The sequence below is a fragment of the Anomalospiza imberbis genome, chromosome 1 (assembly GCF_031753505.1).
Source record: "Anomalospiza imberbis isolate Cuckoo-Finch-1a 21T00152 chromosome 1, ASM3175350v1, whole genome shotgun sequence".
Classification (NCBI taxonomy): Eukaryota; Metazoa; Chordata; class Aves; order Passeriformes; family Viduidae; genus Anomalospiza; species Anomalospiza imberbis.
In genome coordinates this window covers 14,728,067-14,800,155 of record NC_089681.1, presented here as the reverse complement: position 1 = coordinate 14,800,155, position 72,089 = coordinate 14,728,067, and the positions used below count along the sequence as shown (strand labels likewise).

Here is a 72,089-nt window from a genome sequence, read left to right as displayed (position 1 = left end):
TATACAAATAAAAAGGCATTTTTTCTTGGGTTTATTATTGGGACTGCATGTATAAATGATATACAATATATATAAAAGAGTTTATAGCAGAATTCTTTATAGTTATGTAAGTTACAGGAGTTTAAAAATTATTTATTACAGAAAAAATTATGTTACTTCTTGTGTTGTGGTGGTCTGCATACAAGTGAATTGGGACTTTTTCCTCAAAAAATGTATGTGTGCATATACATGCAGGTAAAAGGAAAATGTTGGTAAATTTTGCATCAGAAGTACAGGTACTCAGGAGAGAAATTGAAATTTAGTTGTTCTGAAAGGCACTGCCATGTATATCTGCTAAATTAAGTTTCTTATCTTTTTCATAATGTAATTTATCTTCATAGTTTTGTATTAAAAGTAGGTGCATTTGAATTGCAAATACCATTTCATCTGAAAATATTGACTGAAGTGTTTAATTTTGCAGGACCAGGACTTATCAAACAAAGTGAAAAGGAAGCCTGGTATTCCTCTCCTCTTTATTATTCAGAACACTATGGTGCTAGACAAACCTTCTCCTAAATCTTTGGCATTTGTTCAAAAGTTGCAGACAAATCAGCTTGTTCCAGAGTACCAAAAACAAAGTATTGTGGAGCTTAAAGAAAAAGAAGGACTAGTAAAGCAACAAGGTGAAAAGAGAAGAAAACGTAAAAGGGCAGGCGGCCCCAATCCTCTCAGCTGTCTAAAGAAGAAAAAGAAGAAAACACAGGAGGGTCAGGAGCCTTCTGCTGAAAAAAAGAAGAGAAGAAAAAGAAAACGAAATAGAGTCAAAGCAGAAGCCATGCAGTCAGTGCAGAAGAATGAAGGAGAATAAACCCATCTTTGCAGACAAGACAGAATTTGAACATTGTTTGAACTTTGAAAAAAAAAAAGATTAATATGCAGTTATATGAAATTGAGTTGTTAATATTAAAATTTATTTTTATGAGGTGGCACTGCTTATTACAGTATCTCAGTATTTGCAGGTTATTGTCTAATAATTTATTCTGTTATTTAGTACTGGGTTTGTGACAAAATATTTAGGAACCCTCATATTTCATTATTCTCTCTATCATCATGGTTTGTGTTAAAATTCACATGCTATGTAGCAGATTTTTAGAAATGCTTCTTGGCTTCCATATAGATTTCAGTGGGATATTAGACTTCTTTCTGAATCGAGGTTGCTAATCTTAATAAAACTAGTTTTTACAGCTGGCCTGTTAGAGATTATGAAACTGACCTAAAATAACACAATAGCTTGTTTATCTCTGGATACAAAAGTTAACTCTTGCAAAGAGTTGCCCTCAAAAGCCCTGTCCAGCCTAAATTTCTCTCTAAGTACCATGTGAACCAATATGTCTCTGGGTGTTGGTCTTTATTTATTAAGAAAATCACTGAGGGTGTGCAATTTTGTTGTTATTCCTGACATTATAAGGGCATCTCTAGTCTTGCCTATTTCACCTGTAGTTTGTTCTTTATTTTTAATAGGAAAATGTAACTTAAAAATGCTGAATCAAAGCACTGGTAACACCTAATGCCATCACAGTAGCAGAGCTGTGCAGGATGCCTGGAGTACAAACAGCTGAGGGTGATGGGACTTGGGCCCTGATGACTGTTCTGCTGTTCTGTAAGGTTAGAAACAGATCAGAACTGGACTAGAGGAGAGTTGTGGTTTAACCCCAGCTGGTAACTCAGACCCATGCAGCTATTCACTCAACTTCCCCTGTCTTGGGATGGAGAGAATTGGAAGGGTGAAGTGAGAGAACTCGTGGGTTAAGATAAGGACAGTTTAATAAGGAAAGTAAAATAAGCATGCAAAACACAAGCAGTGCAGAAATAGGAATTCATTCACAGCTTCCCATGGACAGGCAGGTGTTCAGCCACCCCCAGGAAAGCAGAGCTCCATCAGGTGTAATGGTGACTTGGGAAGACAAACACCACTCCAAATGTCCTCCCACCTTCTTTCCCAGCTTTATATGCTGAGCGTCATGCCATATGCTATGGAATATCTTGGGTCAGTTGGAATCAGCTGCCCTGCCTGTGTCCCTTCCCAACTTCTTGTGTCCCCCCTGCCTACTTGCTGGTGAGATGAGAAGCAGAAAATGCCTTGACCCTGTGTAAGCACTGCTCAGCAATAACAAAAACATCTCAACACTTATGCACGAATCCAAAAACACAGCTACTGTGAAGAAAACTAACTACCCCAGCCTAAAGCAGCACAAGGAGAGTGTTTCTAAAATAGTTTCAAGTACCTGATTTTCCGTAATACCTATGGCTCCCTATGTCTTCTTAAATGGTGGCATTAGAGTCTGAAGCGAGTGACCAAAATGACAATAGAGAGATGTGTGGTATAGCACATGCTGTGGCATCAGTGTGCTCTCCCAGTGTTTCCAGTCATCTCTTGCCAGACTTTTATCTTTACTCAATGCATTTCTTCTTAACTGAGATGTTCTTAAAAGGGAAGTTTCCTGCTTCTTGACCTACATGGGTTTAAACTGTGTGTTCTAAACAGTCTTCTGTGTAGCATGCATTTGCAAAGTGGTTCTTGTGCACTGTCTGCACAGGTTCTTGAATGTCTGGAGTACACAGCTATAATCTGTGACTCTTTCTCTTGGCTTTTCAAATTATATAGACAGTTGTTTCACAGCTTGAATTCCTAGAGGGACTGGGCCAGCTAAACCTTGAGTGATGGGAGTTGGCCAGCTTGAGTGATGGGAGTTGGCCAGTCTTAGCAGACTCTGCAGGGTCACATCTGGCCAGCACAGAGCGGTGCACGGTGTGCTCTGTACTTGCAGCACGGGACACTGCTGCAGCCCCAGCCCAGGCCTTCCTCGCAACACAGCTGTTAGGAGCAGGCTGTGCCTGCATTGTTCTGTATGAGACCATAAGCATCTTTGGAACAGACTGTGAGAGACAGAAGCAGGGCAGAAGGGTGCTATAGTCAAGATGAAAGCTTTAATTGAAATTTAAAACAGTCACATGCTCATCGTGATTTTGTTCCCACATTAATTGCTGAAGTGAGTTCTGAGGAGAAATTTAGTAACTCCTGGAAATACCTTAATGCAGGATATTTGTTTGACACCTTTCTCAAGCTGTCATAGTCCCTATACCGTCACTTCTTTGGGTACAGTCCCATATTAATGTTTTTTTCTTCCCATTCCTCCATAAATATTGCTTATATTTCTTCCCCCTCCTGAAACCCACCCACAGACATCTCTGCTGTAAGTAAAACTTGGAGCAGACAGCAAAGTTGGTTCTCAATCAAAATCTCATTCTGAGTCAAAAGTATATTGAAACCCAGAAACTTTACTAAAAATATTGTTTTAAAAATAGAAAATAGAGCAGAAAACACCCTAATTATTTACAGCAGTCCCTTTCAGTGTCATTGAAACACAAAGCTTAAATTCACCTTTTTTTAAAGACTGTGAACAGACACAAACATAATTTCTTTAAAAAAACCCAATATTTTAACAGTCCTCTAAAGACTCCCACCTTACGGAATTTAAAACAGCATTTATCTGTTTCCTTAGCATTTGAACACAAACTGACTTGTGGTGCTGCTATTGGGAAGAACTGGAATACAAAGGGAGTGAGCTCTTAAGAGAAAAACTATAAAATTTATCTGCTGCATACTTGCAACTCTCCTCCTGCGTGGTAAGTAATTTGTGAGCTTTGGGAGAGAGCTCCCACCCAGGCAACAAGCAGAGGCTATCGGACCATGTGTTTTACCGCTTTGCAATTTGAAAGAGAAGCTCACCTCGTTTCCAAGAGAAGCACGTCCAGCAGGGTAAAGCTGACTGGCTGTGTTTATACCGGTAAATCAGTAGCCCTGGGAGCAGCCGGTCACACCGAGCCCAGCTGCCCGGGCCGGTTCTGCCGCAGCTCACACCGCTGTGGCTGCAGGCTGAGCGGTCCCTGCGGGTGCTCTCGGGCTGCACTGACTCTGCCTGCCAGGTTCTGTGAGGTTTAGCTGGCCCAGTCCCTCTAGGAATTCATCAGTGTGAATCTCTAGGAGTATCCCTAGGCCTGTGAGAAACACCACTGTGGGAGCACCCACAGAGCCAACTTGGCTGTCATAGGTGTTCACTCCACATACTGCCCAAAAAGCCGCTGCCTTATTTATCAATAAAAAGTCTGGAGTTGTGTCACAACTCTGCTATAGACAGGGTTCCCAATATAACTGCTCTCATGAAGTTTAGGATTATTTTGCTCTAGGGTGTTAGAGAGACTGGTTTCAGTTTTGAAACTACAGAAGCCAGAAGTAAATCAAAAGGAGCTTGACTAAAAAATTCTTTGGGGCTATTGATTCCCTCTTTTCTCAGACACTATAAAAATATACCCCAATCCTAGGCAGCAGCTCACTAAATCTTTTTTTTTTTTTTTTCTTTAAAAAGACAGGGAAATAACCAGTGTTATACAATACAATGTATGCTACATGTGCAGAGTAATAGAGGAAGAAAACAATCAGCCACAGTCTGCAGGGCATTAATGTTGAATTTAGGATGGAGTCTCCTCTACAAGCAGCAGAAGATATTTACCTAGACTGCCTGCCAATTCAATTGGCTGGATTTATATGTTAGTGTGATCCGGTACTGTACAACAAATCACTCCCTGGGCATCTGTTAATGACACGAAATAGATGAGTTAATTAGACGTTTCTGGAACCTGGGATGTTTATGAACCATTAAAGTAAATATGAATATGGTATGACTTGAGGAATAAATACATTCTGGTGGTGAAAATAAAATAGGATGTCCAGATCAGTCCTGCTCATTTGTTTTCAGCTACACTGATACAGTGTGAATGACTTCTCCATCAGCTTTATAGTGCTCCTGGAGTTTCTTGAACATGTTCTGTCAGATACAAGATGAAGAACATTGGAACAATACCATTATTTATATTCACTGCATCTTTCATATAGAAGTTTCACAAACAGCTACTGTATATTTCATACCTCTGTGCGGGCGTAATATCTCACACAGGGAGCAGCCAGAGATACGGGAATGAACAAATAAGAGCCCCAGCAGGTGTTATCATTTACAATTTAAGGGAGAAAAATTGCAGTGTTCCGAGAGAGAATGACAGAAAGCAAAAGTTTTTGTACCCGGAGAGTCAGGAGTGAGAGAGAGACTGCACCTTGTGATTTAGGAATGGCCTAACTAATGCCAGGAAAGGGACTTGTGATGTATTTCTGGTAATTATTATGTCTGTGCACTCCAAGCCCCAGATTTGTCTCAGAGAGCTCGGCTGTCTGCGTAGAGGCAGTCATTTTGTAAAAGTTTCTACAGCTTGTTATAGAAGAGACAGGCTGGGCTCCCTCAGGGGGACTTTGTTTTCTGATTTCTTCTGCAGTTGAGAGGGATAGCATGCAGCTGTGCTTTGTGTATGGATACAGGGAAACAACGAAGCTGTTAACGAGGGTCCAATTAAAAACAACCCAGAGCGGAGAGCTGGAAGGAAGAAAAAAGACAATATATTAGTCACTGAGATTTAAAGAAACCAAGGAAGAGAAAAAAAAATATATATGAGGGTTTCACAGTGTTAACTGGAGGAAAGAATTGGTCAGCAGTGAAAGGTGAACCAGAAATGGCTCAGCAGTCAAGGAGAGTAGGGAACACAATAATAAACCACAAACAAGTATTTTTTTTAGATCTTTCTAATTACCTTAAGGAAACCCCATTCCTCTTTGTGGCTCAGTTTCTGCCTTTTCAAAACAGCAAGCTGAACTGACTCAGTGATCTGCTCACAGATCCTATGCTGATAGCCCAGGAAGTCCTGCAGAATGTCGGTCTCATGCCACCAAACACTTTGTGTCTTTATGGTTTTTCACTATCACTCACTTTGCAGCACTGCAGGTTTGCAGCCAAATCATTCTGCTGTAGAGCTTGCCTGACCTTGCACATGGCTCACTGCGCAGCATGCAGATATTACATCCAGGAGGAACCCTACTCATGCCATTACTGATAGGGTTAATTGCTTCTGAGGGTACTCACAGCAATACTCTGGGATAGCCAGCCAGCAATTCTGGCATGTTATGGGTTCTTTTTAAAGTCTAATCTCCTTCCAAGAACTCAGTAGGGGACTTCAAAAGTTTCTTGTTGCAGTCTTGACTTATGGTTTGATCCAGAATGATCTTGTTGCCATATTAATTCCTCTGGGGCCAAAGATGCTACTGATCTGACTCTTCAGAGTGGATATTCTTTCAGACTGTCTTGGAGAAACACAGGAAATGTTTCACTTTGTGAATTGGCACACACTTTGACAGCCAGGTTTTCAGAAAAAAAAACTAAGAACAAACACTTTTCTAGAATTCCTGGCTCCCCTTTCCACCCTGACCTCTCTTTCAGCTCTGAAAAATACAAGCAGGGCTGTTCTGGGATGGTCCAAAAATCTGTCTCAGCCAGCATCACGCCTCTAATAGTGGCTGAATGTTGTTCTCAGGAGTAGAATGAAAATTGACAAAACATCCTCTTGGTGCTTCCCCAAATGACTTTCCAACTTTCTGACAATTTACTAGGGAGTTCCTGACCCAAGAAAAATATTTTGTTTCTAACAGCAGACAATGAATTTCTGTTTCACTAATTTGTTCAATCTCTCCTTGAAACCATGTAAACTTTAAACCTCTAATTTTCTGTGGCAAGGAGTTGCATAATTTGAACACATCTTATGAAAAATACTTTCATGCATCAATTAAGAATCTGCTGCCTACCAGCTAGCCCTTATAACAGGTAAAAGTTTAAAGAGTTATTCCTTAGTCATCCTTCCCATACCACTTGTGCTTGAATAGACATTTGTGATATTTGCCCTCATTCATCTCTTTTCCAAGCTGAAGTGTCTTCGGCATCACAAAAAGCAGTACCTAAAAAAAAGCAGATTTCAGTTTAGTCAGGCACACTTGAGAAAACCACAGTCTCTGCCTTCAGATGGATGTTCTTCAAGGAAGAGTGTGGACAGGAAGAGTCTTGTGGGAAAAGGTGAAGGACAGGAACTCTGCATTCAGCTCTTTGTTTGTGACAGATTCCATGGGTTCTTGAGCTGAATGCCACTGCCCTTGAACATGTCTGGGCTTCTTGCCCGTGGAATGACAGTGAATGCGCATCCCTGACTCCCAAGCTCTCCAGAAACTGGCATTCACAAATCAACTGGCTCCTGTGCTTATATTGTTCCAAAAGCCCAGTCTTCACCCAATGCACAGTAAATCCTAAATATAACTCAGCTGCACACTAGGCTTAGGATTGTATCCCTGTACCCTAAAATTAAGATATAAATGATAATTTGAATAAGGCAGAATCATAGAACAGCCCAGGTTGGAAGGGACCTTGAAAGATCATTTGGTACAACCTTTCACAGAACAGGGAGCTAAATGAGATTATCTAGCACCCTGTTCAATGATGTCTGAAAAACCTCCAGTAATGGGGACCCCACCCCATCCTTGAGGAGGTTGTTTCACTGAATGATTGCTCTTTGTGTAAAAAATGTCTTTCTTGTGTTGATATGAAACCTCTGCCAGTGCCACTTGTTTGTGTTGCCCCTTGTATGCTTCATGTGGATCTTTGTGAAGAGGCAGTGTCCTCTTGTAGTCACTCTTTAAACACAGTGATGATGTGACTCTCCCTAAGCCTTCTCCAGGGAAAAAAGACCTAACTCCTTCAGTCTTCCCTACAGAGCAGATTCTGCAGCTCTCTGATAATCTTCATGGCCCCTCTTTGGACACTCCCCAGTCTGCTTATATCTTTCTTGAAATGTGGAGGCCAGAACAAGACACAGTACTCCAAATGCAGCCTGACAAGCACTGAGTGGGATGGTAAAGTCCCTACCATTGCAAGTTAAGCTCCTGCAGATGCAGCCCAGGATCCAATTTACCTTTGTGGCTGCAGCCACACACTGCTGATTTGTGATCAGCTTGTCATCCACCCCCAGGTCCCTTTCAGTGATGCTGCTCCCCAAGCACAGATCCTGGCCTGTTCTGGGCTCTTTGGTCATGTTGTCCCAGGTGCAGGACCTTGCACTCATTAAACTTCATCCAGTTCTTGCTCTCCTGCTCTCCCAGCCTGCCCAGGTCTCTCTGAGATGTCTCTTCCTTCTGACATATTCCCCTCACCACCTAGTTTGGTGTCATCAGTAAACTTGTGGAGGCTGCTTTCAGTCCCATCGTTCAGATCATTTACAAAGATGTTCAGCACCATGGGGCCCAGTGTCAATCTCTGGGGGATCCACCCTTGATTTCCATGACTTTTCAATTATTATAGATAGTGGTCTTGCACTGAGAAGTAGCTAATTTCCCTGCCATGTTTAGCAGTGGTCCTGTGTCTTACCTTATTGGTTATGTGTCTGAAGACCCATTTCTTGTTGTTCTTGGCATCTCTGGCTAATTTCAGGTCTAGCTGAGCCTTAACATTCTTGATTGCCTCCTTGCATGCCCTGCCATGGTTCTTGTCATCCTCAAAGGTTTCGTGCTACATGTCCATAGCCAGAATCTTCCCTCAAGTCCCATGTTTGTATTTTTATCCCATTTGTAGGCCTTGCTTCTCAGTATCCATAATGACTTTTCAGAATATGAGTTGCCTGCTCGTATTAGATTTTTTTTTATTAATTAAACTGGATATTAAAAAAAAAGAGTTCTGTATCATCATTAGAATGCCCACAGAACTGCAGTGTTTCTTTTTTCTTTGTGTAGTAAAGAAGTCAAATTTATTGTTGTCCTAAACACAAAGAACACCACTGGTGTTAAGCTTGAGTCAGAGATAAATTTGCACAAAATTGGTGCTATCAGAACCCATGCAAGGCCTGCCAAGCTTCTGAGAAGAATATAGTAAAATTAAAATGGGGATACGGCATTCATACAAATCACTGCATTATGCCAGACAGTGGAATTTTCTTCCATGTATTTGGCTTTTTGTGATTTCTGGGGGACTTGTTTTCAAGTCTGTATTTACTTCTTAATGATAGTGAGAACTAGAACATTGTTATTACATATGCTTGAGAATATAAAAATGGTAGACAATTAGCTTCAGTTATGTAGAGTATCTGAGGACTGTTTAATTTATTAGATTTTTACTTGGACTCTGTGTGTAATGGACTAGGAAATGGTAAGAAATAAGGCTGTATAATTAATCTGAAAAAAATCTTGGTTCCTCCCCTCACTCCTTCCTTTTCAACTAATGAGATTTTTAATTATTACTTTTTGGGGTTGTTGTTGCTGTTGTTATTATTTATAACTTATTTAATTATGTACTTTAGAATAATTTTTGGTGGGCACTTGCCAGTTTACTAATATTCACTGCCCACTACCTGATGGTGTCAACAAACACACCATCTGTTCACTTGTGCCTTCCAGAACTCTCTGAAGTAGCTAGCTGACTCAAGCTGCAGGTGGTAGGATTGCTCAAAATACGTAATTACCAAACTTCTAAGTAGTAAAACTTTTTTTCATGTATACTTTTATAAAATCACGCTTGATTTCAAGGCTTTCTCTACTACCCTCCAGTTATACACAAGCTTACCTCCGCCACAAACATATCTGATAGCATTATGCTGAAGAAGAAGGTGAATGCCCTCTTTCACATTTTTTGCTGAAGGATTTCTCAGCATGTTTTTTTTCCAGGCCAAAACTCACCTGCCTAGTGATAAGGACCACATTTTTTGTATATTTGAGTGTGTCCCATCAGGACACACTCAAATATACAAAAGGTATGAGTGGGTCATCCTACCAGATTGTGGAGGGGAGACTGGATCTCAAAGCCGCGAGCCCTCATGGAGGACAGTGCTTGAGGCTTGGCTGTTTTGTGGCTGCTGTGCCCTTCCCTTTGGTGACTAATGAATTAATCCCTGTTGGAACATATTCAAAACAGAAATCTCAGCAGGTTACGATAATAATAATAACAATATTCTATCAGAAGAGGAAATAAAGCAATATTCATGATAGTGGATATTTCTACAGGCTTTTACTTGAATTCTCTGAAACAGCTAGTGTTATTTCTGTGCCATTATTAAATGTAACCCTTGAGGAATTAATTGCATATGTATCTCATATTGAAGCCCTATTTATATGATCAAGCAATCTGGAACAGATAAACCCCTTCTTGGGAAACCTCTGCTGCTTGACAATATTTGCCTTTGCCTCAGACAGGTTATGCCCCCCGGGACCCCAGGAGCTCACTAAAGTATCATTCGTAATGCAGCGTGACAAATCCCGGAGCCAGGGCGATAATCTCTGCAAACTCTGTACAAACAGTCCCTGTGCCTCAGCACAAGTGATTAATGGGCTCTGTGGAATCAGCATACGGCCCTCTGCATTAATTACTTGTGAAGGACGCTAACTGGGAAGCCGGAGGTCTGCGCAGGATGTGGGGAGGCCGCGGGCGGGCCCCGCTCCGCTGTGCTGGGGAAGGGAGCGGGGCAGCCCGAACTCCCCGGGCTGTCCTGCTCCGCTGTGCTGGGGAAGGGAGCGGGGCAGCCCGAGCTCCCCTGGCCCCAGGGGCGGCTCAGGGCCAGGCTGGGGTCCCGGGCCCCGCTCCGCTGTGCTGGGGAAGGGAGCGGGGCAGCCCGAGCTCCCCTGGCCCCAGGGGCGGCTCAGGGCCAGGCTGGGGTCCCGGGCCCCGCTCCGCTGTGCTGGGGAAGGGAGCGGGGCAGCCCGAGCTCCCCGGGCCCCAGGGTGGCTCAGGGCCAGGCTGGGGTCCGGGACCTCCCTCCGCAGGCAGCGGGGACAACTTGGCCTGGGTGGGCCCGGGACAGGCACTAAAGCGCAGCTCTGCTCCACACAAATTTCTTGTGCCCTGCTCACACTGGGTGCTGCGCATGAGAGAGAACCTCCGCCGAGCACGGCTTTGGAGTGGGCTCGGAGAGCAGCCGAGGGGACCGGGGCTGGAGGGGACGTGGTCATTCAGGAGTGACCGCGGTTCGCGATTTTCCCTCTCTGTCTCTGCCGTAACTGCTGTGATTTAAAATGCACAGACCCTTTGTGAATTATTGCAGCTCTGCTGCAACGACTGAAACTGTGCCAGTTTATCTCCAGGGAAGATCTAAGCCTAAACGTTTTACTGAGAAAGAAAAGATGAGGAGAGAAGCATGTATTTATCTTTCCAGTATGTTCTCTGGGCTTCATCCAAGGCAAAAACTTCTACATCTTGTCTCAAGTCCTTCAAATCCCAGCTGGGGGATTCTGGTTAGAGACCCCCACGGAAAAATCTTAATGAATTTACCATGCATTTTTTCTAATTCATTAAAAATATGTCAAATTCAGTTAAGTGCACTAACCTGCCTATATATTTTCCCCTTCTCCCACAGAAGTCTTTGACAATAATACCATGGCCTACCCAGCCCTCTGGAGTTACTCAGTGGTGGCAGAGCTGCTCTGCCAGATGTGATGAGTTTGTGCCCAGCTGGCTGAACCCCCAGTCCTTAGACCATAACAGTGATTTCAGCCAGAGGAAATAATTTGGTTATATTGACTGTTTGGTGTGGTCCAGTGACCCTAGAGGACTTCACTGCACTTGGACAGGAACAATATTGACAGTACTACATCGGGGGAGAGCCACCCTGACTAGGATTTGACCCTCCATGTTGTAATAGCCTGTGCTGATGGACATAGGAGGTGAACCTTTCCTGACCCTATGTTATACACAAGAAAACAAAAGCAGAAGTATCTTTTCCACTCTACACGTGAGGGATAAGACTTACAGCATTTTGGTTTTCTTATCTTGTGTTGATCATAATATCCTAATCCATTCTTAAAACGTGTGTTCATCTGACAGTCACTCTCCTAACTGAAGCAATACACCAAAAAGGACAAGCATAGGAAAAGATACCTACAGGGACACTTTGCGTAGTAGCATGCTTGAGTAACAGAGGGGTTTGAAACATGGGTAAAAAAATAGAACAATTTTACGTTTTCTCAAAGCACCCACCACCCATAAGGTGTAACTTGGCATTACACCTGATTTCTGAAGGAACTCATCTGAGTGAGAGCTAGAAACTCAAAAGCTTACCAATCAGGTGTGAAGATAGTGCTAAAAATCCTGCAAGCTGTCTGCCAGGAAGTATCTTTAAAAATGTGTCTCTCCAGATTTTACCAGTGAAGCCTGAATTAAATCTCCACTGGTAAAAATTCACTGTTTTCCTTGCATTACTGTGTATTGACAAGAAAGTGCATGAAATGTTTGGAAAATAGTATGGCATCTAGTTTTACAGAGTATAGCCTCCTGAAATTGTCTGGATAAAGACAGGGCAGCAAGTCACCGACACAGCAAGGAGGCCTAGGTCTCTCTTCTGAGAAATAAGACAGCTTGAGTTTTAAAGGGGTTTTAAATAAAACAAGCAACAAAACAAAGTCATTCTTTCAAATAGTTCTGAAGTTTTGCTACATATTTGGCTAATCAGTGGACACAAAGCGGAGGGACAGCAGGTCCGTGTAGGGGCACTTAGTCCAGGTCTAGAGGGAGGATGTTCTGTGGCATCCATGTGAGTGGCTTTCTGTGTGCCACAAATAACTAGGTGGACATTTTGTACTGGAATAGCAAATTCAGTCATGGATATAATCAAGGAAAAGTGTCTTTAATCATAGGTAATTTTTCCACTTCCAAAGCCACTCAGCTGGAGTCATTGCTACAGGACATGTTTAGCTCTCTGCTGGAATAACCTTTCCACAAGGCAGATGGGTCATGAGAGGAGTACCTGGCAATTTGCTGATGGGAAGAAGTGCTTGGAGAGGGGAAAAGAGCAGATAGCCTGGGGGCAGTGGGTGCTCTTAGTAACATTTATTTTGCAACTCATGGAAGGAGTTTATTTTCATCTTTGGGAAGTTTATAGCTTTTGTGGTACTCAGAGAGAGCAGTTAACCCAAAACCACTGGCAGCAGCTCAGCATGAAGAGGCTGTGTTAAAGAGGGACCTTTGAGAACTCTCTAAATCGGATTTCCTCAAAGTGAGACAGGATGAGGTTGCAATGTCTCCTTGGCATGGCCCTGAAACCAAAATGATTTTTCACTGACAAAATAGTTTCATGAGTTAGTTAGACTACAGCCTGCAACCAGAGATGGAGAGGAAGCTGCCTTTTCCTTGAATTCTGCTCCTTTTTCTCATGAGAGCTGAAAACAGGACTAACATAAAGTAATTCCTTTCACTGCCAACCTCCAGTTTGATTACTCACTGCATTAATTTACCAATTCCGTGATTCGAACCCCTTGGTTTATTGATTTAGTCTTAATAGGAACACTGATACAATCATGAGATTGTTCAGTTTTTAATTAACTTTGCAAAATTGTAGCAGATTTACCCTTGCTGCCTTAAAAATGAACTAGTTTGCTTTTTCTTTTCAATAAAATCCATTTCAATAAAATTTACCACGCTGGTTTATTCTGTCAGGCAGCTCCAGGCAACTAGCAATAGGACAAAAGGATACAGGCTGCATCAGAGAAGATTTAGGTTGGACATTAGGAAGAAGTTCTTCGCAGGAAGGGTGATTGGGCAGTGGAATGGGCTGCCTAGGGAGGTGGTAGAGTCACCATCCCTGGAAGTTGTTTACGAAAAGACTGGATGTGGTACTCAGTGCCATGGTCTAGTTGACAAGATTATGTTTGGTAATAGGTTGAACTTGATGAGGTCTCAAAGGTTTTTTCCAACCTAGTTGAATCTGTGATTCTGTGATTCTATGGATAAGAAATGCACATATAGAAGTGTCCACTGGACTCTTCCTTCAGATTAGGATGAATCCATCCTATACACAGAAAGCAGGAAGAGCACAGAAGGCAGCATGGAAAGCAAAGCTGAGTAGAGGAAAATGACCTTTTTTTCCTCATACCATTTCTTTTTCCAGTAACGTACTATCCAATCTCATAATGATTTCTAACTTAATGACTGACAGGTGGAAAAGGTTCAGAAATATGACTTAGGCATGGATAATGACTTAGGCATGGTATCTCACTGGTAGATGAATTTTCAGGTGTCAGACTATTCAGTAGGGTGACTTTAAATAATGGCTTATTTGTACAGTACCTTACAGTCGGCTCTGCCCTTCTGTCACATTTGATAAGGAAATAGTCCACTTAGTGTATTGAGATTTCAACTGCAAGCCTCTGCAGAGAGTAATCATACATTCTTAGGGCATTTTCCATCCTGGCTATCTGATGCTATTATTGAACTTTGCAATTTGTTGCCCATGTTTTTTGTAGCATGATTGTACCTTTTTTTCTTTCTCAGCACTCCTTCCATTCACTGTTGCTTACAGAAGTCTCCAAGACTGGTGCCCCAGTACAAAGTAAGGCTGCACAGTCCAGACTTAGACAGGAAGCTCCTACACTTCATCCAGACCTGTGGACTTCATATCTTAGACAGGAAGCTCCTACACTTACTTAGGGCACTCTCAGAAAACGTCTGGTTTTCTCTTTCAGTTTCCCAGGCCCTACAGGTATCATATTTACATCTGGTACTCTTTTTTTTTTTTGAACCATAGCCAAAACAACTAACCACAGGCTGAATATTTGTACTTGTAGATGATAAGCCCTATGAGTTGGTTCTCCAATGTGATTTTCTGAATGAAAAAATGCATTAAAAGAAGGGGATAAAGGATCTATTACTGGCCTAGAAAAAGTAGGATGCCTCTAAATGAAAAGATTGGTATAAAAGAATCAGAAATTAAGGGAATGTTGATGCATCTCAATTTCAGTCTCCAATGCTACAAGCAAGAAAATGGACGACATCTCAATGATCTGTAAAAGAAACTGGGGTATTGACTACTATAAGCTTGAAGCTGATCTAATGAAATCATTCCAAGAGATGTGAGCAAACAGCTGGAAGAGGGAAACTGGCGGTAAAAGACCCTGGGATAAATTGCTCATCAAAGTAACAGCAGCTGCAGAAATATGTCAAATTTGTTCAAGTTTCAACAAGAATAGATGATTGCTGACCACTGTGGTGCAAAGGAAAAGGTGGCTGCCAAAAACAGTCAAAGTTATTAGCCATGAAACATCCACAGCATCAACAAAGCAGATCCTCTCTTCTCAGTAGCTCTCACTGGGACTTTTGCCACTTCTGGGAGCTTGTGGAATGGAGGAAAACCAGTGACTGGAGGTTTTGCTGATCTGCACATTAACACAGAAGAAACCCTCAACTGATGACAAGGCTGCTCCAAGCAAGACCCTGCTGGTCCTGTTGTCATAGCTGAGATGCACTGGGGAACTTCTGAGACCTGCCCCAGGACTCTGCTGGTTCAGCAGGTGATGGGGAAGTGTCATGGTTTAATCCCAGCTGGCAACTCAGCCCCACACAGCCACTCAATCAATCCCCGTGGTGGGATGGTGGAAAGAAAAGGAAGTGTTAAAGTGAGAAACCTTGTGTGGACTGGGACAAAGACCATTTAATAGATAGAGCAAAACTGTGCACACAAGCAGAGCAAAACAAGGAATGGATTCATGCCTTCCCATGGGCAGGTTGGTGTTCAGATATTCCCAGGAAAGCAGGGCTCCATCACACATAACAGTGACTTGACAAATGCCACCACTCTGTTCCCTCCTTGCTTCTTTTTCCCCCAGCTTTTTACACTGATGGTGACACCATATGTTACGGAATATCGCTTTGGTCAGTCGGGGTCAACTGTCCCAGCTTTTTCCCCTCCCAAGTTCTTGTGCAACCCCAGTTTCCTTGCTGAGTTTTGTTTTCCTGTCTTTGATGTGCTACTGTAATGTTGTCAATAATTGAGCTAATTTTTCATGCAAAATACACCCCTACTAATGGAAATATTTCATTTATCATCATTATTATGCTTTTTTCAGTTTTCAAACTTATGCTGCTGAGAGACCTCCGAGGTAATCCTGTGTATCTTGAGAGTGTGACAGAGAAAACAGAAAGGCCACAGCAAGGTCCTTGCTCACCCATTCATCCTTCCACAAATCCATGCCTTTCCTGATACAGTGCTTTACAAAGTAATACTTAAGACCAAAAAGATTAAGCTTTTGAAATGAAGGAAGCAGCTGAACCACACCTTGGTGAGAAGTGGGTGAGCAGTAACTGGGGAAAAAAAGCCTGTTTAATATCACATACAATACAGGATATTGTAGGAGACACTTGCATATTTTAAATATTGTACAATTGACCACCAACAGCCTATTCACATATACACACAAATAAATTAGATGATACTTAATTTTCTCTGTCTCTAATAGAAGAGTAAGAGGCTGGGTCAACTCACTCAGAAGAAACGTGATTCTCAAGAGTACCCAGAGCTTCAGTTCAAAGCTCAGATCAATAAAGTATTCTTGTGCCCTAGAATAAAGACTCGTAAATATGTACTTGCCACCTGATTCTCTTTGTAATATAACCAGGGGGTATGTCTCAACCAGTGATAATTGGAAAACACCACATGTAAGAAATCACCTTCCTTCAGAAAGCAGACAGCCAAAAATAGAACTGAGCAGATCACAGCCCAGGGCACTCCAGGATCTTTCCACATGAATGAGAGTGAGTGAAAATGAAATGGCAGAATCAGAGCTGATGACAGCCTGTCTGCCTGCTAGATGTGACCTGAAAATGTATTTTATAGCATTTTCATCTACTATCAGAATTCAGGCTGCATATCTTTGTTACCTGCACACAAACATTTTAGAGGGAAATGTGTGGGTCTTCTTCTGGCCATGCCTTTTAGCAGGCATGAGATATCCCCAAACTCTTTGGCTTTATCTGTAGTATCTGCTATGCATCTTTCTGTGCCAAGCACTCGCATTTCACATTGAGCAAATCATTTTAGAAGTAATGAAACTGCCATTTCCATCAGACATGAATGCTGTGCTAGCCCTGGCTTGCTGCTGGAAAGCAGAGTGCACTGTGCAGGTTGGAGCTTGGCTGGAAGAGGTGGACAGAATGAGTTTCAAGAAAGCAGTGGGGTTTTAAGAGCAGGAGACCAAACCCAGTGTCTATTTGGTTTGGTACCCACCTTTCAACAAGCACCAGGGCTGGATGCCTGCAGGTTTGTGTTGGACAAAATGCTTCAGTAATCTGAGGGTCTTCTTCCAGGAATGTGTCTGAACATCAGACTGACCACTACACAGGCATTTGTAAATCAGGGTAATTTATTTCAGCATCAAGAGCATTTTTGTTTTGCTCCTGATAAAGTGTGAGGAGAATCATCAGAGAGGCATCAGAGACCCCCACCATACATAGCTTACCTGCATATCTGGATGGAAGCATAGTCCAAGGAAGCTGCAGTTTGTCTAAGGTTATTTTAAAGAATGAACAAACATCTCATCCAATCTCCTGCTATTTGACAGCAGCCAGATCCATTTCTCACTGGAGTTTTTCAGTGTAGCTGTTGAACAGGACAGCCTGACTAGACGAAATCTGAAGTGCAGGGTTAGAGGACAGGCTTCTGTTACAGCACATGCCCAACTCACCTGCCTTCACCACACCAATCACCTTGAGAGGAGGGTGACCATAGAGATTTCAACTGGACATGGAAACAATAGGCAGACAGCAGCTACAATAGGACAACAAAACAGGAAAATAAAATAACAAACCAGTGATCAGTGCTGAACCATGATATTCACCCAGCAGCCAATCCTGTGCCTAAGTCTCTTCAGACAGCAAGTGGCCTCTGACTGCAACAGGCAATTTGTTCTGTCCTTTCTAAACCCCGAGAGCTACCATGGGTTTTTTTCTATCTTATTCAACATGCAAAAAAAATCAAGGGGTAGTCTTCCTTCTCTCTACTGGGGGTTTAATTATAATTTGGAATTTGTAGTGCTTGGTAGATTTGTATTCCTGGGGAAAGAGATGCTTTTCTGTGCTCCTTTCTCCAGTAGTGGTCATGGTGTGGGTGGTGGGTCAGATGAGGAGGTCCCTGCTTGGACTCCCTCCTCCTCTGCCAGCTAAAGCAAAACAGCAGCACATAAGTATTAGAAAGGCAGGAGGTCAAAGCTGCACATTAAATTTTTCACCAGGCTGTTATTTTTCCATAGCTGGGTCATCCATCACAGGGATGTTTTCTCTAAATGAGTGAAGTGTATGTCAAGCTGCCCTTACAGTTAAGGGCACATACAGAGGTAACACCTTGTCCTAATTTTTGCCAGAAATCTCCAACTATGCTAAGAACAGAAGGAGATTTTTTTTTTCCACTTACTGTATCTTCCTCTGTTTTCTAATAACCTGCATTGAAGGTGGGACGTGAATTCGATTCATTACACGTCATTTATCAAGTTTGCAGTGATACACAGAAACCATCCCTCTAGGGATGGGAACTTCTGATACTGAGAGAAATAAAAGTTAATATCTACTTTGCTGGTGTAATGGAAAATGTTATTGCTTTCAGAAACGTATTTCAAGTTGGGAGACAAGGGTTTTAGGCAGATCGTTTGGAGAAAATTGTGGTTTATTGAAAATGGATATAAAAGTAGATTAAGCCTCTTCCCATACATTAATGCAACATATTTTGGAGTGTTCCAAGAGGTCTTGCCAGCTTATGAAAAATCTGAGCTTCTATAACTAATAGCCAAGTTTACCAGGGGACATCCTGTAGGTAAGCCCAGTGTTTGCATTAAAGTACCCTGAACACTGGGAAGTGTCTGTAAAACCAGGCAAAATAAGATGCAACTAGATAATTTGAAAATCCATTTGAAAAAAAAAAAAAAAGTATTACAAACACCCTGGCAAAAAATCTCAAATAGTGTAAAATGTTGTAGCAGCAGTAACTTCAGCAGACAAACTGGAACTGATCTTGGAGACATAAGCACAGTTTTGTCTTATGTCAAGTGTCTAGATAAGCAGGTAATATTTGATACCATTGTCGGATAGTTAGGTAGTGTCTCAGAGAAAAATAACATCCTCTGGTGTTAGTGCTCTGCTTACTTGCCAAGGGACTTGCAAAGCAGAGAGGGCAGGACATCACCAGTGAACTTCAGTTGTGATGAGTCTCCTCCTTAGACAGGATTCTCATCACAAGAGGATCTGAGATATCCTTCTCAGTGCCATGAATGCATGCAAAGGTAGGTCCAGCACAGCTCTGAGTTGGGCTGTAGTTGGCACTACTGCTGAGGGAGTTGACTGTCCTGGATGCTGCTCTGGGATGGTGACAAAGCGCATCAGATCTGCGTGAGCCTCCAGTAACAAACAGGCTGAGAAATGACAGCTTCCAAAAGGTAAATAGTGTCTTTCTGAGGAATATCAGGGAATGTTGCTGTTTTTAATCTAGTAGTACCATAAATAATAAAGTCCTTCACTATAGGAAAACTGTTACTTCTCCCCAATGTTATTCTAAACAAATCTGTTCTGATAAATGTTCCCAATGCTCACCAATATGAACTCCTCTACACAATTGTCCCAGCTCCTTTGCACACCAGTGCCACTGTCCTTGCCTCCATCCTGCAGGTCAGTCAGCATCCTCCTGTACTTCACACACGGCCAGTACATGAATAGCTCCCTCCCAGAAGGCTTCCTGACACAGCTACATTGGAACGAGATGTTTTCCTCCCTGCTGCTCCTAAGACCAAAAGCACCAGGTTCTTCCATGCATCCCCATGTTCCCAGACAACAGATTGTATTTTGTACCAGAGAACAGGCTGTGGAAAGAACACTCATGGAGGCTTTCAGCTTGATGGACAATCAGAAAAACTGGCATGTCACCTGAACAGTGCTTCCATTGAATCTACAAGAGAAAACTAGAGAATATTTTATACAGGAAAAATGCAGGAAAGAATTATTTTGTGCTACTGGAACTGGAATTGAGATCTTCTCTAAGCTAAGCAGTGCTGTGAATAACAGATCTGTGGCAGAACTGACCTGGAATGGGAATTTGTGGTCATGGAGAGAGAAAAATTACCAGAAATTGTGGTAATGATAGAATCAGAGTAATAGAATGGTTTATATTGGAAGGGACCTTAAAGATCATCTCATTCCAACTCCCCTGCCATGGGCAGAGACACTTCCCAACTCAATGCCTTGTCCGGTTTGGCCTTGAATGCTTCCAAGGATGAGGTCTCCACAACTTCTCTGGGCAACCTGTCCCAGCACCCTCACAGTAAAGAATTTATTCCTTTTATATAATTCTACCACCCTTAGGAGCACAGCTCCTTCATTAAGGATGTGGTGTCTCCTGTCACTGGGAATTGCCACCACATTTTTAGTGTGTGGATGACCTTGGCCTCTGGGATTTTAAATGAGGACTCCAAAAAAGCTAGTTAACCTAAATCCAAATCAAGCAACTGGACAATTACTTTTAAAGTTTTGTAATATACCTAAATTACATGTTTAGCTGGGTAAAGAGACTTGAGAAAACTCTTTTGCCTAGAAGACCTTTCAGATATGAGGATAAAAGAGAAAGGAATAGAAAGAGTCTCAAAATCTGTTTTGTATATAACAAAACCTCTCCATGGCAAAGAAAGCATATGGTACAAATGCAGAAACTCATTAGAGCAGACCTTTGGGAGACACTATGATTAAGCAAAACAGAGCCAGATGAACATTTGAGAGAAACAACAAATTGCCAGTGCTGGAGAAAAATAACTGAAAGCCAAATGACTGCAGTTGCAAACTCACGAAAAGGATATTCAGGAATATGATTTCTGGGAAAGACTTTTTCTGAGAAAAGTTTCTGGCTTTTTGAGACCAATCCAGACATGGAGGGAGTAGGTTAGCTCAGTCCTCAGTGGTGAAGCAGGGAGATATTTAGGTTGTTAGCAAGGAGCTGATGATATTTTTCTGTGGACTGTTTCCACCTCATAGTACTTTAAATATTTCAAGAATTTAAGAGCCTTCCCTGGGTTGCTCAGCTTCTTCCTTCTTTTTACAGTGAGATCTTCTAAAATTAAAATATCCTTGCAGAAATGTCATGAAGACAACTATCCTTTCCCTTCCAGAAGGGAATATGGAGTCACAGCATAAGATTTGACCTCACACACATCCTTCAGGCACCAGGAAATGAACTGCTTGCAATATTTTCTTGACTTTTTGCCCACTGTTACATGGCTTTCATCAAGAACTCATACCTACCAGACAACTGAGCTTCTAAACCCTAAACCTGAAAAAGCTTTAATTTAGGTGATTGAAGGAAAAAAATTATGGAGAAAATACAGTTTGTAGGGGAATATTTTAAATGCTAGCTGCTTCTACTACATTTAATGGGAATCTGTGACCTGGTTATAGGAGGATATGTTTTAAACATGCACAGACTACATTATAGTGATGATTTATCAAATTATACATTCTGCAATCAAATATGTTGTGCTTGTTTGCTATTTGTACCTTTTGGTTAAACTGGATTTCTCTATCTTGTGTTTGGAACAGAATTCTTTTGAAAAACATTAATTAGAAGCTAAAGCTTTCAAATTATAGATAGTTTTTATAGTAGGTTTGTTCAATGACCTTCAAACACAATTTTTTCTTTAAATGTCAGACCCATGTTTACTGTAGCATTTTAAGCTATGTTGGTGGATTTAAAACTTGGTGCCAACTTGCTACTTCTCCATTGGAGTAAGTGGAAAAGAATCATGGATGAGCAGTCATTACTCACATCTTTGTAACATTCAGATGACACCAGCTTGATTTTTGCTTGGAAGCACCTTGTCCTGGTACTCTAGTCTAAGCCTTTTCCAAGTGACAAAGACCTGATTGTGCATCTATGACTTTGGTGCAAGGACTCTGTCCCAGCTGTGAGGCTCCTGGTGAGAGATGATCTCTCCACCCTGCTCCTCACCTCTGCCACTGGCAGGTTGTCCTGTGATGGGGAACAGAGTCATGGCTTTCTTCTGCAGCTGTGATCTGCTTGAGGTAATGGGATGTAGGAGAGGAATGTCAGGAACACAGCTCAGTCATCTTCACAGGGTTCTCTCACATGAGTTTCACCCTGGGTAGGCACAATTGAGCTTCCTAATAGGACGGGCTGGGAAATTCCTCTGCTGGAGGGGAAGGAGGAGAGTGGAACTTCGTAGTCCAGGTGGCTTGCCAAGTGTCGTTCATGGAGGAGTATTTACTCCTGTGTTCTTGCACAGTCTGCTTCTGTGGAGCTGGCAAACCCTGAGTCCAAGGCTGCCAGGGAGCTCACAGCTCACAGCTGACTTGGCAGCTCACAGCTGACTGCCAGACTTGGGGCCACTGCATAACAGCATCCATTTTCCCTTTCAGCAAAAGAACACTCCGGCCAAGGTTCTGACCTGTGTAGCCAGGAGTGGTGTGTTTTATTCACGGCACCACTGCAATCCAGCAGCTGTGGTCCCCTTCTCATACAGTGCTGCCTGCTTCAGCCAGGCACAACCACCCATACCATGTCCCATTTTCTTCACAGATCACAAGTACTGCTTTGCCATTTACTCAGGCATTTTGATGATTACCTTCTTTTACCATAAGGAAGAAAGTGTCAAGTTCAAAAAATTACTGTTGTTTAGTTTTTAACTAAAACCACACACATTGATACAAAAATAGAAGTACCACACTGAGGAGGTAAGAGCATGTATCCATGAAAATCTAGAAAGAGTAGTCTCACCTTTCCTTCCAGTATGGTAAGCATGTTTTGGTTGTGGTTTTCCAGTGATGATGCCTTATTTTGCATGTGAGGTAAGGGTGGGCTTTGCTTTGCAGTATGCCTTGGTTCCAGAAATGTCATCACAAAATCACAGGATCAGTTAGGTTGGAAAAGACATCTGAGATCATTGAGTCCAGCCTATGATCAAAGACCATCATGTGAACTAGACCATAGCACAAAGTGCCATAGCACAAAGTGCCACATCTTAAATACCTCCAGAGACTGTGACTCTATCACTTCCCTGGGCAACCCATTCCGATCTTTAATTACCCTTTCTGTCCTTCAACTGAAAACGTCTTGGCCCTCAAATTAGGCAGAAAACTTTGTCACTGCTGAAAAACTGGGCCTCAGGGATGATAGAAGCAGAGAGGGGTTTTGAGGAAAGACCACAGAGACAGCATGTTCATATTTGAACTCGTGATCTATTGAGCAGGTAGGAAAGTTTCTCATATCTTTGTCCCAGCAGCCAAACTGTAGGCCCTGTCGCTCATCCTGCTGAATCCGCCTCCACAGCTGGCAGACTTTGTCTCCACCTTGTTTGCAATGAAAACTCAACAGTTCTCTCACTTTCAGTCCAGCCTTAGGGATTTGGAGTCCTATTGCTCCATTATACATATGCCCAGCACATCTGGCTGGGTTTGGTACCTCCTGTATTTCCCTCAGGGCATGAATGAACTGCACATCACACTGAGCCAGAAGGGTCCTTTCCTAATAGAAATGGCAGTACTAAGTCATAAGAATAAAGTACCATAAATGCAGAATAATTTCATGTAAGGCTATATGTGCTGGACTTTACATTGTTCTCTGCAGAAGGCTCATCCTCCTCCACTCCAGCTCTGTCTGTTGATAGTAACATGCATCAGCCTCCAGGGAACAGCTCTGAACAATCAGATCAGGAGTACAAGTAAAGTCTTCCTGCACAGCTGTGTGCACTGGGGCCTGACCTGCTTGCTCAGCTGTGCCTTACCAAAAGCAGCTCGTTGGTGATCAGCAGAAGCTGCCCAACACCTGCAACACTCCGATGGTCACATTGCCCTGCCAAGGGAATAGCACAAGAGAGATGGGAATGATGATGGCTTTGCTGCTGACATGAGGATGATTTAAATATTCCTGATATATTCCTCTTGCATGTGGTGGGTCTGCTCTTTTTGGGCTTGGTTTTTAAACTTTTTTTTATCAGAGAGCCTCTGTATAATTCCGTAGGCTCAGTGGTGAAGGCAAGAGATCCCAGAGGTCCCAGCCCCAACTCACACCCCAGGGAGCAGCCTGCCACCGTTAATGAACCGGAACTGCTTCTCACAGATGTGGAGATGAAACTTAGCACTGGAAGCACTGGTGTCTCCTGCACTTATTTCAGTCTCGAGACATGATCAAGCCTGCAGCCTTTGTTGCTAAGTAGCTGCCACCATAACGAATCTATGTGCGCCTTTTCCAGCTCATTGCTGCCCCCCTCAGCATCAGCAGAGCTAGGTACAAGTTTGCATTCATGTAATTACAAAATGCAAAATGGTACCATTAGTTTATTTTCAGGGTCTCTCATTAGTTACTTGACCAGAGAAACATTCCTAAGCATCAAATTTGGCTTTTAAATCCAGATGCTGAACTGCTTCTCCTTCTATTTTTTCTTATAACGTTGACTGTGGTTTCTTATTCCTTAAACATCAGCATTTCTTTTGTTTTGGAGATTAGTCCCATAGTCAAGAAATATGAGAAGCAGCTTAATTTGTACAAAGACAAATTTAGCTGAACTTTTCTGCAAAAATGCTCAGCAGTGGAACGTTTTATGGTAATCTGATCCCTTCGTTTCAGAGCTCGCAATCCAGTGCGATGTGTGGTACATGCTGCCGGTGAATTGACTGCGATTCTGGCTTCCTCTCCAGACACGTGAGGACTGGATATATTAACTTTCACAAAATGAAGAGAAAATTAGTGCAGACACATCTGCTGGCAGAACCTGGGCTTGGGCTCTGTCACAGAAATACCTGATTTCAGGGAGAACTTCCAATGTCTGCCTTGGAAAAACAGAATATTAATAAGTGGTGTGCAAGTTGATGATGAACAGGCCAGTACACAGTTTTAGCCAGGACTGGGACTCCTGAATTCAAACTGCAACTTTGTGAGTAGTTTTCTTAAACTGATTTAACACACATGCAAAGTTGGCACAGCTGTACTAAAAAGAAATCCTTACTCCTTCCCTTCTCTATTCTCCTGCCTGGTTCTTCTTGTGTTATGCTGGCACAAGTTTCTGTGTGGCTGCCCAGTGCACAGGATGTAGAAATTGATCCAGCTTGGAAAAAAAAAAAAAGTTGTTTGCTTTGGTGAGTTTTACCCTGAATCAGTTCCCAATATCCCCAAACCTAAAAAACTAAATTGTACACATAATTGCTGGCACTACCTGGGCACGGCAAGGCAGGGAAGGAGAAAGTGTTTCAAGAATGTAGCAGGACAGTTTAATTTAGAGAGGAGTCCCTGCATGGAGAACACCACTGGCTTTAAACCCCCATCTGCTCTAGAACGGTGCCAAGTGTCATGAGCAACTCTCTGTTTCTCATCACATGTATTCCTGATCAGTGTCAAACATTTATAAACATCCATGATTAAAGGTCAGCCATACATCCTCAATTATTTAGTGTTAGTTTCAGGCTATGTTATGATCCTTAATGTTTTTATTGAAAACAAAAATTAGGCAAACAAGAAAAGCCAGGGGGGCTGGGGAAAGTAGAACATCTAGAGACCCAGCTCATGACAACCAAACTACCTCTTGCATCTTTCCTGGCTGCTGGGGAATATCAAGCCCAAATGAAATTGGAGGGTATGTTCTCCTAGAAAGTTTCTGGCACTTTATTCTACTCATAATAGAACACTAAAATTAGTGTTTGGCTAATATGAATATGTTCCCCTACCTGAGATTTTGGAATTTTTTTTTTATTCTGCATGAAAATGTTTTAAATTAAAACAAATATAAAACCAGGTCCTGTTATTAAGAACTAGAAAAAATCTTCCCTTTACCTCCTCTTCTTGTCTCTTCCATAGCTTTACTAGACCTTTAGAGGTCAGCAAGAAATGCAGAGAACTGTCTTTTTGCCCTTTTGTGTTGGGACAATTTATTTTTTGGTAGTTCAGCTTTTCTATATGTTCATGTTGCAGAAATTCACAATATATTCATTCCAGCTGCTTCTTGGAGGTGAAACAGAAGAAAGGTCTGAAAAAGCACAAAGATAAACACGACCACTTGAGGAAACATACAATCTATGGATCCTTAAGAGGCTTAGAAACAGAAAAATTTACCTTAAGCTCACTACCCCCAAAAAAGTAGTATTAAGTATCATGACACAGACTCGGTGTAGCAGTGGAACAGGGAGTGAAAAAAACCCTTGGAAATTTGACTTCCTTGATTTGCCAGTGTAGGATGTCAGCTGAAAAGACCCAAGCAGATTTGGTTTAAATCTTATCTTGTGAATTAGGAAGAATCCTCTACTCATACTCTTCCCAGAAACAGAGCACTATTTAACCTCCAGCAGTAGATAACATCACCTGCCTTCTTTCCTTCCACCCCAGATGGAATAAAAGAGCAGTGTGGCTTCAAGGTGATCACACACATATGGCAGGAATTCAACGACTCCATCTCATTGAAGAAATACTTCCTTAGAATCCTGAACTGCTCTCTTTTTTACACCCCAAGGAGGAGTAATTTGGAAAGCAAGGCATGCATAGTACCCCCACTGTGAGCAGTTAAGCTTTGCAGACAGAACAAAACTGCCACCAATGTGAAGATGGAGCACAGAGAAGTATTCACAGTAGTTCCTTCCCCTCACTGCTGCAGTGCAGCACGACAGCCAAAGACACTAGAGCCAGTCCAGCCTGACTGGGAAGCAGTGAAGAACACGTTTTACAGTAATGCTCTCGATCAAATCTAAACCCCTCCCAAGACAGCTTTCTGAGAAGAGATGTTACTCACTGAGCTGCGACAAAAATGTCTTCCTATCTAGTAAACACTAAGTGCATGCTTATGGTTAATTTATTTAAAACCACTTCAACATTTGTTTGAGGAGGAACCATAATAAAATGCAGATGCTGTACTTCTTTACCAAGATACTGAAGCACTTTAAAAAAAAAAAACAGCAGTCATAGAGAAAGCAATGAATACTGTGCAACAGAGAGCCCTTCTCCATCTCACCATCAACACCAGTGCTTTATCACCATTTCTTAGACCTCATTCAACAGCTGATCAGTGCATTACCACAAAGCCTCCTTTCCAAGAAATTGCAAGCCTGTTGGTACTACTTGTAGATTATGGTCAGAGCTAGTAACAAATCCTGTACACGATAAGGCAGAGCTTGCATTCAGTGTCCCAGATTAGAGCATCACTGTCAGAACTCACCCCTGGTTGGGGTGGCCCGGAAAGGTGGAAAAGTCTCTCCTCCAACCCGTGTCTCCAAAGACTCAGTAGACTTCAGTCGTCCGGTCTCAAGGTAGTTTATTGTATGTTATCTAAAAGATTTCTCCCTGAGCTGCTGCGGTCCATCCAGCAGTCAGGCAAGGGCACACTCCGACACCCAGGGGGCTGGTGCCCTCTTTTATATCTTATATTACGTATTAGATGTTTAGAGTTTTCCCCCAATGCCCATCACCTATATTGAACAGTGACTTTCTACTCTAAACCAATCTGTGAATGCCAACATCACCAAGAACATGGAGGTTAGGAAGAAGAAGGAAAGAGGACAGGGCACACCCAAATCCCTCCATCTTAGAACTTCTGACCCCCATGTACAAAACTCAGACCCCTCTGTACAAGGCCTAAAACCCCCCTGTACAGCACTCAAAAATTCTTCCTTTCACTTTGTGACTACTTCTACTACAATATCTAAACTTTTGTGATTTATTGTTCTTCCTGCAAGGTTGGTAAATTGTTCCATGGATCAGGTTCAAAGCCACAGGGGTCTGTGGCTGCATTCCAGGGTTTCAAATGCTTTTGACCTGGGCCCGGAACATCCAAGAGTGTCCAAGGGACATTCTGGGTTCCGACACATCACCAGGCATACATTTGAGCAAAATCAGTTTATCATGAGTGTTGATCACAGTGGTGCAACAAAGAGCCAAACTGGTGATAAAACTGCACTAGATTATTGATATAATCTATTGATATAAGGAAAGCCAGAAGAACTTTCATCCTAGTCTGACTGTCCAAATTCCCACAGTTCTCTCACAGAGATTGAGCCAAAATAATGAAAGTCATTTTTCCAGTGCTGCACCTGCACACACACACACACTTGGGCTGGCTCAGCACAGGCCAGGCTGCATCCCACAGGAATTACAGCACACACAGGATGGGCCCTTCCACAGGTCACTCAAAAGCAGGACAGTCTCTTGTGTGTGGAGCCCAGACTAAGTCAGCTCACTCAGCCTGTGTCAGTCAGAATTCACTGCCCCTATATATATATAAATTCTAGAGGTAACCAAATGACTCCATGTGCTGCAGGCTTGGATCCAAGAGTCTGGATGCACCAGGAGAAGCATGTACCTTCAGAGGCACTGACATATATGCAGAAGCAATTCCAGAAGCAAGGGAACAGCAGAGCTAAAAGAATCCAAGCTGGAGATGTTCTGGCATTCCGAAGGGACAGGCACATAGATAAATCACATTTTACAGACAGTGTCCCGTAATTTTCCACACGCACATTCCCAGCATACAATCCTTGAACAAAAGCACACTACAGCCAGTAGAGTAACACTTCTTCGTAATGGCAAGAATTCTATTTACATATTCAAGTTTAATCTCATAAAGAGCAAAATCTTTCCATACCTAATACCAAAACAACCAATTTCGTAGTGCTCAGTCTCTCCTACATAAATGGGAGGTGTTCAAGCAAGACGCAGACCTAATACATAACAGCTTATAACACAACTTTTATTAGAAAAGTTATACATAACAGCATCACCTATTTTCAAGAATATTAACTTTGAAAAGCAACAAAAACAGACTAAAAATGTGTAACAAGAAACTAATGACCTTTTCTATAATTAAACATTCAAGTTATCTACAATGTCTCTTTTTACAAAGGAGAAAATTATGGTTTTACAGGCACATCATGTTGAAAATAAAGCTGCAGTAACTTTATACAATTAACTTTTTCAAGGATTAGTAAAACATGGTCATCATGTAGTCTCAGAGTTTTTTAAACATTCACATAATTTTACAGTTGAGTATACATTGAAATTTAAGAGTCCCAAAATTATTTCACAAAAGTGCCAACATTAAAACCAGAACCTTCAGTGTGAATAATTTTGCCCTAAAAAAAAGTTAAGACAGGTCTCCATAATCAACATATTCACATAATTTCTGGTGCTACCTGGTCTAACAGTAAAGCTTCATTCTTTAGAAATAAAATCAAACCGGACTTCTTTTGCAAAACTGATAAAACATTTTGAACATGGGAGTGTACATTATCAGAAAAAATTGACGCTAAAACCATAAATATATCCAAAGAGCCATTAATACACTACAAAATTAAGTGGAATTGTGCCCACCTGTACTCTATATTCAAAGTTTGTTGCTCTTTTGGTACAGGTGGTATCTGAATTTAGCAATTTTTCTTATTCTTACTGTTGGATGCTTGCTTAATAAAAAAATCAGATAATTTACAATCTAGAAGTCTGTTTTAAAAAGTGTGGAATTTATATACAGGTCTAACAAACCTAAAGCATTATGATTTCTTAAATGGTTAAATGAAATTACTAGTTTTCATTTGTCACTTATTAACAGTAATTAGCCATTATCAGTAGTGGACCATAACAAGGTGATAAGTGAAAAGGAATGTTTCATCTGAAACGCTTCACATGTTCCGTCCTTTCATGTATCACATAGAGGAAGTGCTTTCCACAGACACTCATTTCCCCTTAGCATCAAGGGCTACAAAAATCTGACTGCAAAAATGCAGTGACACAGCAAGCTGACATATCAGGCACTACCTTTCATATTGGCAGCTTTAAGAGACCCACGGTATGCACAAAGATCTAGAGAAGGGGAGAAAAAACTACTACTATGAGAAGCAGACCGAACATTTCAGATGAGTTTGGCAAAGTTTTTAATCAGACAAAAGGTTGGCCATTCAGATTTACTTATATAGGTTAAAAATATCTCTACTGAATCAACTAGTCAAATTATTGTAAGACATTTTCATTGATACTCAACATCACATGCACCAATATTGCACACATCTGCTCTGAGCTGCTAAAACAATCTTTATCTGGGTGCTTGAGATGTCTGGTTTCTGCAGCCGGAACTCAAGCCACCCAACCCAGCCAGCAGTTTCACTAAAAATTTGAGTGGTAAAGTTAAAATACAAACCCCAAAATAACCCCAAGAGAAAACCAAGGACTTTATACAGACAATAAAATCTAAATTTTCTGCAATGGTCTTGTGGGCCCTACAGATGGGGCAATACACGCACGCACTGTGAGAGGAGCACTAGCTCTGCTCTAGGGAACCATTCAGATAATGTGAAACCTGGGACCAGGGGTGGCAATGATGTCACTGTAGGGCTCCTCCTGTGTCAGCTCTATAGCTTGCTGCTTTTTCAGTACCAGGAAACTGTAGAACTTTGCAGCTGCTTGTTTTCTATTCGTATTTCTGCACAGCTCAAGCAAACTGATAGATTCTGCTCCAGTCTTAGCAAGAGCCCTCTGAAAAACACAACATTGATACCACAAGTTAAATAGAGAACTACACAGAAACAACAATGCCTCTTGGCAAGATTCTGTTTGTTGTCAACCCCAGGACACTGAGGGATTCAGAAGAATGGGAACATTACAACATGAACATGAGAATTTCTTTGCAGATCTTAGCTAAATGGAACCCAGTAGGCTTCCCAGAGATGTGTGAAAAAAATCATTCTTGAATCTGCTGAATGTATTCCAGAAACACTGTTGTATAGAACAAGATTTTATTTCTGCAGCAACAGCTAACCAGTCTTTTTTGACTACAGGACAATTTTTTCTTAATAGGAATAAAATAAAGAAAAATCAAGTTTTATTTCTCAAAATAAATATAATTCCAAAAATAATAAAGTAAAATCTCAAGAGCTAACGTTCTTTAAAAGATGCATAATTTCCCAAGGTGAAAGCCTGTTTATTTCTAAAACTCCTCTGTCTTAAACTAAGTACCCAAAGTCACTTAGATTTTATCAAAGTATTGTGTTTGATTTAAAGCAGAACTGTCTGCCCTGGAATGAATTTCAACTAGATGAAAAGATATTTGGCTGACCAAACTAAATTATTTTATATAATATATTTGGACCTTCACTCCAAATCTCATTGCAGATTTAATTTCAGCCATCCAATGTGATGCTCTTTTGGGTACATGGAAGAAAGAACTGAAAAAAGCAGTTATGGCCAAAGAGAATTCTAAAGCTCTCTTCAGAAACTGTGATAAAACATTCAGAGAGGAAAACATTACACTACACTACCAACTCAACATCTGTGTACTTCAGAAATTATTTTTAAGCTTTTTTCATTTTATTCGGTTGTGCTGATTTGGTCTGGGGCAGAGTTAATTTTCTTCACAACAGCTCATATGGTTGTGTTTTACATCAAGTAGGCTGGAGGTGCACAAGGAGTTGGGAGGGGACACAGCCAGGACAGTTGACCCTAAGTGGCCAAAAGGATAATCCATGTCATGTGGCATCATGCTCTGCATTTAAAGCTGGGTGAGAAAAGAGGGGGGTGTGTGACCATTTGGGATGTGGCATTCAGTGACAGCCCAATCTCAAGAGCTGCCAAAATGTTTAAGGGGAAAAAAGGAGCTACAAACCAGGCTTAAAGGCAAAGGTAGTCCAAGAGTATGTGGAGGACAAACACAGAGAGCGATAAGCAAAGGAACAGTTTGCACTTCAGTTCAGGGTGAACATTGTGGTTTTCAGTCATCATATCAGAAAAAGCCTCTTTAGTTCCAGCAAGCAAGAATCCATCCTACAGACAGATGTATGTCTGTGCAGACTGAACCCACATGCTGGAAATCAGCCAAAGTCACATTTCCACAGTTGTTAAGAGATTCGGCTTCTCATGGAATTCAAGTTTTCAAACTAGCCTAGCCAGGAAGTAAACATCATGTACAATGGTGTTATCCCTAGACCCTCATGGGGGTTTGCCTGAAGACACATAGCACAAAGTCAGAGGTGCTACGATTTCTTTAAAAATACAGTCAATTACTTTATAATTTAAATTTCTGGGAATCTTAGTTGCACACCAAGTATGGACTTAAAGGTTGAAAAACATTTAGGTGAAAAATTTATTTCAAATGTTCTCTAAACAGTAAGTGACAATTATAAAAGTATAGATTCAATTTTAATACAATTATTTGATATAGATTTAATCAACTACATGCATTTTTCCCCATCTAAGATCACTGGTATTTTAGGCTGTAACACTGACTGCAAAGAAAGCTCTTTCTTCACCTTTTAACTCAGCTCAAAAGCATCAGTGGACACACTCAAAAGCTACTTTAAGAGAAAACAAAAGATCATGTGTACCTGAAGGCCATGGAGCATTTGTTGAGTCCTCTTGTTCCATCTCCTTTCTTCTTGATCCTGATCACCCCCTGTGCCATCTTCTTCCTGGAAGCAGGTGTAAAATAAAAGACATCAATGAAGTTTGCTCTGTTTGTTACCAAAGGATATTAAACACTGTACCTAAGAGACAACTTAAGTTATCTTATTTGAGGACATAGCTGGTTTTCTTGCAGAAAGCTACTTTCATTAAGTAGCACAAGCTACTTAAAATGAACCACACCACTGAAGTTCAGAAGTTCTTATCTTAGGCATCATAAACATATAATGGTTCAATCCAGCCACGGGTGAGACTAGGAGAACACTAATTCAAAACAGAATGTATATGTAATTTATAAAATTAATTATTAAATGGTCATGAAATAATTTAAGAATTAAATTTCCAAGGGCTATTTATAAGGACAGACAAAAGGGGTATTTCTTATGCCTTTTACTGAATCCACAGTCAAACATTCATCCACTTCTGGGAAACACACAAACTGATTCTACATAGAGTTCTTACTTCTTCCTCCTCCTCTTCCTCTTTCTCCTTTTCCTTCTCCTTCTCTTTTTCTGGCAGAAGTTCTAGCTCTGGTATTAGCTGGCAGATGTTTTGGGGCTCCTCTGGAGGCATTTCTACAGGTGGTATTTCCAGCTGTTGTGATGGTGGATGCTTTAAGAGCACACAATACAGTTAAACAGTATCATTTTGTCAGTTCTTCTACAATAGAATGATGGTGCTACAGACCAGTTTAATAAAATCCAAGTATATAATCTTAGCCATTTGTCAGATTTTTTCCTTTTTGAAAGCCAAAACCCAATTTTGTTTTGCTATCCATATGTGTATTTTCAATCCTTTAGATTTTACTCAAACCAGAAATTATACCACTGAAAAGTAAAAAGGCTTTCCAGTAACTTCACTTATGCCACCATCCAAACTACTGATCTCATTCCTTGGATCGGCACATGCAAATTTCAAATCCCACATCACCAGATGCAATGCTACATGAACACACTTTAACTCACTGGAACTAGTCATCTTCAAAATATCAAAATGCTATTCTCATCAATATAAACATGAAGGAATTATGACACTGGTACCTGCAAAGTTTCTGAAAACATATGAATTACTTTGGTGCTGAAGTATAATCTCAGAAAATATTTATGTCAAGAGGAAAATACAGAAAATAAATTTAATAGGATTTATGTAGACAGTTTTAATAAAATTAACATATTGTACTCAAGTGCTTACCAGTAAAGATACCTTGACACCTGAAACTGTTTCTACACATACCCTAAAATGGCTAAGCAACTTCTGATGTTGTCACACAGCAGGTATCACTACAGGTTGTTGCTAGAGGCCTGACCTGACCTCTAAGATGATTACAGAATTTCCAACACACCAACATCCCCAATTACACTGACTTAGCACAGTCGATGCTGATTTCACCCCACAAAAAGGGTGAAAGGGCAAGAGGAGCAGCAGCTGCCACCCTGCTTACTAAGATAATGTTAACATCTAACAGTCCCATTCTACAGTGAACAAGCTGTTAGCCAAGGAATGTGAAAGGTTAAAAATGTGCAAACATGAGACACAGCATAAACCAGGGCTGTTCTCACCACACAAGCATTCAGAAAAATACACCTTTCATTTTGCCCATTTCCTTCCTCTCCCCTACACAGTTTCCTTTCACACTGCATCACAGCTAGTGTCCAAGTCTATTCACAACTCAACTAGGAAATCTCTCCAGATAATCAAAGTTTTTCTTTGAAGCCTTAAGCCTGGAACACTAGGGCTGTCTTAAAAGATGTTTATGCAGCTAACACAATCCTTGCTTCATGGAAGCTGTTCATATACATTCACCAAGCAAGACTTGATAAGCAATACACTAGACTCCTTGAAGACTTTTACTGGAGGAAATAGTATAATTTCTGTATCCTACCAGATTTTAAATGTTTCAGTAAGCTTTTCACCTAACGAAGGCACCATAATGATACCCAGGGACAAATGTTCTGATACTACTACAGTGAATCTCAAAGGATTATAGAAAGCTAGGGCCTCAAATCTGTGTCATTTCCTACTCAAAGACACTGCCCACTTGTCATTCCCCATAAAAAAATAGTGAAAGCTTACTCACAGGTAGCACTGGCTCTGGTTCTACTTGCTGCAGTTTGCGTTTAACACCGGTCTGAGCTGGTGGGGGTGGCATAACTGATTCATCCAGGTTGGTTCTGCTGCCTTCCATCATCGACTCTTGTAAACGGCTCGGTTCCTCCAGAATAGGTTCATCTGTATTCCACAACAAATCTTCTTTTAGACACTTAAGAATGTTATAAGAAACTGTACCAAAATCCAATCTGCTATTATTTTAGAATTGAGCACTCTCAACAGCCTGCACTTTTAATCCACTGGTTCAAGCAATTCCTAAGCATCCCCTATGTCTAGGAAAAAAAAGTTATTTTATGTCAGAGATTGCATCACATCAAGCTAAACAACCATTACAAAGCTCATTGTTTCATACATAATCTTTGATGACTTAATACAAAGCACAGATAAAAGAGAAAAATATGCTCCGAAGGAAAGCAGAGCATCTTTGACAAGACACAAACCAATGACATCTCGTTGCTGCTGCTGCTGTTGCTGCTCCTCTCTGGGAACCTCTGGGTTTTCAAAGTCTTTAAGGAACTCATCAAGATTGTCAGCTTCTCCACCTTTCCTCCTCTTTCTCAGGTCTTCTGGTACCAGAGGTGTAAGACAGCGAGTAAAGAGCTACACAAGAAACATTACATTATTCACTACTGCAGTTCTCAGTGTCCTTTTATTTCATTTTGGATGATTAAGTAATATGACCTATCTTTCTTTCTCAGCTTTTAAGCTCCTCTCCAACAGTACTAACGTCTACAAAATTATCTACCTTTGTAACTGGTAACAGCAATGTTTAAAATATTTACCTCAGTTCTTTTACTATGTTTTTTCTTCCAATTATGAATACTGCCGTCACTGCATCACTATTTATATGCTGACATTTGCTATACAAAAAGCACAATCCTGAATATCGTCCATTTAAAAATAAACTTGCACAAAAACATTACCTTCAGTAGTCTGTTATTCCACAAAGGCTGTGCAGGCAGAGAGAAAAGCTTTTCAACTCCACCAGTTTCTTTCCACATCATCAATTTCTTAGTAGGAGGTGCCAAATCCAAAGTAGTAACAATATCAGAGTAGTCACTTAATTGGGCTCGAATAGTCTTGCTGTCCAGTTCTTTCACACTGTCCACAATCAGCTTTCTCTTCCTCTTTGCTTTGGTTTCCTTGACTGTTGAGAAGTAATGAAAGTTAGCTCGAACAGGTGTCATGCTGTAAAAGAATCCTGCAAGTTCTCTGTAGGTCTTACCTGCCCACATATAAAGCTGCCTCAAGAATCTAAGGCAACACTAGCTTTGGGAGAAGGATTAAAAGCTATGTGCGGTATAAAACGTCAAATACTATGAATGCTTTCCTATAACCTACAAATTCTTCTGTGAATTTAAATCTACCTAAGCCTCAATGTCCTCAGCTGCACATGCCTCTCTCTCCCATGGCTTGCTTGATAGACTGGTGCAAATACTGGCCACCAAGTTGAACAGAGGATGGAGCACCTCTCTTATGAGGAAAGGCTGAGAGATTTGGTTTTGCTCAGCCTGAAGAAAAGGGAGCTTTGGAGTGACCTAACTGTGGCAATCCAGTACCTGAAGGGAGCCTGCAAGGAAAACGGAGGGCACTTTTTACAAAGACATGTAAAAAGCTAAGGGGGATTGCTGCCAACTGACAAGAGATATTGGGAAGAAGTTCTCTATTGTGAGTGTGGCAAGGTGCTGGAACAGGTTGCTCAGAGGAGCTGTGGATGCCCCATCCTGTCAGTATTCAAGGCCAGGCTGGATGGGGCTCTGAGCAACCTGGTCTACTGGAAGGTGTCCTTGTGCTCATGGCAAGAGAGCTGGACCTAGATCTTCATGATCCCTTCCAATCCCAGCCATTCTATGACTCTAATCACAGATCTAAAATTCCACACTCACTTTTCCCTAAGCCCTACCTGCGCTTTGGTAGAGTTAATGTGGGCGATTATTTTAACTGTAAACTTCTGACCCTATTCTAGGATAACTTTACTGTGCTCACAGCCTGGTACTCTGCAGCAGACCCTGAAGCTCTGGTAAATGCTGTCTTTGCTGGACCAGCAGATGAGCTGGTCCCCTGCTGCCAGCCCGCCACAAGAGGGCAGTGCCAGGGCTCTCCCACTGGCCAAGCAGGGAATCAAGGCCTGGAGCTCAGCCTAAAAGCACAGGACAAGCTACTTTCTTTCCAGATATTAATTTTTTAATAAAGCAGGGGTCAGTATATAATGAGCCAAACATAGTAACAGTTAAAATAAGCAAGTTTCTTGCATTAAAGAAAAAGATAAGGAAAATTCCTACTTAGTAGAAATTCAAATACAAAGGTGTACCTCCTGAAATCAGCAATTCATTAAAGCTACAAATCACTAGAACAGCACTCATTCTCAGTGTAAACAATTAGCCCCACCCTTCAAACACAGTATACCAAGAACTGTGCTGCATTACAGATGCCATATTAGAATGAAAGACATGCTGAGCTCCATTTCAACTCAGTGCATTTTAACTAGCATTTTTATCTACAGCTCCAGTATCATGCTGTTACATGCACTGACTGCAGAAACTACAAACTAGTATTCTCTGACACCATCCATATCAGCTACCTCTCTGGAAGGTACTGGAGGGATACTATTAGAATAAAAGGAATTCAGCACTTGATCCCTAGTTTCTCGCTAGACATTCATTCCCACTCCCATCAAGCTAAGGTGGTCTCTGACAAACTGTGTTGAATACTCCCCAATAGCTCACTCACCAGTTATGTCAATAGGCTCCAGAGCAAAAGCTTCCTCTTCATTGGGAACAAGCGTTGTCTGGTCAGTCATGGTTGGTAACGGTTCCACCGGATCGACCGAGTCCGGGCTGTCCGGGCCTCCCACTGCCAACGACAATAAGAACTTTGCACTAGGTCAAAACTTTTAACAGGTTGTACTACCCCTCCCATCCCCTCCTCCACACCTTCAGGTGGTTTACCACACTTCATACTTTTGAGCTTAGTATGCTTTTAAGGAATTAAAATCCAAACTACATGAGTTGAAAGTAATTCTAGATCTGGTCCTAGATCATACTCACTTGATACATTATCATCATCATCCATATCATCATGGGGAGGCTGCTCTGGCATCATTACTCCACTTTCTGAGAGTGCAGGTGGGTCATCAAAAATACCACCATCGTTATTACTCAGAAGTTTGTCATCTGAAACAACCAAATGAAAGAATCAGTTTTGCATCCACAAATTCATGAAATAAGTATAGACAAATTTACAAAGAAGTACAGACAAGTTTACTGCAACACAGATGAAGACAGTGCAAAAGTTAGAAATTACTTTCAATGCTGACATAGAAGAAAGTAGCAGTACTCTTTCAAGGGGCATTTCAGCTCCAATTCTGAGCTTACAGATAACATTTATTACAATATACTTGCCACATACTTGCATCTTACATCTAACTTTTTAGAACTTTGTTTTAAATATGCCAACACTTAACATGCTGTGAGTCATCTACACTGCTGCAGTACTCACAAACCAGAATATATGTTCAGTGCCTATATATATATACACACACACTGAGTATAAATACTCACTGTACAAGGCATAACTTTGAAAGAGATTTGGCAACAAAGGAAAAAACTTCCCCTCATCTACACACGAACTAATTAATTGCAGCAGGAAGCAGGATAGAGGAAAAATAAATTTCTCAAACTTACCCAATATTCCACCATCATTTCCTTCTCCAAAATTATCATCTTTGTATTGGTCTTCATATTCCAGGTGATTAGATTTCTCATTGAGGTGACTGGTGCTCTGTTCTGGTTCCAGGAGGAGATTGGAAGCACTAGTGCTCACCAGCATGTCATCCTCAAATGCACTACCTTCTCTCATCATCTCACGATCATCCATCCCAAAGTCACCTGCAAGAATACAATTGCACTGCTCTAAGTGCTAAAACACCAAGATGCAAGAGACCTACCGAACTGATCAACAAAGGCCCATATTGTAAGACCAAACTTTAATTCCATTAATCCTATTTGCAGAGTTCATGACAAGATGTAAGGAATTGTACCCAGCAATACCATAGCAAAAAAATACTGTTCAAACAATTACAAAAATAACTATCTAATTTTCAAAGCATTTTATTGTACTTATTTGAATTGATATTAGCAAGATCCTACTAAACTTCATCTGCACAGAAATCAAATAATTCAATGGAATTCAAAGATATTGTGCCTTATGCCTCAAGGCTGGGGAACAAACCAATACCCAGTCAACACCATTTTTAGATTATTCTTTCAAAACTATTACTAAATTATAGTTTACAATACTGTAGGTTAGGAACCAGACATTCAAATAAAACTGTCTTTATGTTTTAATTCAGATGTTAGAATACTGTCCTTGAAAAGATACCTAAAGTAGCAAACTTGTCACCAGTGACTGATTCAGCTTTAGAAATGTCCCAATGGTTTCTGACTGAGAGCATGCTTATGTTTAAAGCAACAGTTCACTTCATATTCACATCACATTTTGAAAATTATAATTGTCACGGTACTTCAATTATTAACTTGACTGAATATTCTTCAGCTTTTCTTTCTGCCTGTTCTAGGCAGCTAGAAGTTTGCTGAGCATTAGAGAACAGCCTTTCCAGAAAAACTGACATGAACAAACTAAAAATTAAATATACAAAACCACAGCACGTTTGATCTAATTTGTTTAGAGCTCGTTGAGCATGCCCTAGTAATTGCAAAGCCATATCTTACAATAACTGAAATTTGCTAGTAACACATAATAACACATGAGATGCTTACCAAAGTCATTATCCTGGAGGATACTGATGTTGCCTACTTCTTCTCTCATTGTAATTTCTTCCACTCTACTCTGGTTCAAACTGAACTGCTGAGCCACATCAATATCACTTAAACAGAAGGCAATTAGTAAAAATCTCATTAAAAAACAAAGAACAGATAAAGCCTGCTGAAATAAACATATTATTCAGTAAAAACAATTTTACATTCAAGTCAATTATTGAAAAAAAAAATAAAGGTGAACACTGAATAGAAACTATTACTTAAAAACAGTGAGATCATTAATGGTTCAAACCTATTATCCAAATTGCATTAGCTTCTGAGAAATGTATCAGTAACCTCTCTTACTCCTTGATGTGCTGGGATTACTAATTTCAAAGGCCAAATTAACAATTAAGAAAAACCCACCCCTTCAACTTCAAAAGCTATTAATATAGTTTATCAAACACTGTATTTTGCACCACTACCAAGTTAACACCTTTTGTGGTGTATTAAGGTACATTTCTTATAAATACACAGAATTTTTTTGCAGTTTCAAATTAGTATATACTCTAATTTGAATTTAAACTAAATTGAACAGTGAGTAAGCTGGATTCTAAAATATGAATATTATTAATAACTCAAATAAAAAAATAAAATAATAAAAACCATCAGTTTTTTAAAGATTAAGAACTATTCAAGTTGTGTACTTGCTATATGTAAAAGTAACTCATAAATATTAATAAGTTTTAAGAATTAAAAGCGTTACTTTATAAGGTCAACAACATAAAACTAATCTTGTCCAACCTAAGGATGTATGTGATGTAGGGTGCCTTGCATAGAAGAAAAGAAAGTTATAATAGCTATCTGAGTTTTTCAGAAGCTCCTGTAAGGACAGCTTTAACTTCAGTTACAGTCAATGCTACTATGAACTTAAAATCAACTTAAAAATGACTGCACACTTCTTTATCAGTATATAAAAAAGACCTAAGGATAGAAGTAACCTACAGACTATTTTTTTACATTCAGCAATGAGTTAGCTGTTTAAAACCAGGTTCTCCTCAACTAAAACCAATTCTCATTGTCATTGAAATGGAAAAAACCCCAAGGAAAAAACCCCAAGCTTACTCTAGATCAGGGAGTGGTTGGTCAAAATCGTGAAACTCCTCAGGTAAGGTAATAGCATTATAAGCAGCCTCTCTGTTTTCCTCAGGCAAATCAACAACTCCTGCAAGGAAGAACACCCAGACATGAGTTCCCACTCCTTACAAGGACAGCATTTTTCACCATGCCATTAGCATTTTCTCTCTGCATGGGCCTACTGTCTTTAAATTTGTTGAGCTGAACTGATGCTGAGATACCTACAAAGAAACCTTAGATAATGGTAGTAAGTGAAATTCAAACTAAATTCAAAACAAATATCCTCAAGCCCTTGCACTGTCTGTATAAACTAATATTTGTGCAGCACTTTGCAGAGCTGTGCGGCCAACACAGGCACTGCATGTTTCACAACACTACAGGTACCTGCTCCAAAATAATTCGATCATGATACATAGTATGAGCTGCAGGGCTCTACATTACAGTGGCAGCAGTGTGACTACTTTGCTACTGATCCTTTATTCAGTTCCATCAGTTCCAGAAGTCCTGAACAGAACCAATTGCACTTGGGGCTCACTAACTTATAGGCTTCTGCACATAAAAGATCTGTATTACCAAAACCACACACATACCTTTTCTTATCCTCCAGAGATGCTTACTCTTATTCAGCAGGCATTCTCAGAGCATGAATATCAGATTGGGCATCACAAAACCAGTGCCAGCAGTTGGTCCCTCTGTTTTATTCAAAGTCTTAAAAGGTCAGGGCACTTGAAAGTGCATGGGAAATGCAGGTTCAATTCCTTCTGTAACTTGCAGAAGATTTGAGCTCTATGCTCTGCCTTCTGACCCACACAAACAACACAGGCAATTCTGAGGTACAGATACTTCAGAAACACTCTGCTCCCCTCTGCAATGAATAATCAAAGAACCACTGTCCACAGAGACCAGGAACAAGCATGAGTCTGTAGCTTACTCATCACAGTACTTGACTAGGAATGAAGAAATTTAGTCCATCCTTTCAGGGCTGTTCAGTATTTTTACTTGTCTGCTGCTTAAAATGAAACATGTAAATGATTCTCAGAACAGAAATACTCATTGCCTAAGGCACAATGCTGATAAACTGAAAATAAAGACCAGTGCCTCAGCTTCTGTCACACCAGCATGGCACTTTTTATAAATATTGATTTTAAGGTGCTTCACCTTCGACATGCACTCTTGTTAGGAGAGGGAAAATTGGGAAAACAGAATGCCTTGTGATATGTTCTTATTATAACCCAGGGAAGTTAAACACAGTAATAAACAAAAAACTAGCAACAGTCAACAAATTGCCACTTAAAGCTACATAACATTCAGTACTTGAATTCAGTGCCTGAATCACAACCTGTAGATCAGGAAATTAAGATAAAGGCATTACATACCTTAACTTTTCTCAAGTAACTGCTGCACTGGCTTTCGAGAGTTGCCTTTTTAAAAAGCAAAAAGTCTCCCTCAAGTTCAGCTTTTAAATCTATTGCACTCACTAACTTAAAAAGGCAGAATATGATTTAGCAGCTGTGAGCATCCAGCAGCATCACTGCCACAGCTACATTTCAGCTGAGAAAAAGTTCCCCAGGCCAAAATTAAAGAAAACTATCTATAAAGGCATGAAAGAATGAAAGCCAAATAATTAACTGACTGCTGGACAGAAAAGTAATTTCAGGTATTAATAAGGAACCCCATTTTCATGTAAAATATTGAAGTAAGCAATTACAGACTGGGAAATTATGTTGCAAACATACAAAAGGAAAACTATCTTTGATGTCCACGTTACAGTTCACATTGTTTTCAGAAGCTATGATGTGAAAGTGGTAAAAAATCAGCTTACTTTCATGTTTCGTTTGTAACTCATAGCAAAAGAATCCTGACCCTTGACAGAAACCAGCCCCCTTCTGTGCTTCTATTCACAAGGGCACTGGTCTTTTTCAGACAGAAGGTAAAAATCATGCAGTGTATTTCCAATTAACATCACACACCAGCGACAGTCAAAATGCTAAGTGGGATTTTACTGAATCAGCGTCAGTAGGAGAAGTTTTTGTTCAGGATTCAGTTAAAAGATGTTTTTCAGCAAACAACTCAGTCAGCCAGCCAGCTGCAATAATTACTTGTCCCATAACCTATATCTTCAGGTAATTATACAGACATAAGAAGGCAGAATTGTATGCCTTCTTAATAAATACATTTATCAATGTAGCTTTTCAGAGAGCACTTAGATAAAGACAGATACCTGGACGAAAAGCCATCTTAATCTTAATGAAAGCCTCATTACAGTCTGCAAGAAGATACTTTGCTTTCCTGTGGTAGATTCTAACAACGCCTAGTAAAAGATGTCCTGAGGTTCGAAGTGCCATCTTCACCTAGAAACATATTGCACAATCAGTGAATTAGATGCATCCTCCTTTTCCCTTCAATGACACCTCAGTCAGCTTTACATTCATTTTCTCAATAAAATCAAATATCCAAAACAAGTATAAAAATCAGCAGAAATCTGAAGAAACAAAGAATGCAAAGTCTATTACATCATTTATGGATGACCTAGCAAATATCACTAAATTAATATCAGCTTATTCCAGGAATTCCCAAACACTGCTCTATCTAGTTAAAAAAATAAATTACAAGGCCTATTTTTATTACATCTTCTTTTCTACCATCTTTGCTACTTCAATTGTAGAAAAAGTGAAAAATACAAAAAGTTGGGCAGCCATAAATAGTGATTTGATAAAGTAAAATCTGGTAAAAAAACTGTTAGCTACCTCTCCATGTGCTGTCCTGCAGTGGAAGATGTGGAGTGCCCATAAACAAGCACTGCCACAGTAAAACAATTTAAAGTTCCTTTCCTTTTCAATCTCACTGCTTTTCTATGTAATGAAGTATCTACTGTGGGAACATAAAACTGAAAAAAAGTAATTCACGGAAGGATTCTTCTTTAAGTATGTTAGGCTGAAAGAGCATGAAATTTGTGTTGAATGGTACATGGAATAGTTATCTCACAGAAAGAGTAAGCCATACAGGACTTAACATCATCAAATTCGAGATTTTTATTTCCTCCAATGTCTTTTTAATATTTCAGCTAATGAACTGTTACCAAGTTAAATATATGAAGAAGTGCCTATTAGTTACTCCTTTCTCTAAAAGAATGCTCCAGCTCACTAGTGAGTCCATAAACATTATCTTCTTCCCAAATCCTTCCGAAAGTGATAATGAAACAAATCACTATTCTGGAAGAGTAAGCATCTCTGTGATTGCACAATACACTTTTTGCTTACACTTAGCAGTTCTTCTAAAATCTAGAGTAGCATTATAAAAATTGTTAACATTCATATCAACCAAAATAAAAGATATAAATAAAGTTTTCTTTTGTTTTCAAGTAGTTGCTTTTTTTATAAGACATTGACATCTGTTAAGTGACAAAAGTTACAACTGCACCATCAGTTCTAAGATGAACAATTTCACTGTCATGAGTAGTAGAGGGGAAGAAAAACAAAACAAAACAAAAAAAAGTAAAAACATCAAGCTACTTAAAATGTCCTCCTGTTTCACAACAGAGTATTTCACATCTAAACAGACCTTTCCACCCTTTTTCCACCCTTTAAAATAGCAACATTAAGAACTTTATTTGCTTCAGTGGCCCATATAGTAATTACCACCTGTACACTCAAGTTCTTTTCACTGCAAGGTAACATGAGATTAGTGTAAAACAGATACCTTTGGGGAAATGATGCTCTCCACGCTGCTCTCCAGATTACATTCAAAAACATGGGCTTTGGTCAGCTTCTTATCCCAGTGGGCCGCCAGCCAGATTTTGGCCAGCGGCCCGCGTTTGCTCAGGACAAAGTGGGCATAGAACATGGTCCCAGATGTCTAAAACAAAGTGCAAACCTGTAAAGAGAACATCCTTTTAAATACCCCCCCTTATCCTCAAAAGAAGTGCACGTTTGATTTTTAACCACTGAGGTCAGACTATGTAATATGCTTAAGAAGCCAGCACTTAGAAATGGTATCCCTGTATTAGCATATATACGTATTTATTACAGAAGAATTACAAAGCAGAAATAACACCCACTAACAGCCACATACACAACTTAGAAATGTTTACCATCCCTCAAGAAAAAATAATCTTTAATTTTTTTACCTTTAGGGTAATGATTCCAAACTCTCCTAATGCAAAGAAGCACATCTCAGTTTTCACTCCACAGTAGTTTTCTATGACTTCTTTCTATTTTTAGTTCAGTAGCTACTACTCTACTATATCAGTATCTATTATATATTGTCCTAACAAAACATTCATCTTTTTAAAATATACAGCCCTAATCTTTTTGGACTTCACTATAATTTCCTAAACAGGAAGCACAATCATATCTTCCATTTCTGAACAGACCATTCTCCATTTCATATTTTTTTAATCAAGTGTTGATAGAAGTGGTGAGAAAACTGACTGCATTATTCCAAACTTCCTTAAGCTTCCATTTTCTTTCTCCTTCATTGGAAAAAAAGAAGACATTCTTATCTATTTATCTAGTAATTACTTTTTTATGACTGATAAGATGCCAACACATCAAACCATGGGGAATGAGAACAGCATGATGCCTTATGATCTAAACATGCCACTTCCATGCATGAGGTAAACATATGATTCAGTTAACTACAAGGAGAGGAAAAAAAAGTTTGCATTAAAAAAGTGAAAGAATCTCCACAAAGAGTTTTTCCAGTAGTTTCTATAACCCAGGAAAATTAATCAAAAGAGAAGAACAGAAAAGCACAACTAGTGCATTTTACTTTTTACCTCCTCTACGCCTACAGAAAAACTGCCAGAGGAAGCACAGCAAGTCACAATTGTTACTGCTAGGAATTTAAGCACAGGGGCAAAAGAAGCTCTGACATTACTGATTCAGTGGAAATAAAGCCAACTTCATCTGGATAATAAATGAAAAAAATGTATATCTCAAAGTCAAGTCCAAGAACTTTTTTGCTTCCATTTTGAGAGTTGCATAACAGAACTGATTATCAAGCTACTCTCTTAATGACAGATTGGCCAAAAATTTCATCCATGACCAAAACAGTGGATTTTAAGGAAATAAAGGCCACATTCTGCTTAAACTCAAATTAGCTCACTATACAGAATTAAAACTACTCTTAGGAGTGAAGTTAATAGTTTTTAGTTACAATAAAGCTGGAAATTGCCAAAAAGTTAAAATGCCATTTTTATTTGTTGGGATTGTGCAACAGCACAGAGCTAAGGACAGCACTGCACAAAGATGGGCACAAGCATGTTTTTCCAGGAAGCACAATGATATAAATTTTGGATAAACATTATCTAAAGGAAGGTATTCTTCTTTTTCCCCCCATGATTTTTTGAAAGAAATCACACTGTCTAAAGTCCAGGAGACAATTCAATCCTTGCATATTTTTCAAGGCCTCAGTATTTTTGTATATGCAGAGACATAAGTTTGTAGCACAGCATTTTGATATCTTGAGTTGCTACCAGAACCATGCAACAGTAAGCCTGTAATTACTCCTGAACATGAAGAACGGGGGAAAACACAAACATAGAGTAAACAAAACCACTTCTATTAATCCATTAAAAGCATTCAACAGCAGTTGCAAAAGAGCATACTTTGATTAGTGGAGTTTGGCACAATAACTAAAACAGATAACGGGTTTCACAAAACTTCAAGCATACAGTTAACAGAAAACATACTTAAGTTTCTTGTTAAATGTGAAAATCACTATTTGGACAACTTGGACATAATCAATTTATCACTTAAGGATTCTGTTACCTAAAGCAATAATTTCTTGTCACACGAGTCCCTGCCAATTCCAAATTCCAGCAGATGCTCTGCATGGCAATAACTGGGTCAGAGCAACTGTACAAAGCCCACCTTTACAGTTCAGCTGTTTAGCACCTCAGCTCTTCAAAGCAAGCCCCAAAGGCTGCTCCTGCTTTCTCAAGATTTGCTCTTTCTTTTCAGATACTCCCTCTTCTGCATTTCAGACTTTTTGTCTGATCTTTAATTCATAGCACAGTATGTTGAGGCAGTGGCATAAAGGAAGAAATAGATTTTCTGGCAAATTTGAGACTAGGATGAATGTTAAAGGAACCAAAAGTTTCTACAAGTGGCAGAGTGCTCAGGCAGACACATAGAATATATCACTGGCTGAAAAAGCAACTCCTAAGAATCCACAAAAGGGTAGCTGATGGCTCCTAAAAAGCTTGTAAGGTAAAACACAACTGTCAGTTTTTGAAATTAACTGGATATGAAACAGGACCATAAACTTGTTCTAAGAACTTCGGCATTTTTCTGTCTTGCTTGCATTCCTCTAAGGCAAAAAGAATATGTGCTCACACAAGGCCAGATAGGACCCAATCCTGATCTTGCCAAATCAACCTTTTAAAATACCTGAAACTTTACTACCATTAAAGGTAATTTGCTTCAATGTGCCACAGTTATCCTCAGGTTTTCTCTAACTTGGTCAACAACTGCACAATTTTAAAAATACTGTTCTTCCTATAGAAGTGTAAAAAATCTCCTCTACTCTGCGCTTTTCTCTTTGCTGAACGTCTACACACAAAGTAAGTGAAATGTAAAGCAGAACTAACATAACGCTGGTCATACACAGGGTCTGATCCAGAATGTGCCTGTTTCATCCTCTCATCTGAGACTCTGGTAATTGCTCCTTTCAAAGTATGAAAATTTGGTGGATGGTGTAACTACAAGCTTCATCTTAACCCTCAACTCACATATATTTCATCTTAAAATCCTTCTTCTGATTAGAACAGCTGTCTAACCTCTGAAAAGCACACCAGCATAGTTAGTTCCATTCTTCAAGGCATGCAGAAAGGTGCTTAATGAACGAAGAGCTGACAATAGGCAGAACATCCAGCATATTTTTATTTGACTGTGGCTCACTCTAGCTCATTAAGCCCACTCATCAGCTGCTCTCCCTAGATTAGGATATGTACAGGCAGACATACACACCAGTCCCCAAGTTCAGTCTTCTACTTTTTTACTGTCACCTACTTTTGTTCCTTGTAAAGCTAGTCCAAAACTACAGTCACACATGAATGAGCAAATTCCACACTACAGTTTAAGAAATCAGCCAGTAATTTTAATGAATTTGTCCTTATGCTATCCTTCAATTTCTCTTCTCTGCTGGTTTCCCCCCACCTGCATAATTTCCTCCTAAACTGTTTCTGCTTTGCTAAGCCCAGGCAGCCCTGGGTGATCTGGGGAAGGTTGAGATCACCCTGTGCACCTGCATCAGTCTGAGCTGGCCTTACCAGACTTCAGAAGCTCAGAAGAACTACCCTGACCCTGCAACTGCTCTTTGAAGAATTCAACTTTAACTCATAACCCTTCACTCTCCAATCCTTCTTACATCACTAAACTTCCCGTGTGTGGATACTCACTAATGCTGCCTCCCTGGCAGGTTTTGGTACCACACTGAACACCTGGTGCCACTGAAAAAAAATTTATCACAAACTCCACTAACATCACCTTACAGCTCCAGGCTTCTTTTCACCACTACGTTATCTGATCTCCTTCCTTCAACCCCTTCTATAATTGTCTGGTTAATCCACATTTATCTGAATTTTAATGTATTTCTTTGTGGCACTGGCAGCTTTACTAATGCTCAGTGTCAAGTCACCTTAATTTCTTATGTCTACAAAATTAATTATTGAAAAAGGTAAAACTGAACTAGTTCAACTTTACATACCTTTGGTAAATGCATACAGCACTTTCCATTTGTCTCCAGGTCTTGTTTCTTACATCAACAATTTGTCAGAAGTTCTGTGGCTGAGGTTGCACTACCAAGTCTATTAATTACTCAAACCATACCACTCCGTTACAGGAACTGCATTCACTGCTCTCCAATTACAATATACTACACACCTACATAATCAGATAGAAGCAGCGTCCCACTAAGGTTACTAATTCAAAAGGCAGATCATTCACAAGTACTGTACACAGCTGGAAATTACTGAACCCTCTGAACACCGGTGTCCTCCTCCCTCAATTCCACATTCACACCTAACCCTCAGCAGGTATCCTGCCCTTGCCCCTACACTCAGAATGCTCAACCAGTAGAAATCTTTTTAATTGAAGGCCCTGTCTCCATTATCCCAATCTATTTTGTGCAAGTCCAGATCCAAGTCAAACTAATAAACTTGCAGAAACCATGTGCTAACACACGCTTTTAAAGCGACGTAAGTTGAACAGAATCCCTTATGTCATTCCAGCTTTCGCAGTTCTTTCTCTGCACTGTTCATCCAAAGAGCCCAAATGTAAAAAGCTTGTTAACATTTTACCTTTAAGAAGTTAAACTGATGTGGTAACTAAAGCAAATACTCCAATTTCTGTGGGAAATCCCATGGTATAAGCAAGACATTATTAATTTGTGTGGTAATTTAAGTTTATCATAGGTCTCACTAACTTTTTGCTCCTCCTTTTATTACCCCTATCACACCTACTTCCTCTCTAGTTACAACTTTAAATGAGTGGGCTTTGCTTTCCTAAATTTTGTGAATTGTCTAATATTTACAAATGAACCTTCATAAGATAAAACAGAAGCCCGGCCCTAATAATGCTTTGATGTCCCCCGCTTTTGATAATGAGTTTTACAGAGTAAGAGACTAAGTATGCTTATCACCCACATTTGCACAATGCGGGCCTAAATGGTAACTTCGCCAAATTTACAGTAGTTTCTTCATGTGTCTGAATTTAAAGAAAAGCTATTTTCAATGAAAGATGCCAGTAAGTCACAGTGACCCCAAGTTTCCTTTGTTATTGATAAAAACAACGCCCTGTTTTGTATTTAACAGAAGCGTTTTTAATCAGGATCAGAGAAATATTAACAACAATACCAAGATTTCTAACAGTGTCCCTAAGAGCAAAATCCTGGTTCTTCCAAAGGTCGGCATTTTTAAAGGGCCCTTTTATTTGCAGCTCTACAGCCACAGTATCCAGAAAGCAGTTCATTGCCACCAGAGAGGCTGTGAGAACATGCGGTACCCTGGCCCATCCATAGCAGAAGGAAAATTGCACTTAAAACCAGAACACTAGCAAATGGAACTTTGCTCCCGTCCCTCTCCGCAGACGCAGCAGCCTCGCAGTCCGTTCAGCGAACGCGCAGCCAGGGATCGGTCACACGGCGGCGGCCCCCGGCCTCCCCAGGGCTCCCTCGGCTGCCCCGTGACCCGGCTCCCCGGGGAAGGTCCCTGCGGATCCGCGCGTGGCCGCTCCAAGGGCCCGGACCCCGCTCCCCACGGGCCGTGCCGCCGCCAGGCCGCGCTCAGGGCCCCGCTGCGGCCGGCCTCACCTCAGATCGCCCCGGACACACGGTCCTTCCCGGGGAGTCCCGGGTGTCGCCGAAAGCCGGCTCCGAGTCCGAGCATGACGGCAGCACCCCGAGAGCGGGGCTGCGGCTGGGCCCCGCCGGGCCCCTTCAGGCGCCGGCAGCGACCGCGGCGGCCGGAGCCACTCCTTACCCTGCTCTGGGCCCGGGGACCGCTCGCTGCTCCTGCCGAGCCGAGCCGGGCCGCGCCGAGCCCGAGCCCAGTCGAGCGGCGCCGAACCGAACCAAAGCTGAGCCGAAGCCGGGCCGGGCCGAGCCGAGTGGAGCCGAGCCGCTGGCTGAAGCAAACAAGATGGCGGCCGCGGCCCTTCCTGCGCGCGAACGCGCCGTTCAAACCGCAGGATGTTTACGGTCAAATCCCCCCCCAACCGGCCCCGGCCCCGCCACTGCGCGTGCGCGCGGCCCCGGGAGGCGGGGCAGAGCCGCGGCACTGACGAGCGGCCGCTGAGTGACAGCGGCGCGCGGGCTCCGCGGGGGGCGGGGCCTCGGCGGGGGCGGGGCCGCCGCGCGCGCGCGGCTCTCCCGGCGAGCGGCCGGGCTGTGAGGGCGCCCCGCCCTCGTTCCGCCCGGAGCGGCTCTGCGTTCTTCGGTTTGAAACGTGGGGAGGAGGGGCCGCGTTCTTCCACCGACTGCTGCCCCGCCGTCTTTCTGAGCCCTGCAGCTCCCCCCGGCTGCCGGGGCGCTGCCGGTGTTTGTGCTGTGGGGTGGTTTGTTGTCAAGGGAAACAGCTGCGGCCTCCGCTCGCTTTCTTTGTTTGGACCAATTTGATTTCGACTGTATATAGAAAGGTTTTCTTGGCCCTAATTTACTGATTTGGGGGAAGTATGGCTACAACAGGACTCTAAACAGAAGGCGTCAGTCACTAGGTAAAAGCAATGGAAAGGGAAAACAAGGACTGCTTTGGGAAACGGATTTTTCTGGTCTCTTTCAGGCACTAGGAATCTGATGGTATGAGTACATATTCTGGATGAACACCAAACAGCCTTTGTCCTAAAGAGACAGAAAATTCAAAAACTTCAAAATAACTTTTAAAATAACATCTGAAACTATACTTGTAGTGTAACAGATCATTGGTTTACAAAGATAATGTCAGAATACCAAGAAAATCTGCCTGAGGGTTTAAGGAGTATTACTGCTGTTTGTGACATGCAGATAATACATCTTAAGGGATGATAACATCAGCAAATAATATGTAAAAACGTGCAGGTTCAGTCTTCTGGTTCTCTTTCCTTAGATTCAGTTTTGAAGATTTCAGCATTAATTTATGTTCATAATGTCTCACTAGAACCTTTATTCAGAATAAACATTGATTCTCTGTATGTCCCACATGGATTTCTGCCAGGTGCAGTAATATGTCAAGGGTTTTCTTCTGCAAGAAAACATTTGCTGTGTCGCTACTCTCCTGTATCTCCATATGGAGTTAGAGGTCTGGGCATTGACCCAGGGAGCGTCCAGGCCATCGACCATTGGGCTGCTGATAAGATGCTCGCATTAATTTAACCGTGCTGATACACTGGATTGCATCAAAGTCCACCAAAAGAGTGGACCAGCAAAGCCGCGTCATTTGCTGCTATAGGAGAGAGCCTCTCCCAGTGGAGTGCGCACCAGGGCAGTGACAGCACAGTGGCGTGAGTCAGAAACCTCAGTGTGTCACAGCCTGGCCCACGGTGCTGCTGAAATGTCCACAGCACCGCCAGGCTCTGGCTCTTGCCCTGCTCAGTGCTTCTGACACTTGCGTCCATTTTAGTATGAAATCCTCCTTTCTCTGGCTCAGCAGACACTGAGGACTGGTCAGAATTGCCTTTCTAGCTACTGTGGGCCAGTGTTGTAGATGTCGGCAAACCCAATGGGAAGAATGATGATGTCTGACTTATTTCAGAAGGCTGAATGATTTTTTTATTATAATTATGCTATGATACATTAATATACTATATAAAAGAGGATACTAAAAACTACATGCTACTCTCTCTAACTCTCTTAACTCACTCCCAACTCGTGACCCTGTTCTCCAGAGTCCAGACACAGGTGGATCTCATTGGCCATCAGGCCCAAACAATCCACCGTGATCCAACCAGGCATTCGCTCTAGGTAAACAATCTCCAAACACATTCCACAAGAGAAAAACAAGGAGCAGAAATAGAAATTGTTTTCTCTTTCACTTCTCTCTGTGCACCTTTATAAAAATCCTGAGAGAGAGAGAAATGTGCTTGCCACAGGCCAGTGTGTGCCAGTTGTCTCTTTAAAAGCTCTACATCATATTGCCATTGACTGAGCAGAAATTAACGATGGGAAGAAATCATTACTATTTTTTCCTTAGTTGTCACTAGCAATTCCTTAATAGTTGCCCATTTAAAAAAATAAAATAATAAAAATGTGTCTATTGTTTTTCTCATGCTCTCTACTGTTTGAGCAAGCAATTCTTTCTATAAAGGACATCCTTTTTGAGAACAAAACTAGGAGTTCTACTTAAATTTTTGGTAATACCTACCATGTAGTTAAAAGCATTAAGCTTATATGTATGTCGAATCTTTTCCACATGACTCTCTGTAGTTGGTTTTCAATTTTTCCAAAGTTCAGTTTCCAGTTTTTCCATTCTTTGTTATTATAGGGCTTTAAATGTACATACTTCAAAGAAGCAAATATATGCAAATCCCAGAGAGTTTATAGTCTAAATTTGGCTCAGTTTAAATCTAAAGGATTTGAATTGTTATCACATCTGTTTCTCATGGCAGTATGTGACTACTGTGAAGATCTGCCGGTAATCTTGTCCTCTAATTTATTCTTGAATGTATTTTAAAATTATGCCAGTATAATTTAATATTATTTATTTTTTCCAATGTCTATTCTGTTTGATATTTTTCTGTTTCATCTAAAAGGAATGCTTCCTTCCATCAAAATTAAAAATCAAGACAATTCATTTGCATGGTCTAACATTCATTTGCATGTTAATTGCCTGACATAAAAATGTTTCATTTGTACTGTGGAGATAAATACACTTGATTAACAAATTGGTATTTAAATTTCAGAATAATTCTCAGATATTATGCTAAGAATTAAAGCAACTACAGTACAGTAAGTAAGGAAAATCAAAATACAGTGTGTGTTAGAACTCCTGTCCATTGAGTTCCATCCACTGACCTATCAATTTTAAAACACCATAAATAAGTTTTCTTCATTATTAGCCATACATTAAATTACTGCATGGCTCTTTCAAATGTTTGTGATTAAGTCAAGTATTTTTCAACCTTTTGCACTTAGGTTCTCATGAAGGTCAATTCTTAAAAAAAAATCTCCATTAGTAACTTTGTTTGCAGTTTTGGGTTTTTTTTTTAAATTCAGCTTGGAAAGTGCTCTGAATGCCCTGGCCTGAGACAGACAATGTAACTGATCTCCTGTCCCCATTTTTTTTTTTCTCAAGAGCTGCCACAAGCACTGATTTGTATGCAGAACTCCGTACTTTGCTGAATTTCTCCTTGGGCTCTGCTCAGACACATGCATTCCAGATGGTACTTATAAAAGCAAGTTTGTGACTAGGATGTACACTCTTGCTAGCATATAGCAGATCACATTATTCAGTGACATTTAGGAAGAAACTGAGGCAAGAAGCCTATTTTTGTTTTCAGCTTTGGTCAAATGTTTCTGTCAGGCAATCATAAATTTGCAAGTGCAGAACAACTTAGTTCATATATAAATAACTTTCTGTTCGGAGAAAGAACATGTTTTTATTACTTTGGATTAACTGAAGTAATCATTTTTCCCTGACAAACATTCTCCCTTGAAATTTGAGATCCAAATCTACTCTTGACTCATACACCCATCCTCCAGTTCTTTCCAATCTAAGCTGCTTTGCCTAATCACTTCCAAGTATTGGCAACAATAAATAGCTTTTTTGAGCACTCAAACAAGAAATTCAGGGTAGTCAAAGTCACACTTCTACCAGGTGAAGTATAAAGAAAAATAACATAACTTGTGATTTTATTAGATCCTGTTCCAAGGCAGATAATCCAAAGTTTGTGCAGTATGTTGGGACTTTGTCTGAGGATCAACTTCAACCTCTGTTTACAGCAAGTCAGCTTTGCTGCAGCTGTACAGAAGAGCTGGAGGTCCTGGAAAGTGACCTGCTGTGCAAGTGCATACGGACAGAAGTTTTCAGCTGTAAGCCATGACTGCCTTTAGGTCATTCATAGGTGAAATGGTTTCTGAAAGTGGCATTCAAAAATACCACAAAATCACCATGATACTCTGTTCTGAGCATTAGGTAGATATTAGAATAAAAATATTTGCACTCTGGCTGGTATTTAGGCTCTTGATTTCGGTGTGGGCCACCTGCCACAGATCCCATGTGAAGTACATGAAAATTGAGAATAAATGAAAACACTGATTTCTTGCCACTTGGCCTTTAGTTCACAATACATCCTTTTACCAAAAGCTACAGGCAAAAAGGGTATATGCTTGCTGGGAAATCTTTACATGGCAAGTCAAAGATTTTTCGCACCAGTGTATTTAACTTGAAGATGTCCTGGCTTTGACTGGGATAGAGTTCACTTTTTTCCAGTAGCTGGTACAGTGCTGTGTTTTGAATTTATTATGAGAATAATGTTGATAACACAGTGATGTTTTGGTTGTTGCTAAGTAGTGCTTACTTTAAATCAAGGATTTTCAGTTTCCCATGCTCTGCCAGTGATTACTTGCACAAAAAGCTTGGAGGCAGAACGGCCAGGATGGCTCACTGGCATATTCTATACCATAGAACATCATGGCCAGTATAAAAGCTGGGAGAATTGCCCAAGAGCCATTGATCACAGAGATGGACTGGGCATCAGTCAGTGTGATGAGCAACTGTACTGTGCATCACTTGTTTTTCATGGGTTTTATTCTTCTCTCTTTCCTTTTAATTACATTATTTATTATTATTACTATTATTAATATTAAAATAAGTATTATTTTCTTGTGTTTCCAGTATTACACTGTTCTTACCTCAAACCGTAAGTTTTACTTTTTACTATTTTTCTTCCCACTGGGATGGGAAATGAATGACTGTGTGGTACTTTTTTGCCATCTTTGATTAAACCATGAAAAAGGAACATGAAGAGATATAAATGAGGCAAAGAAAGTTTGGATTTCTGAAATTGCCCTGGAAATTCAGCTGTCAGTATTTGCTAATCCTGGATAGATGGAATGTTCTTAGGATCTGACAGAGTAAATCACGCTTCACATAATCAGTACAAGTAAACTTGTTTGCATTGGGGTTTTCAAGGTTTCTGAGATTTTTGTTTCTTGAAATTAAGTATATTTTTCCCAGCTGAGGAGAACTAGTATAAGAATTTAAAACTATCTATAGACTCAGCATTCTTGTACTGGCCTTTTTAATTTCATTATGTATCAGCCCACTTCTGCTTAATAGTTTTAAAAGTATTTAAGTTTATGGCTATTCAAGAAGAAAACTGAAAATATCCTTAATTTTTCTTCCTAGCACATTTTGTTTCCAGTAAACTGAAATATGTGTTTAACTATTTGTAATATAATTAACTGGAAAGGTGCTTTTTTTGCTTTTTGTTTTTTGGGGTTTTTTTGGTTTTTTTTTTTCCCTAGGGTAATTGCAGTTGATTAGGTGGCATTTCTTTTTCATACCAGAGCTTAATAGGTTTCAGATTTAACCAGTAAACACCTGTAATGCTTCCTTGGGCCTAGAGGTTTCTACTTGCTGCTTAATTGCAGTCTTTTTTCTCTCCTGTCTTCTGTTACACTCTTCCCATGCATTCCTAGCTTTCTCCTCCCAACCTGCTGGCCACAGTTTGTGGTCATTTTTAACTTCTAGAGTTGATCAAATGGTGGAACTAATGAGGAAACTTGCAGATAGTAAATGGTCCAGGGAAAAGAGCACAAGGACAGGTCTGCAGGGAGAGACTGAAGGCAAGCATCAGAAATACAGAAGACACATTGATTTTTAATCTTTTCTTTATTCAAATATGCCAACTTTTTAATAAAGTATTTAATGAGTGCTGATACTCTACAGCAGTTTAATTGAGAGCAGTCTTACAGAAAATTTTGCCAAAATTAAAGTAAACCTTAGCTCTCCATCAGCATAGTGGTATTCATGTAGTACCTGCCCTGGGAGCAGTTTGATACTGAAATGCAGTTAGGATAGTTTTACCTGATCCACAGAACCAGAAAGACATGTATTGCTGATGTATATGAAAATTATCTGTTATTGATAACGTCTGAAAACATTCCCAAAATACACTGCACAAGGAGTTTCATAATTTCTTAACAATTGTAATCCACCATATATTTCACTAAACAAAGAACTTCTTAAAAAAAGACTACATAATTAGATTTATTAAGGAATAATGAAAACTTCTTTAATTGTGGCTCTGAGGCTAGAACATCTCTGGAAGATAAAATACAAACTAACTAGATTTTGGCACACTAGCAATTAGATGGATCAGAAATTTTAGAATTCATGAGAGAGTAAAGTATATATTGTTTGTCCAGTTGTTGCCAGGCAATTAGATTTGACCTCCCTCTCATCTGACTTTTCAGGCTCCTGTGATGTCAAATAATAGAATTATTTTTTTGTGTTGACATGAAAACTGTATTTTGATCGAAACTACTGTTTTACTAGTCTACTGTACTTGTAGTACTTATAGTACTTGTGCTCTATTGGTAGGCATGTCTTTTCAGTTAAATTTGTCAAAGACAAATCTGGTTCTTTGGCAAGTTACACTTGTCAGCTTTCCAAATTATGCTTTTCTGCATTCCAGCATTTGCTCAAAGTGATAACCACAGTGCAAGCAATAACCATGGAGTGATCTCCCTTCTGGTCACATTGCAGTTCCTGTACTGAATGTACCTGTCAGTGCTTCACAAGTCTGGAAGCAGTTTTGCACAGAATAAATCTCCAACAGCATCTCCCACTGTGGTCTTGTTCTGACACTACAGGGACAATACAGGAGTTACAGGGTATTCTGAGCTGGAAAGGACCCACAGGGATCATCAAGTTCAACTTAGTCAGGCCCATACAGGGATTAAATCCACAACCTCGGCACTATTAGCACCATGCTCTATCCAGCTGAGTTAATGCCAGGGTTAACATGTAGGTGCTGTTTTGGAAACCACCATTGGCAGCTATGTCTGGCCCCCAAAGGTGCAGTCATGCCCTGGTGACATATCAAAGACTGAAGGTACAGGTTGTATCCTGCTCTCAGACACTGTTCTTGCAGCACAGAAGACTCTTAAAAGAGTATGAAAAATTATATCAGGATTATACTTTGATACAATTGTAAGTGATGTCTGGAAACAAATCCTGATTTCATACTTCAAATTACATTGACTTCCAACTTAGCTTGTTAAGCTTCTTCTGAGTCTTCACAGAAGCTGTCCTGCAAAAAGTGGTGTTTGAAAGGGGAGTGAAGAGACAAGCAATCCTCTTTCCCAAGCTGATCATGTAATTAAAAATAAATTCCATTCTGTATGCAGGGGCATCATGGTGAAGTAAAAATCATCACATTGAACATGGATGAAACATCCCCTTTAGTGTGACATGAATGAAATGAATTTTCCTACTGCATGGTAACCGTGTAGGTAAGGCTGAAGTCTTGAGAAGAATTGTGGAATAGAGATTCTGAGTCAAACTATGCAACATTAATGGATGTTGAGCAAGGTTGTCCAGTGGCATAAATCAGCCTGCCATTAAATCAAGTACTGGAAGTTAGAAGAAATGCAATATTTCATATCAAATGAGTATCAGGTCTTAAAATATTTTAGGGGTGAAAAAGCATTTCCTCACTGAAATTATCCTTTTTTTACCTATGCACTTTTTCTTCATGTGTTCTTACATTTCACAATTCCTATTTGCATTTGCTTTACATTTCAAAGTTGTAATTTAAATATTTTTCAGTACCAATTGTCTGGGACTATCTGTTGAAATTTTCTCCTGAATATTTTAGTGTTATATATAGGTATGGCTATATTTGTTTCTTTGATCAAGTAGGACAATTAATTACAGCATTTAAGTGGGTGATGTGATTTATATAGAATTATGATGGAAGTTAGTGTGATGTAGTGGGTGAAAATAGCTATTAAATAAAGAATGAAGCCAAAAGCTGTTCAGCCATAAAAACCTATATATTATATATACAGTATTATAGCCATACTACTTAATTTCTAGTACTATTAAACATGTCAGTGTAGTTTCTCTATCTTCATAATCATGAATGATTTTTACAGGATGTTGTAATTTCATTCTGTTAATAATAAAGATCTGTTTTATATAAGATAACCCCACAAACAATAAATTTTTGTAGGTGAATGAATCATACTTTACATGAAGGGTGCATTAATAAATACTTAATGTAAAATTAATAGATGATCAATAAATGTAATAAGTGAATTACATATAGAATAAGCTGAAGGTGCTTGGAAGCATGTAAGTGGAAGATGTTAGAGATTTTCTTATACCAAGGTCATAAGGCAGCCATAGACATACTGGCTGTTACGGCAGTCTTGAAGGGTGACCAAGATGTAGTTTGATGTATATTTGTAGACTGATGAACCAGAGAAGTCTCCTCTGGCTGTCACGCTTCTGCATACAAATGACATTACCTGGAGCAGATCAGCGATGGTAACAGCAGTTAAGGCAGAGATGCTCAGGAAATGGAGAATCTCTTTTCATTTGTCCTCAGCTTAACACTGATGAGGTTGCATCCCAAGCACTTCATAAAGGCTGGGCCCAGGCTGCAATACAGGCCTGTACCAGGGAGTTGTCAGCAGACTGCAGAGGACTTCTAAACCCTTTGGTGAGGGAGTTGGAGGATGTGGTATATGAGGACAGACAGAGAAAAGTGGACTTCAGCCAAGGGAATAGCAGGTTCCAGTTGGCTCCAAGAGCAGTCTTACACTCTTGAAAGGGGCTTTAGAAGAGACAGGGTAGTAAAAGAACAAGAAGCAGCAGTTGCAGGAAAACAGGACTGGGAGGTGATTTACTTTAAAACATTGTTGATTTCACACATTATCTCTCAGACTTCCATAAACTAGCACCAGGGCATATATACCCAGGTAGTCTGTCCAGCACACAGGCATCAGGATGCTTGAATATAAGTGTCCTGTTGAAGGACAATGACACTGGCTATTGAGGCCTCATCTTCCCTCCTGGTCTTTTCTTAGATTGAGAGCTAAAGCTGATTTTTACACATGCCTTTCTCTATCCTTTAGAGCATCTAAGCAATGAGATTTTCAATCCTATCCCACATCTCACCTCTATGAGCTGTCAGCATTTACTCACTCTTTTTTGTCTCTGATGTGAGTTTCCTAAGAAGCTGCTATCTGTGTGTTAGGATCATAATGAACTGCTAATCTCTAGATGCCTTCAATACATTAAGCATAATCAATACATTCATGCCCTCTGGGGAATGGGCCACTCCTGCCAATTCAGCAAACTTACTGAGGAGGCTGTTTTGTCCCACCTCTGAGGCAGAATAACTGAGGTTCTTGTTAATAGATTCTTTGGGGTGAATTAGAGTGAAATGACACCGAATAACCAGTGCATATATGAGGCAGGTTTATTTTAAAACAATTTGGTTGCAAGAGAAAGGAGATACATAGTCATTTTGGTTTTCTATAATTATATAAAAATACCATGAGGAAAAATATAAGGAAAAGAAAGAAAAAGAAAGGGATAAGAGCAGATAGTGGAGAGGGAAGATATCACCACCTGTGGATCTAGTGACAGGACTTAACAGTTGCAATTTCAGTGTCAGTGGTCAGAGTGAATCTTGCAGTCTTGATCCATTGGGAGTGGGGGACCATGCAACAGAGAGTTCAATGGGTTACATATGTTTATGTGTACATATATATGTATAATTCCCATGTATATATTCCCCATATATATGGGAATGATCCAATACCTCCCTTGCAGGAGTTTTACACTGTCAGATGCAGTAATGCTTTATTGGAAGGGAGGAGATTGGAATATAACAAGCATTACCCCACCTCCCAGGATCTGCTTCTTATCAGCATTTTCCCTGAGCTGGCACAACCACACTTTGGGAAACAATTGGTTACAGGCTCAGCCAGCCCATCCAATCAAAGTTTGATCCATCACAGAGGCACTTTTTATCCAAGTAATCAGTAAGTTAAACAATACTGGGCCCAGTATTGAACTCTGGGGAGCACCACTAGTGATAGGCCTCCAACTACAGTCTGTGCTACTGATTATGACCCTCTGAGATCTGCTGTTCAGCCAGTTCTCAATCCACCTCACTGTCCACTCATCCAGTCCACACTTCCTGAGTTTGCCTATGAGGACATTGTGAGTGACAGTGTAGAAAGCCTTGTTGAAGTCAGGGGAGACAATATCCACTGCTATCCCCTCATCCATCTAGATAGTTGTTTCATTATAGAAGGTAAATCATTTCAGTTGTTTCATTAAAGGTAAATCATGTTTGAGCAACCTGAGTACCTTCTTGTCATCCATATGGATAGAGATGGCCTCCAGAATCAGGTGCTACATTCCTGTTCTTAGGTCATTCCTATTACTCTTCTCCCGCCTTTGCTACTTCCTGCTGCTGCTTCCACAGCCTGAGATCTGTCCTTGCCTTGAACAGCATGGTTAGGTTTGGTGATCTGCTTGGATCTGATGATCTGCAGTAACTTCTGCAGCTTGCCTTTCATGTAATTATGTGACAGTCACAGGAATTGTCTTAGTGAAGAAAAAAGACTTTGGGATATCCATCTTCTAGAAAACATTTTTGCTCAGTACTGAGCACCAGGGATACTGGCCTCTTGGGAGTCTGTTATGTGAGTGATGAAGCGAGAAAAAATACAAGGAATGAAAAAGACATCTGGTTTTACCAGAAAGAAAACAAAATTTGATTGAAAAGTACACAAACAAAAAAATAATAGGCTAAAGAGTAGGAAAACATTTATAGCTAGAAGGATGTATTTATATTAATTTAAAAAAGATATAACAAGGACAGTGTCTTGTCTGTCTGAGAATTTTTCTATAGAAAGTAAAAAGCAACTGAAGTATCTATATAGTAATTATAAGGGGTTTGCACTAAAGCAAGAAGAACAACCAATGCAGAATATGAAACTAGATGTTATAGGAACAGCAGGAACATAGTGAATAGCAATCATCTTTGTAAAGCATAAAATGTTCAGAAATAAATAATTTTAAATCACATTTTCAGAAGAAATGTTAAAGGCAGTTTGGAGTGGAACAGATAGCTAAATGCTAAAGCCCTTAAGTGGGTAATCCCTATAAGAGGGACTTTGTAAAGAAAAAAAATTAGTTTTACTAATTTACTAATTTACTGTCCCTTTTGATGACTGATTCCTAAAAAAAACAAGAAAGTTTCCTGAAGGGAGTGGATGAAATTTGCCAGAGATTTCCCCTCAGATTTTGATTTAGACATAGATGCAATTCACTATAGTCTGTCATTCTGATAAAGACTGGAAAACAAATGTTATAATCTAGGTATTTCTGAGCCTGGTATTACAAAGAACATGCATCAAACATTTAGAGAACCCATCAGAAATGGTACTGTATAGGACTAACATTGTATTGTGATGTTATTGAAAAGGTGGGTCATTGAAAAATACTTTGAAATGAGTGATCAGAAATTAGTTCAGCTATAGTTAAGTTGAAGTGTAAACCAAAGTAGCTTCTAAGGGCCACAACTGCAAAAGGTCAGTCAATGTGGTATAATACATGTGGTATGTTCATGAAAGCAGAAAATGCAGTCATCAACTGAGTCAGAGTATCTCCAGCATCTAAATGAAGTGCCATCAATGTCTGAAATGTTGTGGCTATGCCTTCATGTGAAATAAATGTCTCATAAGGTTAAAATGCGTTGCCTCTTCCCAAGTGCCACACCTAAAGGAGAAGTTCAGGATTCATCCCAAAGCATCTCCTGGAAATGCCCAGGACCTGTCTGTCCCTTGAACCATGCGTTGTCTAGAGGAAAACTGGATGGTATGGGCTGAAGTTGTGCCAGGAACAGGTTAGCAGTTCAGCCTGGGAGGTGGGAGTACTGAGAGGGTCAGGAGAACGGGGAACCTGTTCATGTCAAGAGAGTAAAAAGAGAGAGATGGCAGACTTTTAGATTTAAAAATGTGAAGATAAATGCACCATGGATGACCACAAAAAGGTCCATATAGAAAGTTTAGAGAGACATTACCACTGATAGTGCAGGGTGCAGATGTACATCTTAGGATGAGATCTGTATGACAGGCAATGAAAATGTAGGTGAAGATAATAGTTCAATGTAGAAAAGGACTGTTATCATAGCAGCTGTATTTTCCTCAAGTATTGAGGAAAGGTCTTGATTTGAATATCTATTTGAACATCTATCAGAAAAGACATATGAGTACAGAAGAGAACTTCCATATTTTTGGTTCCTTTAGCATATTTTTTGGGTATCTTTATGAAAAAAGTATATATCTCTACAATTTACTTCCCATGGCATTTTTAATCTTGTTTTTCTCCCCTCATTTTCCCAAAAGAGCATTACACGCCTTTTAAGGTGATAATTGAATATAAACTAATATCTTACTTCAGCCCAGATGATTCCTAAAACTGTGCTAAAGTAGTATGCCACAACACATCCCTGAAATGTTACATTGCTAACATACCTCCCCTCACCTAGCAGAAACAGAGAACTGAGAAGACCTGAGATACAAGGGATTTAATGTTAAAATATATGCAGCAGAATCCTTTTACAGAAAATAGCAGGTTTTTAAACGTGACTGGCAGACAATCTCTTAAATGTTGTTTGCATCTTACCATTGTTGTTTGTGTTCCCTTACAGCATACAAAGAAATGTGTTATTTTTCTCAAAGCTAGCAACAATTTCAAAAAGGAAGTGTCTTTTCAAACACTAAATTTGATGTTTGCTAGGTAACAGCTGTGAGAAACACATGCCCAGCCCTGAATCCCTTTGTGCCAGCAGTTTGTGCTTCCAGCTCACTCATCAGTTTAACCACAACCACTCGAGTGTCAGCTATGTTTGTTCTGAGGGAAGGAGGGTGGCCCTTGTCCCCTTGTCACTGTGTGTGCTGTTATTTTGCAACATGAATAAGAATGAAGAGAAATAATATTTTCACTAAGCATCCAACTGTTTTTCATAGAGCTTAGATTTGGGAAACAAGTTCTTATCCAAGGTTATACTTGCATATCCTTTTAGAAATCAGGAGAAAACTGTGAAGTTTGGGGCTGGAGGGAGGCACGAAGTCAGCTTCATGAGCCTTTTTTGGGCAAAGAGAAGAGATATTGGGAGAGCAGAGGGCAGAGCAACAGCTCAGCACCTTTCTGGGCTGTGCTGCTGAAGACTGCATGTGTGCAATGCCTGCATCAGCTGCTCACTTGCCCTGCTTCCTGGGAACTGTGGACCACTGCTATAGCTTTTTTAACAGGACCTTTGCTAGTGATTGAGATAAAGTCCTATCAGAGAGGTTTAACATGCTTTCTTCAGTAGTGCTGCTCCCAGTCATAAGTCAAATAACCCTAAGAATTACATCCAAATTAACCTCTATCACCTCCTAATTCATTGCAAAGTCTTCACTGAAGATGTTTTTTCTTCAGACAGCTATGACATTTGGATATTATTACCTGGGTTTATTTTGGGTGGGTGTTTTTTTTTTTTTTTTTTTTTTTTTTTATTACTGTGTAATCTTCTGATCCAATAAGCAACAAATATCACAAAAGCTGAAAACACATGGTCTTTTTGCTCCCTAGGGCAAGTACCAAAATGATTTTGCCTCTGGAGATAAGAAAGATAATAAATATGTAACAGATACACTGATTTTTTTTTTTCTTTCTATACCCAAGCTAAGGTCTGGTAACTGAAACAGAGGCTGAAGACTTAGTACTCTATTATGTCAGTTTTACACCAGAGTAAATCTGAGTAAAGAAGTCTCAGTATACACTACATATGCCAGACTGATGCCAGGGGTATCTGAACAGTTTTAGCCATTCCTGATGAAAGAAATTCAGAGAACCCATGCAGAGTTGAAATAAAATTGCAGCTATTTAATTGAAGATTAGGATAATGTTTGGGATTAATGTCAGAGCTTATGCTTTAAATCTTTGCATAGTAGGACAAAGCTGGTTTTAAAACTTCTTTGGTCAGTGAGGGGCTGTACAGCATGACAGATTGTCAACTCATGGTGTCCTTACTTTCCAAGTCCCCCTGCTGCTGATAACTGGGCAAACTTCACCCATCTCCTGTCATACTGCTCTGTGTACACATCCATGCTTTGCCCATTACACTCTTCCAGTTTTGCCCTGTCTTTTCTTGGGAATAAATCACATTGCTCCCAGCTCTGCAATGCCAGTAACACAGTGCAGCCATTCTCCATAATGAACTTCAGCTCCCCGAACCCCCGGGTCCCAAGCTTGGTGAGTACAGGGAGTTTCTGTGTGTGGTGTCTGTGACCAGCTAGGGTTGTAGGGAAAAGCCCACACCACTGGTCAGCAGAGTCAGCTGTTCAACCCTGAGGGTGAGTTCTGTGGAAAGCCACTTGAACTGGCTTTACAGAAAATGTTTGTCTGGTGTTTGCTGTCCTCCCTCTGGAGGACTCTGTCAGCATAACAGAACTGGCACAAGTGGTCTGGTTGTGATGGGCAACAAAACAGAATACAGTGGGACAAGTGATACTGAGTTTATCCACTAAGCAACAGCATCAGGATCCTTAGATGGCAGTACTCATGTGATATCCACACTCCTGGTCCTTTGCCCATCTCTGCACTGTCCTTGAGGCATGTGTGGAGTGTTGTAGTTCCAGTCTGTCTGTGGCTCTCAAGCTATACTCTTTCTCCTCTCTCCTCAGAGAGGCTCTGGGGAGGATTGCACTGGGGACACATCTCCAGTACTCAGGTAGGGGTGTGGAGGGGACCTTACAGACTGAAACCTCCCTGGGACAGCTCTTAAATCCAGCCAGGTTAGGTCAGGTTGAAGAAAGGGTTAGTAATAGGAAAGAAACTATAAGCACAGAGTAAAAATTTGTAGGTTCCACAAAGGTTATGATGTTAAAAACAGTTTAAAGGTGTATAATTAGACTTAAGTAGAATTTTAGCAGTTTTAAAATAAATGAAATGTAAATCCCAGAATCCTGAGTTCCATTTACTCTTCCTAGGTTTAATTCTCCTCATTTGCATGATCGTGTACAGAGTTTTGTCACTTAGCTGGTACCTAAAGGTGCCATCATAAGGAAGTTGAGCAAAATCCTGTGATGATTCATAGAACAAATACAATGAGAAATTTAAAACTGCAAGTTCCCATATGCCATCAGTACAGGTGCCCTAGTAACATAATGTGAGAAAACCTTGCAGCTTTGTACCTGTGTGGTTCTTAGCTCCTGAAGATCCACCATCAATCGCCATTGAGTACGTGGTCAAATGCTGTGTTAGCTTTTCCATGCAAGAATGAACTCACAGGAACTGGACCACAGCTGTTTTTTTTACCAGCCAGCCATTATTAATGAATTTTGGTCCTTGAAATCCAACCTGGATTTGTCCTGGATTTGTGGTACCCAGGATATTTTTCAGCTGAGATGACTGGTTTTTGAGTCATGGGAAAACCTGCAGGTTTGTGAGTAGTATGCAGTGCATCTTCTCTCTGAATTTCTGATGGATCTCAGGATGCCATACCTTTTCATCAATCATGCATGATTTTGGCTTTCAAGCATTTTGTGGCAAATCTCATCTGACAGATTTTGTCATCCTATTCTGTTTCCTTTACACTTCTCAGAGTGAGGATTTCAAAAGCAAAGTAGAAGTTCTATCAACATCTATATTAGAGGCAAGAGTAGGGAAATGATATCTTTCTATATTTCCCTCTAGGACAGAATGGTGCAATTAAGAGAAACTGTGCTTTTTCCAGAAGGAGATTCTGGGTCTTCTTTTGACTAGAAGTTTTGCAAAAGTTCTTACTTCTTAATAGATATAAGTTGATCTGAGTTGTGAGAGATTCACACAGTATTAATCATCGGATGCATTAATGTATAGATTTGTATAAATTCTCTAAAATTTTTGTCAACCCAACTTCCTAACAAGGCTAGGCTGTTTCTCTACTTAAACCATAATGAATATTTAATTTTGGTAAAACAAACAAAAACCACAAAAAAAACCCCAGAAAACCAACAACCTGAAAGCCTCCTCCTATCATGCTGTTTCAAATTAGAAAGCTGACTATTGTGTTGCTGATTTTGTATTGCAAAAAATATTAATTTTCAAAGCAGATAAAATTCAATCTTTTTGTTTGAGTGATTTGAAGAATGATTGCTTCTTAAAAATGTATTGTTTAACATCTTTAACAAGATCAGCCTGCAAGAGGCTAGGTAGAAGAGGCAAGTCACTGCCCTGTTAAATGAACTTAATTATGCTATGGCATACTTAAGCAGATGGACTTTTTTAAAAAGCATTTTTTATTCTCATGTGATTTATTATTTAGCACTCTTCTATCCAAACAAAAGAGAACAATATATTTAGAAAGCTCATTTTACAATTTATTTATCTCATCCTGTGGCAGAGGAGTTAGGTGTAATTTGCAAGGATGTATTTCTGGTTGGTTATGGGGAGAGTGCTCTCACATTTTCTATGCTGGATATATAAATTCACTTTTATATTTCAGATAAAGACATAACAGCCTTAGTTAGTGGCTTACTGAGGGTCAACTTCTATACTCATCTAAAGCAATGCTGTTAGCCCTGCTAACACACCACTGCATACCATGTGAGGGTATGGCCAACAGCAGCTGCTGCATCACTATTCAGTGATGAATATTTGAGGCAAACTCACTGTGATGCCTTAAGTTTTTAGCTTTTACATTTTTCAGATTCTGTACTGCATTAGTGTATAACTCTGAGCTCTATATAGAATGCTAGTTAGCTTTCTTCACATTTTGGTCGGACTAAACAATCCTTCTGGGCCTGGGAACCAAGGTCACACCATCAGCCTCAGGCCCTGAGAAGTTTAAACAAAAGTGAATTGGGGAGGGAAGAAAACCAGGGAAATAGGACTTCATTACCTGAAGCTATAATTGGACAATTAACCTCTGATATGCAAATAGACCAAACTTATATCTGTCTGAGAAACTCATTACTATCGTCCATCTTGGGTGTAGTCTCTGCGAGGCTTTGCACTGCCCAAGGTGTATCTTTGAAGGCCTTTTAATAAATACCTACTTTATTTCTTTTAACTTTGTCTAGCCTCTGTTCTAGGCAGCCTCTCCCAGGCATTAACTGCATGTGTCAGGGGCCTGTAGCCTCCATGGCAGTACAGGTATAGCACTCAAGTACAAGCACAGCACATTACATCCTTATCACCTTGCCATGGAACCAGGGCATACAATAGTTGGTGCCAATCTGCAAGTAGAGCTTGTCTCATCAACAGCCCTTCTGAGCAACATCAACTGTTTGGTAAGCCACAAGTAGCTTGGAAATTGGGAGTTAAGTTCCTTTTTCATGATCATTTAATAACTGAAAAACCATGAAAGATCTGTGCTAACTTTCTAAACTAATAATCTAGGCACAAGTTCTCCATCCAACCCAAGCCAGGTAAATCAATATTCAAGTTACGGAACAAAACCAGCCTGCATTGATACTTCACTGCTATGGTCCCAGTAGTTCTGTACTCTCCTCAGAAAAAGAAAGCCTGAAAATGGAGGTTCCCATAGAGTTTTATTCTGCAATTCTTGGGGCTATAAATCTATTCAACCCTAATCATTCTCCAAAATGTTTTCACCCCAGCACTGATGGCTAGATTGCCCCATAACTGAGGCAGATTTTATGATATTTTGTCTTGTTCAATTGTGCTTTTAGTGGCTGGAAGGCTTCCATATAAATTAATCTCTTGTCTCTCCTTCAGAAAACAAGGTCAACTATAGCATCAGTTTAATATATGGGTCTATAGATCTACATCTATCAAGACTTCCGGATCTTGCAGTTGTAAGTGACAATTTCAAAGTGTGCAATCCTTTGCTAGTATTATGGAGCAAAATCTGCTTTAAGACAATTAAAATACTTTGATTTTCCTACCTCTGTTTACTCTCAATTAAATCCAAACTCATCTTGCTTTTTTTGCCTTGAAGGGTAAGATTTCTATGTTGTTTCCTCTCTACTTCTTGTTTGACACAGTCCAATGCCCTTTGTTCTTTTATCCCTCAACAGTTTCTCTGCTGCCCTGCCTCCCTTGCCCAACTTTTTTCAGTCAGCTTGGAACCATGGTTGCACTTCCCCACGGAGCTCTTCTCACACCCAATTAGACTTCCAAATATTCATTCCTGTCTTGTATTTGTCAGACTTTCTGTTTTATCTAGTTTCAGTATCCGTGGAGACCCCCTCCACCTATGTTCTTTCCTAGCCAAGCTGGAGGGCTTCTTTCAGTTCAGATCCTCCTTAAAGCAGTCTTCAGGACCACTGGCACTTCCCCACCTCTTCTTCCTTTCCATCTTATCTTTTAGTGAGCCTGCGCTCTCTGCTTTCTACTTTAATATCAAACACTGTTCTCTTCAGCTCCTCCTCTGGTAGATCGACTCCCTATCCACTATCTGTTCAAGTTTTCACCCTCAGTCCTCCTCCTTTTATCTTTATAGTCTCTATTTTGACTACCTTATCCTCCCCAACCACTTCTTTTGCTTACAACTATTTTTTCCCTCCTGTTGTGAATTTTTGTCTGTGACATAGCTTCTTTGATGTTACCTTGCCATTTCAAACTCTCTCCACATGAGACTTTTTTTAGCTGTCCCAAGGATGTTCTTTTGTCCCTTTTCTGTTTGTTCAGAATTTTATTGTCCTCCTTATCTTGTAGCCTTACTGTTACATTTGATTTTTCATTCTCTCTGTCTCTCCATCTACTCACTTATTAAATATAATTATTTTATTCTATGTAGCATTACCAAGCCTATTCATGACAATTTATCTTTGTTGCCAAAAAACTTAGCCTTTTCTGCCCTCATTTCTAATCATCCTTTTGCTGATTCTGAAACTCATCCTCACCTTCTCTTCTAACCATGTCTTCATCCAATCTGAATAATTTCACCTGCTTCATGAGTCCAAATATGTAACACTTTTACCTACAAGCCACTGCTTGTTATTCATCCCTCTCCTCCCCCAACCACTTTTTTTTTTTTTTTGACTCTCAAGCTCTTCATTTCATTGTCCTTCTTTTCCAGGCTTCATTTAGGGAGGAATAAATATTCTGGGTTCTGTTTCTTCATCCTATCTCTGACATGAGCAGGCAGATGAATGCCTTTGATGCTGTTGTGATGGTCATACCTGCCACCAGCAGATATACTAGACATCCTGTAGCCTAGAGAGACCGTGGAAAGATGCAATGGAGTGAGGCTTCTCAACTGAATTTATAATGTCCCTTTGATTAAACATTGATTTATTTACAGTGTTTTCCAGAAAGTCTCATATCACTGCTAGTGATCTGCAATCAGTATACCTTTGTCTCACCAGTCTTGGGACATGGGGAGCAAAAAGGTAACAGGGAGATAGTTTTTCTGTGTTCCCTACGCGAATTGTATTAGATGAAGGTAGAGTCTCATTCCTTCATGAGAAAAAGTAAGCATTTCCCTGCAGAAGCCAGCTGGGAACATTAAAATAGGGCAATAATAACTTGTAGGCAGTATTTTAGCCCTGAAATAAGCAGTGTTACAAGTAGTGTCTTTGTCTTTTTATGTATTGTTTATAGGACTGTCCTTCACTTTATCTTACAGCAATAATGTTGATGGCATTCCAGCAAAAATGGCTTTTGCAGTTATTAAAATGCTGAGGTGTTTACTTTCAAATTCTCTGTTACAGCATTTTTTCTTTCTCTTGGGCACCAATCTTTAAAGAGATACATCAACAAAATTCAGTAGTAGTGACTTTATTCTGTCTCTTTCTAAATCTAATTGCTCAAATTGGTATAATGTCCTCCTGGAGACTAAGCCTCAACTGCATTTTTAAAGACTGTGTGAACTAGCACCTTTCTTAGGCATTGCCCTGCCAGCCTCAGAGAAAGAAGTTCAGGTTACTACCACAGAACATGCACAGTGCAGGCTTCCTGGTGATGTGTTACCTTACTCTGACCTGCAAATGCTGGCACCAGGGGCTAATGCAGTAGTTATTGGATTTGCTGGTGAGTTTGCCAGCCAGGCTGTCACCCGTGATACATGGTTTGTGCTACAGATACCATAATGCTTGAAACTAGACAACGCTAAAACCTTTGGACTCCTTGTAGGACAGCTGTAAAAGGATATTTTCCATTAACAATTAGTCTGTTCTGGAATTTAACAGGGGTACTTCGGAGGAAGAACCCTGTCATGTGAGATCTCTCCATGCTGCATGATCTCGCCATTCTCCACTGCATTAATTTTGCTGTACTTTTAGATGTTGCCAAGATCATATTTGATTTGCTTATGGAGCGGTGTTAAGTTGGCATAGCAGAAGTGGATTATTCACACATTTTCATAGCTTGTGACTAAATGACTGTATAAAATGGCAGTGAAAGAAAAAAGAATTAGTAATATGTAATATTAGCAATATGCCTCCCACCTACCAGCCTGAAATAATTGAAATTATTTTCTTTCACTTTTGGAGGGAAAATACCTTTTATTTTACACTGAACATTTAAATGGTTGTTTCCTGTTCTGTGTCTGTAAAATCACAGAATCACTTAGGTTGGAAAAGACCTCTGAGATCATTGAGTCCAAACTTTGAGCAATCATCACCTTGTCAACTACACCATGGCACTGAAAGTCACGTCCAGTCATTTCTTGAGCACCTCCAAAGATGGTGAGTCCACCACCTCCCAGGGCAGCCCATTCCAATGTTCACCAACCCGTTTCATGAAGAAATTCATCCTGATAGCCAACCTGTATCTCCCCTGGCACAGTTTGAGACTATAATCTGATCCTGTCACTTGCTGCCAGTGGGCAGCAACACCACGTGGCTATAGCCTCCTTTTCCAGAGTTGTAGAGAGTGATAAGGTCTCCCCTGAGCCTCCTTTTCTCCAGGCTAAACACCCCCACCTCCCTCAGCTGCTCCTCATCAGACTTGTGCTTCAGAACCTTCCCCAGCTCTGTTGCCCTCCTCTAGATATGCTCCAGCTCCTAAATGTCCTTGGTAGTGAGGGGCCCAGAACTGAGGTGTGGCCTCACCAGTGCTGAGTACAGGGAGACAATCATTCCCCTGGTCCTGCTGGCCACACCACTCCTGATCCAGGCCAGGATTCCATTTACCTTCTTGGCCATCTGGGCACACACTGGCTCATGTTCAGTCCCTGTTGACCAGCACCCCCAGGTCCTTTTCCAAGGGCAGCTTTCCAGCCACTGTTCCCCAGCCTGTAGGACTGCATGGGGTTGTTGTGACCCAAGTGCAGGACCCAGCACTTGTTGAACCTCATGCGACTGGTCTTGGCCCATGAATCCAGTCTGTTCGGATTCCTCTGCAATGCCTTCCTACCTTCCAGCAGAGCAACACTCCCATCCAACTTGGCATAGTCTGCTTAGTACAACCTATCAGCATTATAGCCTGATAAAAATCTGTAAAGTAAAAATTACCAGCCATTGAAATTTACTGGTAAAAGACAATGGAAATTTTTAACATTCAAATGTGAAAACTTCACCCATTTTTAAAATGTATCATATGTACAAATGTTAATTACATTTTTAAATGCCTGAAGCCTATAGATTTTGAGAGCACAAAAGAAACTATAGTAACCTGTTAGACACTTGTCCTTTTATTTTACTTTTCTTTGGTACCCTCGATAAGTGACTGCTAATAGAGGGGCTGACAACACAAGTGCATTTCTGATGCAGAACAACAAGGACAGGGTTAAAGGTCTAACCTTGAAGAAAATAATGGAGCCTTTTTGTTGTGGAAATGAAACTGTGATAATGTTCCTAGATTATAAACTGGTAGCCTGGCGTGGCCAAAACCATAGGAGCTTTTTCAAAATCTTAATCAATGTCAGCAGATTTTTTTCTTCCTGTTGGGATTTAAGTGAAGAAAAATGTGAACTTTTATGTGAACAGTTTGTTACTTATATAGCTCTTAGCAACAGACTAGAGAATATAAAGCTAACAATTTTACTGTCCATTCACAAGCTTATTAGATCTATTAGTGAGATAAAAATTCTGTGGACTGAAATGTTCTGTTTCCAAAAATTAAACAGCATCTTAAGATCAGTCGCTACAAAAAGTCAGCTGTGAACAGGAATTCTTAGCAAACTTTACATGACCATCTACTTATGTGTGCTTTATGCACCAAATGAAAGAGGCAGAACAGCCTGTACTACCATCTGTCTAAGGAGTTTGGTAATTTAATGTCACCATTATTGTTAATGTATTATATTTCTATCAGTACCTCGATGTTATGAGTGACCTCTAGGTCAAGTCAGTGGGCTCATACCTGTGGTACCTTTCTGGCCTCTCCTTCTCTGCCCCTGTAAAAGCTTCCCTGTCTCCTACCTCCTGCTCCAGAGCATCATCCCTGCCTCCCCAGTTATCTACAAGGACAGTATGGAATCTTCTTTGCACTGTCTGCTTGTCTCCAGCTATGGAGGAGAAAGGTGAATTTTCCAGACAAGGGAAAGTCAGGGGGAAATACCATCAACATTCATTGGAACACATTTTATG

The 72,089-nt window shown here is 40.3% G+C and overlaps 2 protein-coding genes and 2 long non-coding RNA genes across 6 annotated transcripts in view; 2 read left to right on the top strand and 2 right to left on the bottom strand.

Annotated features, from left to right (window-relative positions):
• Nucleotides 1–961, top strand: part of UTP23 (UTP23 small subunit processome component) — a 3,832-nt gene extending 2,871 nt beyond the window's left edge. The window contains exon 3 of the mRNA XM_068182609.1: nucleotides 461–961. Coding sequence (XP_068038710.1) covers nucleotides 461–847 — 387 coding nt within the window. The 3' untranslated portion in view covers nucleotides 848–961. The remainder of the gene's footprint in view (nucleotides 1–460) is intronic.
• Nucleotides 962–4,889: 3,928 nt separating this feature from the next.
• Nucleotides 4,890–9,678, bottom strand: LOC137469647 (uncharacterized). Its single transcript, XR_010996626.1, has 2 exons — nucleotides 9,629–9,678; nucleotides 4,890–5,462 (listed from the first exon to the last, which is right to left on the bottom strand). It is a non-coding gene; the product is annotated as an uncharacterized lncRNA (long non-coding RNA).
• A 4,651-nt stretch (nucleotides 9,679–14,329) lies between these two features.
• Nucleotides 14,330–16,294, top strand: LOC137475683 (uncharacterized). The gene is made up of 2 exons (XR_011000033.1): nucleotides 14,330–15,865; nucleotides 16,169–16,294. It is a non-coding gene; the product is annotated as an uncharacterized lncRNA (long non-coding RNA).
• A 9,260-nt stretch (nucleotides 16,295–25,554) lies between these two features.
• RAD21 (RAD21 cohesin complex component) lies at nucleotides 25,555–49,795 on the bottom strand. 3 transcript variants are annotated; one of them, XM_068182570.1, is made up of 15 exons: nucleotides 49,597–49,795; nucleotides 43,815–43,988; nucleotides 42,337–42,466; nucleotides 40,104–40,203; nucleotides 39,000–39,106; nucleotides 37,905–38,108; nucleotides 37,269–37,394; nucleotides 36,952–37,074; nucleotides 35,145–35,368; nucleotides 34,662–34,821; nucleotides 34,190–34,341; nucleotides 32,575–32,724; nucleotides 32,037–32,120; nucleotides 30,017–30,192; nucleotides 25,555–25,711 (listed from the first exon to the last, which is right to left on the bottom strand). In XM_068182570.1, the coding sequence occupies exons 2-15, from the start codon at nucleotides 43,956–43,958 to the stop codon at nucleotides 25,672–25,674; spliced, it is 1,920 nt and encodes a 639-aa protein (XP_068038671.1). In that variant the 5' UTR covers nucleotides 43,959–43,988; nucleotides 49,597–49,795; the 3' UTR covers nucleotides 25,555–25,671. The 3 variants fall into 3 exon arrangements, with proteins under 3 accessions (XP_068038671.1, XP_068038678.1, XP_068038688.1); XM_068182577.1 differs by lacking the exon at nucleotides 49,597–49,795 and adding an exon at nucleotides 45,989–46,012; XM_068182587.1 differs by lacking the exon at nucleotides 25,555–25,711 and having other exon boundaries at nucleotides 28,397–30,192.
• Between the last annotated feature and the right edge of the window lie 22,294 nt (nucleotides 49,796–72,089).

Excerpts from the sequence above, each read along its gene's own strand:
- RAD21 (XM_068182570.1), bottom strand. The coding sequence starts at position 43,958 with ATGTTCTATGCCCACTTTGTCCTGAGCAAACGCGGGCCGCTGGCCAAA. Across the intron at positions 37,075-37,268 it reads TGATGATGATAATGTATCAA|TGGGAGGCCCGGACAGCCCG; the intron begins GTGAGTATGATC and ends TGTCGTTGGCAG. Across the intron at positions 32,725-34,189 it reads AACCAGAGCCAGTGCTACCT|CATCCACCATCACAACAGCT; the intron begins GTGAGTAAGCTT and ends GTGCTCTTAAAG.